General features: G+C 41.1%; 1 protein-coding gene across 1 annotated transcript; it reads right to left on the bottom strand.

Moving 5' to 3' along the window:
* Nucleotides 1–16,793: 16,793 nt before the first annotated feature.
* On the bottom strand, nucleotides 16,794–62,020 carry SLC26A9 (solute carrier family 26 member 9). Its single transcript, XM_075850713.1, has 20 exons — nucleotides 61,896–62,020; nucleotides 60,361–60,500; nucleotides 60,167–60,277; nucleotides 59,908–60,083; nucleotides 59,614–59,778; nucleotides 59,378–59,530; nucleotides 58,150–58,232; nucleotides 57,043–57,190; nucleotides 51,798–51,911; nucleotides 50,477–50,554; nucleotides 50,147–50,242; nucleotides 39,594–39,700; nucleotides 38,989–39,058; nucleotides 38,718–38,810; nucleotides 36,621–36,728; nucleotides 26,708–26,995; nucleotides 24,763–24,817; nucleotides 23,406–23,551; nucleotides 20,850–20,924; nucleotides 16,794–16,937 (listed from the first exon to the last, which is right to left on the bottom strand). Exons 1-20 carry the CDS (start codon nucleotides 62,018–62,020, stop codon nucleotides 16,890–16,892), a joined length of 2,379 nt encoding a protein of 792 aa, XP_075706828.1. The 3' UTR covers nucleotides 16,794–16,889.
* Nucleotides 62,021–72,089: the final 10,069 nt, after the last annotated feature.

The raw sequence follows: 72,089 nt of genomic DNA, 5'->3' as shown, positions 1-72,089 counted from the left end.
GCGCGCTGGCCCTTTAAGACAGGACGAGTCAGCGCACGCGCCCTCTAGTGACTGCAGCCGCACATCGAGGATTACGGCCGCGGATAGAGGTAAAGGATGCACTCACCTGACGCCATCCAGGGCCAGCAGAGCGTCCGGATCGGGTAAGTGGAGCTCGGGATGAGCAGCTGGTGATGGAGGACACCGGAACCGGAGCAGAGGCCGTGGGGACGTCGGCGAACGGCGCAGCAGCCGCTACAGTGTGATTACAGAAGTTATACACTCTTGGGTAAACGCAGGGACACCGGCACGGTTAATGAGATAGCGAGATTGATCCTTGGGCCTAGGTCAGGCTGAGTCGTCTGTTACCTTCAGGACTAATCTTCTATGCGCACTGTGACTGTGCTTAACGAAGGACATCACTTCTGGGGAGATTCTCTGGCTATAACCTAGGCACAGATACTTTCTCTGGGGAGGGACCTAGGATCCTTGTCAGGGAGTCATAGACCGGTACCTGTGACTGTTGCTGGTGGCACCCTCCACTCCTGCCGGTCCTCTGTTGCTGCACCGACCTCTGCTCCTCTGGCTGCTGCAGGTGGCACACTTCTGCACCTGCCGGTCCACTGTCGCTGGTTACAAGGACACACTCCGGTCCTCTGTTTGGTCCTATGGTGCTGCACCGACCTCTCTCTGGCCAGCTGCTGGCACACTCCGCTTCTGTCAGTCTCCTTCTCACTGGTGCAAACAGCCCTTGCTGCGGGACCGACTGCAATGGCCACCGGTTTCTGCTGGCCTCTTTCCTCTTCACACACTCCACTGCTGAGTAACCCACACCGCCTCTTCGCGCCACTCCTCCCGCTTCGCACCCTCTCCCCTCACTTCCGGTCGCATCTCCTCACCTCCTCCTCCAATGTCGCATCACGAGACTTAGTCGTTCTCTGCGCCGAAGCGCATGAATCGCGACTTCCGGCATGGTGGCCGTTTGCATGGTTCCCAGGACGCTCCTCCGCTCGGGAGCCGAACTTCCGAGCTACAGACCAGCCCATGTCCCTGCGCTGTTCCCAGAAGTAAGGTATGTACACCTCGTATAGATGGTTTTGGACACTACGCCATTATATATACTTTTACCACTTGGATGATTTGTGCACATAGTGGTTCCTACCTTGCCGGGCAGCGGCCTGTGATGGTGTACCGCGTCACTTGCCACGTTCGTCTCTCATATAGGGATTGATGGAGCTAAAGAGACGTTGTACAACCAGTCACTGAAACAAAAAAAAAAAGCTTTATGACAGCCCTACAGGTGTTCTTCTATCTAGAGAACAGACTCGAGTTTGCAACATAGAATACATTTTCCACCATTTTTTTTTTACAATATCACTCCAGTACAGATATGTTTTCCTCTCTGACTGATTTTAGATTAGGACAATGACATCACAATGGCACAGATGAGGGACAACTGCTTCTTTAGCAAGACATAGTCATAAGTACAGGCAAATACGAATATAGTGACATGTATCCGTTATCAGGGGCCTAGCTAGGGGGACAGGCGGGGCATGTGCCCCAGGCGCAACTTAGAGGGGGCGTCAGCGCCACCCCCTCCTGCACTATAATTATCATGGTACATTGTAGTTTTGTCGCGATTTTTCCGCTAATCGCGGCAAAAACCGCGACGAAACTGCAATGTATATGTCCTGCAAAAGGACCTTTAGACATAAGGTCACATGACCTTATCTCTGAAGTTTTTACTATTGCTGAGAGACCTGCTGGTCACATGACCGCAGGAGCTCAAGCAGCAGCAGAAGCAGCAAAAGCAGCAGCAGCAGCAGCAGCAGAAGCAAGACTCCACAGAGAAGACTGCCTGTAAGTATAAGGGGATTGATTTGTTTAATAAGTCTGTATTTAGTGGGACTGTATTTAGGGGGTCTGGTGTGGGGTCTTTATTTAGGGGGTCTGCATTTAGGGGGCCTGGTTTGGGGACTGTATTTAGGAGGTTTGGTGTTTATTAGTTTAAGGGGTCTGTATTTAGGGGGTCTGGTCTGGGGTCTGTATCAGTTTAAGGGGTTTAGGGTCTGTATATTTAGGGGTCTTTGTTAGTTTAAGTGGTCTGGGGTCGGTATTTAGGGGTCTGTTTTAGTTTGAGGTCTGGGGGTCGGTATTTAGGGGGTCTGTTTTTATTTGAGGTCTGGGGTCTATATTCGTTTATAGGGTCTATTTAGGGGGCCTGTTCTAGGGTCTGTATTAGTTTAGGGGTCTGTATTTAGGGGGTCTGATCTGGGGTCTGTATTAGTTTACAGGGTCTATTTAGGGGGCCTGTTCTAGGGTCTGTATTAGTTTAGGGGTCTCTATTAGAATAGGGGGTCTGGTCTGGGGTCTGTATTTAGGGGGTCTGTATTAGTTTGAGGTCTGGTGTCTGTATTTAGGAGGTCTGTATTTGGGGGCGTGGTCTGGGGTCTGTGTTAGTTTATGGGGTCTGTATTTAGGGGTATTCGTTTAGGGGGGTCTGGTCTGAGGTCTGTATTAAGGGAGTCAGATCTGGGGTCATTATTCGTGTAGGGGGTCAGGTCTGGTGTCTGTATTTAGGGGTCCGGTCTGAGGTCTGTATTTATTCAGGGTGCTTGTGATGGGGTCTGTATTTGTTTAGGGGGTCTGGTCTGGGGACTGCAATAATTTAGAAGGTCTGGGTCTGTATCTATTCTATAATCTAGTCTGTGGTCCAAAGTTATTAGTCTGAGTAAAAGGGGTTGTACGGTCACATCGATAGGTCATCAGTATAAAAAATGGTCCGTGCCAGGACAACCCCTTTAATGCATGGTCCTGGGCCTTGGTGTCTAAATTTGTGTGTTTCTATAGGGGCTGGAAATGGCTGCAGAAGTGATGGGCAAAGATGTCTCATCAGGAGAAGTCGCCATAACGGTCTGCATCAGATGGAGAAGAAAAGAAAACGGCTCCCGTTAGAGAAGACGTCACTGGATCTATAGGGGATCTCCTCTCCTGACTCGTCTGTTGCAGATAATTCTTGTATTCTACATATTTCTGTGTACCCAGAGCTAATAGACAAAGGCGTGTTACCATTCCCATTGTCAGGAGGATGTGTCCCTACACAGTGTGATACTGTCAGCGATGGTGGGAGACTGTCAATATGTAGGGACACAGCCCTTTGACAAGGGGAATCGTAACAACCATTTGTCAATGCTCACACAAAAAGGTGGTGTTCACTATAGACGTGGTGGTGGGGAAGGGGGGCCCAAGTTTGTGGAACAGCCCAGGGCCTATGGTCTACTTAATCCGCCACTGCCGGCCATTCAGCGAGTGAAGCGGCGTCATACTTTGAGCCGCTTGCGTCGTTGAAAGCTGCTGATTGACAGGGAAGCGTTCAACCCCAAAAGACCTGCGCAGAAGAGAGCAGGTCTCCATTGCTGCCCGACGGCGTGGGAACGGGACTAAGGTGAGTTTGAATAGTTTGTTATTTTATCATAATAAAAAAGTGTGTGGCATTATCTACGGGGGTGGCTTTATCTACAGAGGGGGCTTTACCTACGTGGGGGGGGGGGCTTTGTCTACCAGGGGGGGCTTTTTCTATGGTGGGGCTCTATCTACAGGGGGGGCTATATACTGGGGTGGGCTATATGTGGAGCACTATATACAGTGGTGGGCTATATCTACAGAAGAGCTATATACAGGGGTGGGCTATCTGTGGAGCACTATATAGAGGGGTGGGCTATATCTAGAGGGGGCTATATACAGGGGTGGGCTATCTGTGGAGCACTATATACAGGGGTGGGCTATATCTATAGCGGGCTATATGCAGGGGTGGGCTATGTGTGGAGCACTATATACAGGGGTGGGCTATATCTACAGGGGGCTATATACAGGGGTGGGCTGTAGAGCACTATAAGGGGAGCTATTAGTGGGACACTATACAGGGGTGGGCTATATGGGGCACTATCTACAGGGGGCTCTATCTACAGGGGCACGGTGTGTGTGTGTGTGTGTGTGTGTGTGTGTGTGTGTGTGTGTGTGACACAGTGTATGGTACGCTATTATATTTAGGGGTATAGTATGTGGTATAATGAGAACTTTATCTTTGTTTATAGGTGTAGAAATGTAGGAAAAGTGAGAAGATGAAGATGAATCTGAGCGGCAAACTGCAGAAATGGGCTGTGACCAGGAGAAGTTATCATAGAGGTCTGGACCGGATGGAGACAAAGAACTAGAATCTGAGACGTCACCAGTGAGTCACTTAATGTAAATGTTTATTCTGCCTCTAATTAGTAATGTAGTCACTGTATGATCTGCAGCGAGATGATGGGTGGTATGATTATGATAGGATTTATTTTTTTGTGAAACAGCAACTCCCAGCATATCCTTACCATTGTTCGGGCCATGCTAGGAGCTGTAAACAATTTAGTGTGAATCTATACGTCAGGGGTTGCACTAAATTGAGCTGTATTTGTGCTGGTGCTGTATATATGTACTGAGCTTGTTTCTGGGGCTGTATTTAAGTACTGAGCACTATTCTGGTGTTGTGAATAGAACTATATTGCTTGTAAAATGTCCAAATGTTTTTATGCTCGAGTTACATAAAAAGAAATGTGGAAAAAAAAATGACACGTCGATTGGTAGATAAAACAAACATGGCGAGGGGGAAGGAGATGTCGGGAAAGAGGTTGGATGGGGGGGGGCCAAACTGAATCTTTGCCCCGGGTGCTGGAGAACCTAGCTATACCTCTGCCGTTATGAATACACAGCTTTTCTTCTCTTTTGTATTCCGCACAAATTTATTAATGTGGCATATTTCTAACAGAATAACATTTTACCATGTCTCCTCTATTTCATGTAGAAATGTAATAAGAATTTGAAGAAAACCTTATATACCCATAGAGTCTAAAATAATACCCATTATTTCCTCCTTTCAAATCTTATTTGGTCAGCATGCAACGGTGCTCCCTGTATTTTTTGGCCCAGGCACACGACTAGTAAGCAAATCGAGGCCACAATGGGGGTATTTTTGAACACAGGAGAAACAGGGTGATAGATTTTGGGGTGTGTTTCTTCATTCCCATGTTTGCTTTACAAAGAAATCTGTCTTTACAATGACACATTTGTGAAAAAAGTGAAATTTTATTTTTTGTCGCCTGCTTTGCATGAATTCTTACAAAAAAAAATTGTGAGGTCAAAATACTCACTACACCCCTAGATAAATACCTTAAGAGGTGTAGTTTTCAAAATGGGGTTATTTCTGGGGGTTTTACATCACACAGACGCTACAGAAGTGGTCAGGAGAATGAATACACGTCACGTCCTGGCTGGAGGTAATGTATATTCATTGTCATGACATATGAGTAGCGTTATAGTGTGTTTATGTGACTGCAAATAGCGATATAGATATATCGCTATCTGCAGTGTAAATGAATGGAGAGAAGTGTATGACGCTGATTGGTCAGCGTCATACACTCCTCTGTACAACGCCCACTTGATCATATAGTAAAACACGCCCAGTTGTCCATTGAGAAACTCATTAGCATAAAGCTAATATAGGTCATAACTCAGTCAAAAATGATAGTTTTTCTAAATAAAAAACACTGCTGTAATCTACATTACAGCGCCGATCATATTATGTACAATATAGGCCACTTATAATGTGGTGACAGAGCCTCTTTAAAGAGGCTCTGTCACCAGATTTTGCAACCCCTATCTGCTATTGCAGCAGATAGGCGCTGCAATGTAGATTACAGTAACGTTTTTATTTTTAAAAAACGAGCATTTTTGGCCGTTATGACCATTTTCGTATTTATGCAAATGAGGCTTGCAAAAGTACAACTGGGTGTGTTGAAAAGTAAAAGTACAACTGGGCGTGTATTATGTGCGTACATCGGGGCGTGTTTACTACTTTTACTAGCTGGGCGTTCTGATGAGAAGTATCATCCACTTCTCTTCAGAACGCCCAGCTTCTGGCAGTGCAGATCTCACTCACAGGTCCTGCATCGTGTCGGCACCAGAGGCTACAGTTGATTCTGCAGCAGCATCAGCATTTGCAGGTAAGTAGCTACATCGACTTACCTGCAAACGCCGATGCTGCTGCAGAATCATCTGTAGCCTCTGGTGCCGATGTGTCCTCGCTCGTCTGACACGATGCAGGACCTGTGAGTGACGACACAGCGTGATCTCTCGGGAACACGCTGTGTCTGCACTGCCAGAAGCTGGGCGTTCTGAAGAGAAGTGGATGATACTTCTCATCAGAACGCCCAGCTAGTAAAAGTAGTAAACACGCCCCGATGTACGCACATAATACACGCCCAGTTGTACTTTTACTTTTCAACACGCCCAGTTGTACTTTTGCAAGCCTCATTTGCATAAATACGAAAATGGTCATAACTTGGCCAAAAATGCTCGTTTTTTAAAAATAAAAACGTTACTGTAATCTACATTGCAGCGCCGATCTGCTGAAATAGCAGATAGGGGTTGCAAAATCTGGTGACAGAGCCTCTTTAAGACCAAGCATGTAATGTAAATGTTGGTCTTAGCAACACTACTAAGAATTGTAGTGCTATACTGCCACCTAGTGGACAAAATACATTAGTATTTGATATTGTGCTGTTGTGTTTTATGTAGATAGGACCTGTGGTCACATGACTAATATGTGCAGGTCCTCAGTTGAGTATTATACAGAAGATGCTGTGGTTGGCAGAATGTGGTGGTGTTCCCTTGGTGGTGGGGAGGTGCGGCCCTTGATGCCATTACTAAGGAGGAAGATCCTTGTTTGCCACGCTGGTACGCTCAGGAGATTGGGCCAACCAGAGTTAAGTAAAGTAAGTGCACTTGGTGCCAAAAGTTGTTGGGGGTGCAACTGTGGGGAGGAAAGAAAGTACCTGTCAGTGACCGGGTTGCAATTGTTGATGCAGCAGAGCATAGCAGGCCAAGAGTGGGCCACAGAACTTGTGACTTGAGAGACAGACTGATGGTGGCTCAATGCTGCGATTGGGGGCGGGAGTCGCGAGAAGCAGGCTAAGACTATTTGGCTGCAGAGGGTCACTTCAAGTAAGCGGGTTTCAGAGACCCAGAAGTTACTGTGCAGTGTGAGAAAACCATCCTCCCTCTGTGGGAGAATGTAACCATAAGCTTGTTGAGCTATGTATATATTTGAAACAGTATTTGAAACGGCCTGCAGTGTTCTGACTAACATTTATTTGACACTGTGTCCAAGCAGCTGATGATGCAGGCAAATTCTAATGGCACTCTGCACTGAGGGAAGTGCTCATTGGTCAGAAAGCAGCTCCTGATACACATGAATAACCTGTGGTTGCTTGACTCTCAGCTACTTTAACCAACAAGTGCCACCTCTGAGTGCTGGGAGAAGCAGCTGATTGAAATTACTGGCGACAGGAGCTGCTGCAAACAGATTATATGGGCACTGCCCAAGGGTGCACTGGAGAGGAGGGGGCCCATAGTTGACCTTTGTTCAAGATGGAAATTCTCTTAATTCGGCCCATATTAGGAGACCTGCAGAGGCTGCAGCAGTTGCTGTGAGGAGTTAAACACTGTACAGAAGCTGCATACAAGCCCCAGCACACACTCCTAACAGGCGCCGCCCAGGACTCAAAGATTTCAGAGTGCCGGCCCCAGAGTGTCTGATGAGATGGCTGCTCCTCCAGCAGCCTCGGTGTGTCTCCCCTTCTCCTCTACTGTATGTCCTGGTCTCATGGAAGTCCTGACCTTCTATCCACTTTGAAGATGACAATTTTTGTTGAGCTCACAGGGGAGGTGGGCTGATCAATGATGATGAAGGCATGCTAAAGGCACCAGATCCTACTGCTCAGGGGAATTTGTGGTTTTTAAGTCCCATAGCTGGCTTTAGGATATGGTAGAATCTGTAGTTCCACAACTCCACAACTTTAATAGTATATCATGACCGACACGTGACCTGTGAAACTATAAATTCCAGCATATCGTGCCACAGATGCCGTAAGTTCCCAGATAAACATTGTGCATTTCTTATATTACTCATTACTTATCTCTGATAGCTTTATTAGGGCACTGTAGCACCACAACATATCTTATGTGAACTGCAGGGCAATAGCATTATAGGGGTACCCACCACTGAGATCTACATGATATGCTATAAACGTCTAACAGATGCAGGTCCCACATCTGGGATTTATCTCCAGAGCGGGGATAACCAAACCTGTCCTGCCTGGTGAGGTGGCCACGGCAATCAGGGAAATGAATGGAGAGGCAACCGCGCATCTCTATTCACTTCTATGGGAGTTTCAGAAAGAGCCTGTGGCTATACCATGAATGTCTAAGGTGGGAATACTATTTAAAGTATGTGTTTTATGATAGTGTATGATGGTTCGGTTGCACTTTATGTCATGTTATATGTTTTGTTTTTAACCAAAGTGGCAGCAACAGCAAATAAAATCTTCCCCGGATACCATTTAAGAACCTCAGGTTGACCATAGACTGAAAGCAGCCCTGCTTGGAGGAGAGTTCAGTATGTAGGAGGCAACAGTACTGAACAGCACCCCTTAATTCCAGTTTAGGGGGCTGTAAACATTTATTGGCACATGGAAACTAAGCAGCGATATACAGAATATTTTAGGGAAGCCTTAAGAACTGATAAAGACAAGGGAGAATAAACCAATAATGGGGCTCAGGAGTAATATACAGGATATGCATAGGATACTTATACATTCTGTGCGATATGGACGCATTATTTCATAAATGCATTACACGCATGCAAAATGTGTCCATGTCATGCAGGATGTTTGATAACCCTATCAATGTGCTTTATTGTTTGGAAGTTTGTTTATTTTTTTTTCGTTTTTCAGGGGGTTTTGTCAACGTGTATTTTGTTTTTTTAACGAGGATGGGTCTTTTCTGGCATTTTATTTTGCCTACTTTTTTTCATTATCATTTTTAATAAATGTCAATTAGATCACTATAAATTTGCATATAGGTATATGCTCAGAAGACACACACCATGTCTTTTCAGCTTCGCTACCAGGCTCTTATGTCTTGTGAAAACGTGACATGATTACTGACATCACGGGTCATAATAACAACAGCCCAGACATTGAACAAGTACTCTATACAAAAACACAATACTCAAAGTGACATGTTTTGAAGCTTTTCTGACAATGAACCGATTATTTCAGTTCCCTGACACAGTGCAAAAAATGGTCTGTCATTGTGACAGCCCAATGCAGTTTATGGCAACTTAATGCAACTTCAAATCAAAAGGCAGACATTAATATACAGTCTAGTGCTATAGGAAGCTGCCCTCTGCCACATATGACCTGGCACCTGAAGTTCGGGACCATCAGGATTCGTAATATTTGTTGAATAGCAGTTTTATTTACACATTGCATAGTGCTGTAGATTATTTTATGTATGGAGCTATCGCTGTTTGTCGGTATTATTTGAGCACTGTATGGTGGTATTTACTTTGGCTTTGTGTGACACTGCTAGTTAGACGTTGTACAGTACATTATTTTTGCAGTGTATTATAATTACGTGCTGTATTTTATGGTTATTTGTATATTGTATGACAGTACACCAAGGGGGAGTGAGGGAGCGCCAGCAGAAAGTAAGGCATAGGCCACCATACAATGTAAGGTTAGTCCTGGTCAAAGACGACTCTGTAGTATATTGCTTATAAAGGTTGAACCCAGGCTCTTCTCCCTCCATAAACATGCCAAGATCATAAAAATCATAAAAATAAAACAGGGGGTTCTTCACTATCATTTCTTCTGGATATGTAGGTGTAGTACACTAAATTAGGTGTCCCATGAATGCAAGCTATAAGAGTGATATGTTCGATTCCATGTCCATATAGAGGACATATCCATTGAAAACCTTTGAAAACCTTTGCTATACCACAAATACAAAGTCAGTAAACCATGTGGTAACATGTGAATTACAACATGTGAATATACACTTTTATGCTCTGCTCATATAATGTTCAGCATTACACTCGTTATATACACTTTATGGACAAAAGTATTGGGACTACACCTACACATTACACCTAGAGGAATGTGTGAGGTCAGACACTGATGTATGACAAGAGGGCCTGGCTATCAATCATTGCTCTAGTTCATCCCAAAGGTGTTTGATGAGGTTGAGGTCAGGGTTCCAGAGTTCAGTGGTGGCGTGCTTTACACCACTCCATCATCTGACGCTTGGCATTGTGCTTGGTGATGTAAGGTTTGCAGGCAGCTGTTCAGCCATGGAACCCCATGCCATGTAGCACATTTTTTGTGCTCATGTTAATGCTAGAGGAGGTTTAGAGCTCTGCAGTTATTGAGTCAGCAGAGCGTTGTCAACTTTTATGTACTATAAGCCTTAGCACTCAGCGCCCCCACTCTGTAACATTACGCGTGCTGCCATTTCGTGGCTGAGTTAAGTGTCTTTTACACCGGCTAACAATCGGCCGGTGCAGCAAACACCGATTTACGGGACATCGTTGATCGGCTGTCGTTTGCTCCTGTCACATGGAGCTATGGATGGGGATGAGATGTCGATACTCCGATCGCTCGTCCCCATATATTATCATCATGTCAGCAGCACATCTCCCTGTTTACACAGGGAGATGTGCTGCCGAGAACGATAATATTTATCTTTTTTAGGCCTCATTTACACGAGCATGTGCGTTTTGCGCGCGCAAAAAACGCAGCGTTTTGCGTGCGCAAAAGGCACTTGACAGCTCCGTGTGTCATCCGTGTATGATGCGCGGCAGCGTGATTTTCGCTCAGCCGCCATCATAGAGATGAGGCTAGTCGACGTCAGTCACTGTCCATGGTGCTGAAAGAGTTAACTGATCGGCAGTAACTCTTTCAGCACCCTCGACAGTGCATTCCGATCACCATATCGAGTAACCTGTTTAAAAAAAAAGAGGTTCGTACTTACCAAGAACTTCCCGGCCGTTGCCTTGGTGACGCGTCCTTGGTGACGCGTCCTTGGTGACGCGCCTCTCTTGACATCTGGCCCCACCTCCCTGGATGACGCAGCAGTCCATGTGACCGCTGCAGCCTGTGCTTGGCTTGTGATTGGCTGCAGCTGTCACTTGGACTGAATTGTCATCCCGGGAGGTCAGACTGGAGGAAGAAGCCGGGAGTTATCGGTAAGTCAGAACTTTTTTTTTTTTACACGTTCACGTATATTGGAATTGGAAGTCACTGTCCAGGGTGCTGAACCAGTTTAACTCTTACAGCACCCTGCACAGTGACTGTCTCCTGCCGGGTTCGGTCAAAATTTCGGCTGAACCCGGTAAAGTTCGGTTCGCTCATGTCTAAGACACTCCGTTCGGATGTTTGTAAACAGAAAATCACGCAGTTCGCACGGAAGTGCTTCCGTGCGACCTTCGTGGTTTTCACGCACCCATTGACTTCAATGGGTGCGTGATGCGTGAAAAACGCACGATTATAGAACATGTCGTGAGTTTTATGCAACGCACTCGCGCTGCGCAAAATTCACGCATCGTCTGCACTGCCCCATAGAGTAATATAGGTGCGTACGACACGCGTGAAAAGCACGCGCGTCGCACGCGTGTATATTACGCTCGTGTAAATGAGGCCTTAAAATGATATGATTGCTCGTTCATCTGCTGATCGCTGCCCTGTTTACACAAGGCAATTATCGGCAATGAGCATTATACGAACGCTCGTCTGCACGATAATAAGCCAGTGTAAAGCCCCCTTTACTGTGGTTCTTAAACGCTTCCAATTTGCAATAATACCACTAACAGTTGATCGTGTAATATCTAGGAGGGAAGAAATTTCACAAAATGACTTGTTGCAACAGCGGCATCCTATTACAGTACCACGCTCAAATTCAGTGAGCTCTTTAGAGTGATCCAAAACAAATCAATTCCTCTGATGGACCCAAATACACCATTGTGACACTGTAGCAAGGAAGAAGCCCATGCTGGGCTCTGTACTTTGTTCCTTAATTGGAATATCTCCTCTCCCCTATCCCCATTGGACAATTTAAAGAAAAAAGTATATTCACCTCACCGCTCCTCTTCGCTTCTCCCCTCCAGGTCTGCTCAGGCTCCCTCACCATGCAGCGGCTCATACAAAGTCCTGACGCCGGACAGCTTCAGGATTTTGTATGTGATGGAGCACTCAGGACCAGGGGCGTAGCTAGGGGGGCAGGCGGGGCATGTGCCCCGGGCGCAAGGGAAGGGGGGGGCGCCAAAGAGCAGCTGATCACTGCTGACAGATGCTCCGTATGTCGGACATCTGCAGCAGCTTAGGAAGAGCCAGGAAATTAGGGCGTTCTGACTGGGGTCTGTGACGGCCAGGGAGTGGGACGGTCAGATGACTCAGGTCAGGGGACAGGTCCACTCCCGTGCTGCAGCCTTCCAGCTCTGAAGTTACACATGCCGAGAAGCAGAGAGGAAGCTCCGCCCACAGCCCGTCCTGACCTGTCAGCAAGGAGACATGGTGAGTGTCTGTGTGTGTAGTGTGAATACAGTGTGTGTCTCTGTGTGTGTGTGTGTGTGTGCGCATGTGTGTGTGTGTGTGTGTGTGTGTGTGTGTGTGTGTGTGTCAGTTATCAGTGTGCTATCTGTAGTGTTACATAGGACCGCAGGTAACATCTACTGCATTATCTGTACTGTGTAGCTGAGATTGTAATTTAGCACAATGTGTTATCTGTGGTGTTACATAGGACTGCAGGGGACACAACTACATTATCAGTACTCAGAGAGTTATCAGTGTGCTATCCAGTTTCGTAACTACCGCCGTATCAGCCGTAGCAGGCTCCGCTAGCAGCCGCTATGGCTGCTACAGTGCGACGCCACTGAACACTACGACAGAGCAGGGAGGTATCTCCCCACTCTGCCATTAAACACAAGACATGTATCCCCTATCCACAGGACAGGGGATACATGTGTGATCTCTGGCCTTGATAGGGAGAACGGGGGACTGAAAGTCCCCTGAAGTTCTCCATCACAAACCTCGGACTTCCGGGGTCTGTGTCGGCAGCTCCGTAGAAATGAATGGAGCGCCGGTTGCGCTTGTGCGCATGCCTGACCAGCGCTCCTTTCATTTTTATTGAGCTGCGCAGACGCCGGAAGTCAGAGGTTAGTCATGGAGAACTTCAGGGTACTTTCGGTCCCCCGTTCTCCTTATCGCTGCCAGCGATCACACATGTATCCCCTATCCTGTGGAGAGGGGATACATGTCTTTTAGTAGGACACACTGTAGGTCGCATTTTTTTGGGAGGGGGGACGCTGTATGGCGTTCCCTACAGGGGGGGGGCTGTATGGCGTTCCCTACAGGGGGGGGCTGTATGGCGTTCCCTACAGGGGGGGCTGTATGGCGTTCCCTACAGGGGGGGCTGTATGGCGTTCCCTACAGGGGGGGCTGTATGGCGTTCCTTACAAGGGGGGCTGTATGGCGTTAGCGCCATACAGCCCCCTCTGTAGATAATGCCTAAAAGCCCCCCCTGTAGATAATGCCATACAGGCCCCCTGTAGATAACGCCACACAGTCCCTCACTGTGTTATCTGTGGTGTTACATAGGACTGCAGGTAACACTACTACATTATCTGTACTCAGAGAGTTATCACTGTGTTATCTGTGGTGTTACATAGGACTGCAGGCAGCAGTTACTACATTATCTGTACCCAGAGAGTTATCACTGTGTTATCTGTGATGTTACATAGGACTGCAGGTAACACTACTAGATTATCTGTACTCAGAGAGTTATCACTGTGTTATCTGTGGTGTTACATAGGACTGCAGGTAACACTACTACATTATCTGTGCTGTGTACATATGTGCCTGTGTGGGTATATATGGGTCTGTTTGTGAATGTGTCTTTGTGCTTGTATATTTGTGCCTTTTATGTATTTGTATATGTTCCTGTCTGTGTATTTATCTGCCGGTGTGTGTGTGAGTGTGTGTGTGTGTGTGTGTGTGTGTGTGTATATGTGTTTGTACGTCTATATATTTACCTGTATGTATATATTCCAGATGTGTGTATGTATATTTGCCTGTATGTCTCAATATCTGTCTTTTTGTATGTACAGTATATATGTTCTAGTGTGTCCATATATGTGGTTACGTTTTGGTTTGTGTAGGGGGCGGCAATAGAGAGTCCCGCACAGGGCGCCATCCAAGCTAAGGCCGGCCCTGGCTGTCACCGACCCTAGTCAGAAGAAACTCTGTCGCTGCCTGCGCCGCATGACCTCCTCGGCTTCTCCGGTAAGTCACACCAGGCAGTAGGCTACCGCTCACCGGTCTGTTCACAGTGTGGCGCTAAGTACAAGGGGGGGGGAGTGTGCCGCTATCTACTAGGGGGGAAGCGGACTGTGTGTGGCACTATCTACAAGGGGGGCTGTGTGTGACCTTTTTAATTTATTTTCTTTTAATTTATTTTTATGTTAATTACATTATAGAACTATATCGCTTGTAAAATGTAGAGATGCTTTTATACTCGCGTTACATTAAAAAAATTGTGAAAAAAAAATTACACCTCATTGATTGGTAGGGAAAGAAAACATGGCGAGGGGGAAGGAGATGTCGGGAAATAAGTTGGGGGGCGCCAAACTGAATCTTTGCCCCGGGTGCAGAAGAAGCTAGCTACGCCTCTGCTCAGGACGTTGAGTGCTTCATCGCATATAATGCCCTGGTGCTGCTTGGCATCAGGACCCAGCGAAGAGGTGCGGTGAAGTGAGTATACATTTTTCTTATTTGATGTCCAATGGGAAGGAGGGAATGGATGGCGCACGGTTACAGTCATTATGCCACAATTGTGGCGCATGGCCGTCAGAAGGATGCAGACAGTTGTATGAAACTCCAGTCTTAGTAAATTTGCCCCTTAATCTCCCTTAAATTTTAAAAAAGTATTCCTATAATAAGAACACAGACTATAATTAACGACTTATATGTGGGTGCACATGACCACTAGTTTTCCTGTTCCTGGCTAAGTGTGAAATGCTTCCCATTGAGTCATGATCCATATTGCATGCTCCCATAATGTGCAGGATGACCACCACTGCTATAGACTAAAAAAAAAAAATTTGGAACCACATCAGAGGGCAAAAGAAAGGTTGATTCCTACCTTTTAATACCGTATGTTGTTTTAAAGAGGCTCTGTCACCAGATTTTGCAACCCCTATCTGCTATTGCAGCAGATCGGCGCTGCAATGTAGATAACAGTAACGTTTTTATTTTTAAAAAACGAGCATTTTTGGCCAAGTTATGACCATTTTTGTATTTATGCAAATGAGGCTTGCAAAAGTCCAAGTGGGCGTGTTTAAAGTAAAAGTCCAAGTGGGCGTGTATTATGTGCGTACATCAGGGCGTTTTTACTACTTTTACTAGCTGGGCATTCTGACGAGAAGTATCATCCACTTCTCTTCAGAACGCCCAGCTTCTGGCAGTGCAGACACAGCCGTGTTCTCAAGAGATCACACTGTGTCGTCACTCACAGGTCCTGCATCGTGTCGGACGAGCGAGGACACATCGGCACCAGAGGCTACATTTGATTCTGCAGCAGCATCGGCGTTTGCAGGTAAGTCGAGCTACTTACCTGCAAACGCTGATGCTGCTGCAGAATCAACTGTAGCCTCTGGTGCCGATGTGTCCTCGCTCATCCGACACGATGCAGGACCTGTGAGTGACGACACAGCGTGATCTCTCGAGAACACGGCTGTGTCTGCACTGCCAGAAGCTGGGCGTTCTGAAGAGAAGTGGATGATACTTCTCGTCAGAACGCCCAGCTAGTAAAAGTAGTAAAAACGCCCCGATGTACGCACATAATACACGCCCAGTTGGACTTTTACTTTAAACTTGGACTTTTGCAAGCCTCATTTGCATAAATACAAAAATGGTCATAACTTGGCCAAAAATGCTCGTTTTTTAAAAATAAAAACGTTACTGTAATCTACATTGCAGCGCCTATCTGCTGCAATAGCAGATAGGGGTTGCAAAATCTGGTGACAGAGCCTCTTTAAATGTATGTGTATAATAAATGTATTCAGTAACAGGACAATATGTAATTTCTGTCACTCTTCTGTGACCAGTAATTTAATGCATGCGATTTAACAATGGCATACACAGGGATCAACATCCACGTGAAATAAATAACATTGTAGAACTAACTTCTTCCTATATATATATACATTAGAAATACCGTGCATATTATATCTTGACTGCAGCATAGAATGTTACTAGCTCCGCAGTTCTAGTGCTGAAGTCGTAAACACCTTGGCCATTGACATTCATTGTACTGTATTAAGTTCTGGTACAGGATGATGTATACTTCACATCTGTGGATAATAATAATAATCTTCTAGTAATCCCTGCAGCAGGTAGTAGGTTAAAGCCTTTGATTTCTCATAAATGGTTTGATTTCAATTACTGGCATAAATATTAAGTCTGTACATTCATAGCTTGATTTGCAGAAAGCAGCATAGAATCATTATTTCTTACTTTGCGCTTGTTTGCCAAGTCAATATTGGTCCAAAGAATATCAAGTTTTTACATTGTCTTGGTTCTGGTACATACATAGGCGAGCTCATTTAAAAGTATATTAGTGTGGGGATTCCATTGGCTTTTGGTTCCTTTATTTGATTTATAAGAGATCCTTGGGAGACATGGGTGAAGTTTTCATCCACAGCAGGCACATCAGAGAGGACTTTTATTAACGGTATGAAGACTGAGCTACTAGCGGGAATTCACTGTCCAAGCAGCTTTCTGAACATGAAACCATATCATGTCACCTGAGTCAATTTGTTCCTTTCTTGGCTGAAAAGCAGCAGGCACTGCTGTCCCAGAGTCGAAGAGGTTAGGTTTCTTGGCTTGAACTGTGCCTTGAAGTCCCCTGTCTTCAACCAATTATTTTAGAAGGAATGGAGCATAGTTATATCTGCCGGAGACCACTGTTTAAATGAGTCCTCACAATGCTGTTTGGATTTCAGCCTGGAACATACTGCCAAACATTGCCTGTAAAAAAGATAATAGCATAAGAAATAAGTAAAAAAAAGATCTAGGCAACATAAAGACTATATATCGCACACTACTTTCTCATGAATAAAGGAGAGGACGCTCAGCCAGTCTAGCCAGGGCCATATTCTCTAGCGCAAGATGAGCGATTACCCAGGTGTCTTCACCACAGAATATTGTTCTAGTCCAGGCTCACAAACTGCAGTTTAGGGCATTACAAAGCCGCATCACTGCATTACCTCAAATATTAGAGCAAAAACGACATGTTTTCGTATGCAGAATGTGAATAAAAAATGTTTACATCTAGAATTTTTATCTTGGATTTTTTCAATTGACTCTTGAAGTTTTTTCACCATGAAAACTACAGTAAAGTTATATTCATGAACCTAGCCTGAGGCCGGGTTTACACGAGTGTGTGCGTTTTGCGCAAGCAAAAAACGTGGCGTTTTGCGTGCGCAAAAGGCACTTAACAGCTCCGTGTGTCAGCCCCGTATGATGCGCGGCTGCGTGATTTTCGCGCAGCCGCCATCATTATGACACTCCGTTTGGATGTTTGTAAACAGAAAAGCACGTGGTGCTTTTCTGTTTACATTCATCGTTTGACAGCTGTTGCGCGAATCACGCTCGTCCTACGGAAGTGCTTCCATGTGGTGAGCGTGATTTTCACGCACCCATTGACTTCAATGGGTGCGTGATGCGCGAACAACGCACAAATATAGGACATGTTGTGAGTTTTACGCAACGGACTCACGGACTGCGCAAAACTCACAGACTGTCTGCACTGCCCCATAGACTAACATAGGTCCGTACGACACGCGTTGCACAGACATATTACACGTTCGTCTAAACAAGCCCTTATGGTGAAACCTCACTTTGCAGTAGTTTTTTTCATGCTGTGCAGAATAAAAAAAATAAACTATTTTTATTATATACATTATTTACATATAAGCCTTTCTAAAATTTCTTCACAAGGGTTCACAGTGAGTTATCAATTTTGACACCGTAATCACTATTGGTCACGTTGTTTTGAGGATTAAAGAGTACCTACACTCATTGTTAGGCTGTCGAGAAGCGCTGTTCAAAGCTGAAGGCGCAAAGCGCTCAGCCAAGTGCTCCTGCACCTTCGGTTCAGCAAAGGTGGGTGTCTCAGCACCCGAATCCCCACCGATCCAAACTTTTGATATGTCTCTATGACATATCAAAAGTTTCATGAAAGTGTAGGTACTCTATAAGGGATCTCAGCTATAATTCCAGCCACCTTACCAAGAGTGATTGCACAGCTAATTCTGTGGCTCGTGAGAAAAATATGCAGTGCAAGACTACTATGTGAGCCAACGCAATAAAGTGTATCCTGTAGTTTATACATAGATACAGTACAATGTCTATAAAAGGTAACCCCTTCGCACACAACAATGTTTATGTCTGTCATGGTTAGGACTAACTTTCCTGCACCTCGATGTATGGTTGATTTTGAGTGATGGCGTGTGCACAGAAGCTGTGCCCATGCCATCAGCATCGAATACCAGCAGTACTATACAGCCAACATCCAACGGTCAGGATCGGAAATAACATTTAACTCCTTAGATGCCTTGGTTAATAGCGACCACGTCATTTAAGGAGTTTATCTCCCTCAGCACTTAGTGAAGTCCCCTAGTGGGACTTAAAAAAATATTAAAGGGCAACTAAACTTTCAACAAACTTCTGACATGTCATAGTGACAAGTCAGACATTTTTATTGGTGGGGGTCCATAGACTCTATTGAGTCCGTACACTGTTACAGAGAAAAGCCGATCAGAAACCAAGTGGCTCAGCGTTCACCCGAGCGCTTCTGCCGTTTCCTTTTAGCAATCGGTGGGGGTCTTAGTGCTCAGACCCACACCTTTCAAAACTTCTGACATGTCACTATGACATGTTAGAAGTTTGATGAAAGTTTAGTTACCCTATATAGAGTTTAAAAAGGTTAATTAACTTCTTAGTTAACCAGGTGGTGCAGGTCCTTCTTCTACAGTGACGTCTATTGGCGTCGCTGTAGAAGAGGCTGATGAACGCTCATTCTCTAAGCAGGAGCTGTAACTTACACTTCCTGAACTTAGAGCAGCCTGCAGAACACATCTGAGATAGGAAAATTTGACCCCCAGCTTTTTAACACTTTGATCGCCATGGTCCGTGACCATGGCATGATCAAAGTGAACGCCCCTCTTCGATTGCGTCATTGGAAACCCGGTGACGCGATCGAAGCCCGGAGAATCCCTCTGTAGTCAGCCCTGGGGACCTAAAAAAGACCCCCAGGACTGTCTGTTCAGTTTGCCTGCTGTTAGGGCACACTATGTGCTGCTCTAACAGCATCCTCTGTCATAGTGACACAGTGTTATATATTAGTATAAAAGGGTATGCTAATACATTATAAGTAAAAAAAAAAGTTGAAAATAAAGTTAGCCCTTAATGGGATTAAAAGAAATGTAACAAAATAATTAATAAAAAAATGTCCCAAAATATATTTTATTGCTCATAAATTCCATAAAAACCAAAAACCTACACATATTAGGTATCTACGTGACCGTAATAACCTGAATAATTAATTTAACAGGTTATTTAGCAAGAAACATGAACGGGATAAAAAATAAACAAAATAAAATATGCAGAAAATCGCTTTTCCCTTTAGTCACACCGTAAAAATAAATTATATAATTTACACAGTCAATTTTTTGTACCCACAAACTTAGAAAAAAATAAAATAAATAACTTTCTTCCGCATAAACCAAGGAGGCCTTGTCAAAGAAAAAATAAAAAAGTTATGGCTGCTGAAAGGCAGAGAGGCAAAAACAGGAAAATTTAGCTGGTCTTTAAGGCTTTTCAGGCCCGGCCATTAACAAATTAAAATAAAACCATTATTTCTATACAAAAAGTGTTTTTATTTTGCATTAGTGTAAAAAAAAAATACATATATGGTTTCGTCACGATTGTAACAACCCATATATTGAAGTTAACCCGTTATTTTAATTGCACGTTGAACGGTGTAAAAGTAAATCGAAAAAAAACAATGGAGGAACTGCTTATTTTTCCCAATTACCTCTCCAAAAAATAATAAATGTTTATCAATCATTTATATGTACCCCAAAATGGATCTATTAAAAATGTCTCGTCCCACAAACAAACATGCTTTTATACAGTTACATCAATAAGAAAATAAAAAAGATATGGCTCTCCGAATACGATGGAAAAAGGAAAAAAGATGCTTCGACCTAAAGACCCAATAATAGGCTGGTCCTAAAGAAGTTAAATATATTACATAGCTTATCTTGCTGTGATCAGGTTACAGCCTGTATTCTTCTGGCTCCAGGAATACAGCTCAATACAGAGCAGTGCTTTACAGGAGGTCAGCTAAACTTGTAGGGTTGTGTCTGTCGACAAGTTGTCAACTGGTTCCATTAGCAACTAACAGAATTATGGATATAGTTCTGGAGTACAATGCAGGTTGTTCCTCAGAAGCAGTACAAGATATAAAAAAAAGATACAATGTATTTCAAAGTTACTCAAATGTGTGTGTGTGTGTGTGTGTGTGTGTGTGTGTGTGTGTGTGTGTGTGTGTGTGTGTGTGTGTGTGTGTGTGTATATATATATACATATATATTTCTGTTTAAACTGTACCATGCTTTAAAGGTGTTGTCCCAAGACAATCCTCTTCTTACTATTCTGACCTTTCAGAGATATTTTTTCTTGACTTACATCATAATTTTTGAGTAGAAGCCTTTTTTCAACAGGTAGTAGCCATATATTATCTTCCAGGTTGTTATATTTTAACCAGCACATCACATTAAGTTATACAGTAAAACAAAACAAGGCTTTTGAAAACTGATATTATCACCCAGATTAGATTAAACAGTCTCCCCTATTGAGTTCATTTTCACTCACCTCTTCGAGATTTGGATAATCCTCGCTGATTTCATCTTGTGTGTCCTGCACACAAATCTCTGTGTCACCAGAAACCTGAAATAGATGCTGGGGTTATTATTGATGTATTGTAACATGTTGGCAGAGCAATTTAGTTGAAGGGAAATGTGATACCAGTAAAATATCAATATAAGTAGCTTACTAAGAAAGACAAAAGTTAGGTTTTACTTTTTCCTGAGCAAAGTTGCAAGTTCATTAGGCGGACATAGGAATAATAGTTTCTGAGTGAATATACTGAGAATAACTAAACAAACAAGAAATAGTAACTTAACACTGTGTCAAATAAGACATCTCCTGACATGAAAGGCAGAGCCGTGTGCACAGTAACTGACTGGCGGTACGCAGGGGCCATACAGGATCCAATGCTTCTAGGGAAGAATATCTCCATACATACGCAGGGCACAATTCTTTTTGACGAATTCCACAGGAATCCTTCACAAAAACCGCCATATGCCTCCAGATGAAATCACAGACATACAGAGGTACAGTAAAGGCCCCATGCACCTCTATGGCAGCCCTATATGGCTTTAATAAAAAAAAAGTAGCCATAAGGTGGCCATGCGCAAGAAGCCTAACTGCTTAGTTGAGATCCTACAATGCAACGCATTGTGATAGAAGTAGTCTTTTTTAGATGACAGGACAAACTGGACTATGAGACGCACCAAACTTTCCAAGCCTGACAAATTCCCTCCCTTCTTTGGTGTTCCTTGTTTGTAGTCTGCTTGTCAACTAACTAACTAACTAACTAACTAACTAACTAACTAACTAATAAATAGCAGCGATTAGACAAGTAATATTCCTTAGATTCTATTGCTGACTTAGAATCTAGTCAGCTGACTAACCACGAAAATTGATAAGATATCTTATTATAGCACATTTAGGCTTCGTTCACATATACACCAGGCCTCTATTCTGGTGTTCCGTCTAAGCTTTCCGTCAGAATGGAGCCCTGACTGAAACAAACCGAAGCCATAGGTTTCCATTTCCATCATCATTGATTTCAATAGTGACAGATCCGGTGTTAATGGTTTCCGTTTGTCCCTGTTGTGCAAGGGTTCCGTCACTTTGAGGGAATCAATAGTGTAGTCGACTACGCTATTGACTACGTCGATTACGCTATTGGTTCCGTCAAAACTACGGAACCAACGGAGACAAATGGAGACCATTTGCACCGGATATGTCACCATTGAAATTAATGGTGATGGAAAAGGAAACCTATGGGTTCCGTTTCTTTCAGACAGGGCTTCGTTCTGACTGAAAGCTCAGACGAAATGTCAGAACGGAGCCCTGACCCAGATGTGAAGGAAGCCTAAAGGAAAGCTTGAAAAGTTAATCATCTGTAGAGTTAAAATGTAAAATGATGTCCAAAAGCAGAGATGCACTTTTATTATATATTTTCTGCGTTTTGATGCTGGCTGCTCATTGGTGTCTATGTAAATGCTGTGACAAGCAGTGGTTAGACTAAAACAGAAAAAACACAAATTTTTATTGAATACTATATCTCGGAAGGATACAGCACACCATATCAACTCCCAAATTACCACCCCCTCACCCATCGAAAGCATTGAAGTTGAAAAAACGTATGCTAAACCATATATATATATTTTTATATATATATATATATATATATATATATATATATATATATATATATATATATATATATAATTTACATTAATAAATATGCAAAATATGCACAACTAGTTGATTACTCGTTACAATATAATGACAGAAAATTCAGTCATAAAGTATCCAAGACTTCAGAATCTACATGTCCTTCAGCGGGTTGGTATTCATGCAGCAAGGACTCGACAAATTCCTATCCTGGTTGGATTCCAGCTTCAGATACAGCACAAACTGTGACTGTAAATAATTCCGGGCTATCCACATATGTATTGCTTAATCAGTTTTGATATAGAGCCTAATAACAGGAACTAATTCAGATTTTTTTAATGGAAAATATTGTGTAAACAGTCACTACTAGATTACTTTATTGATCTAACAGGCATTTGTCTTGCAATTGTACAGTTAACAGGAAGTCTAAATGTAGAGTTAAAGGGACTGTCAAGTCATATGTAAATAAAGCCTAATCATTGCACAATAAATGTTCTGCAACTTTCTTATATACTTTGTCTATGTCAATTTTTAGCTCTTTCATCAGTGAATGGAAGCGTTTTGGTTTGTATTCAAAGGCTGCACAACTGTACTTTACTTAGTCCAGTTTGTTACATTGTCTAGGCAATTGCCTATGAGCTAACACAGCAGTCCTGTCCTGGACTCTAGTCTGAAAGCTCATACATTGTAGCAAACTGTAGCTGTGTGAGAAGGACACAGCTGAGGACTTTTTTTTAGCCTTTTAACAAATGTTTCCATTCACCGATACAAGCAAAAAGCTTAAAAAGCATACATTTAAACCATGTATGTAAATGTGCCAGTTTGTTACGTTTAGCCCCTTTAATACACTCTAGTTTATTGATTTTATTTTAAGTTATGAAAAAGAATGACAGAATAAGATACCTTCCCAGATGATGTTGTATGTCTTAATCCTGTATTGTTTGCCAGTGCATAAAGCACAGCATCGTGCACAGTAAGGAAAAGGTGGTCACGACTCAGACCTCCCTCGGCAAAAACTCCGCCGAGTTCAATGTCCTCATAAACTTGAGCTGAAAGAAACAAATATTAGAGAGAAAATGTAAATAACACTATAAGAAAATTCTCACTCTCAATATCATTAATCCCTTTGGCACAGTTTACATAAATTTTATAGCCAATGGGGGAGATCTAGAAAAAGCTCATGTAAATGAAAAGTAAAGAAGGTACATATGGTAGTCAATCAAATAACTATTTCAAATTTTTCTACCGTTACTTTAAGATGAAAGGCTTCTATTATTTTCTATTGGAAGGACCAGATAGCCACGACTCTATTCTATAAAATAGCTTTAAGTTCCCTTTAATTCTTTCTTACATTTAAAACTGTTTGCTTGTTACATAAGTTTATGTGTGAATCAGTCAACAATGATCATATAGCACTCACTGCTGAGGACTGTCTTCAAGTTTTGCATTTGCCATATGTACGGACTTTCTACAGGAGACCATGGACTCCCTACAGTTCTGTATTATGGACCCACAGGCACTCTGTCCACAGTCATATGGTGCCTCCATAAGGCACCCTATTCTCCCCTAGTAGCAAAGCTTCTAGTGGAGACTAGTTCCATAATATGGTATCACAGAATTGGAACTCTTAATAAAACGTAACCTTTATTAACCTCCACAGGTTTTCAAATATACACATTGCCAAGTATTGTCCCCTGATGAACCAACTTTTTTGGTGTTTATTGGCCACACTAAGTGTGTGGGAAAATATATATTTTTTTTGTATCCCTGAAGTATATCCATAGGTGGCATGTGGTACCACGCCACCTAGAGACACATTTGTTCCGGATAGTCCCGGTGATTATTGTTTATTGCTTATTCAATCAGCCCTGGTGGTGTCAGTGGGTATTTGTATATCAATGGACCTACCTTGAGTATTTTAGTCCTATAATTAATAAAGGTTATGTTTTATGAAGAGTTCCTATTCTATGATACCATTTGTTTTTTGATGGAGCCCACATATTGAATTCAGTGATAATAGATCCATAATATGGAATATGATGCTGCATGCCAGAAATAGTAGACACAGCCCATGGCACTGTTTCTAGAAAAAAACATTTTAAACTAATCTTGGACAATTCCTTCAAGGGACTGTAATAATAACATAAGAACATTTTTTTCTTAATCTATTGGGTTGAAAACTACGGTTTTGTGAAAGTTTGTGAAAATCCCTGAAAAATGTGATAGAAACTGTAACCTATCATGCGCAAGTGTTTAATACCTTGTACATCTGCTAAATAGAAGTTTACTCCGATCCTCTGGTAACTGGAACATAACTGTCGGAAAAGACAACAAGAAATAAATGTAACACTTTTGTGATAAGGTTCTAACCTCTTTCTTTGTATGCACAGATTAGTTAAACATATACCTTTCTGCTGCACAAGGCTGCCACAGGGTAGAGCAAACTGAAGATTGATTTATATTGCCCTCAACTCAATGGGGTTTATCAACCCTTCTCTGACCGTTTAAGTGCCTAAACGTCCCAATTTGTGTTGCAAATTGCAACTTTTGGACTTTTTACTTGGCCTTTGGTACTTTTGTGAAAAGGGGCCCTGCTTCCCTACAGGATGTGGGCCCACAGCGGCCCAACAAATTTATTAGAATTTATGCCAGAAAACTGGTGTAAACAACAGAAGAAATGTACTCCACTGGCATAGTTTTCACTCTGTAGGTCGTAGCAAAGTAGAGGCCCATGATGGGCCCTGTATTTTTCCCTCCCAGATCGTACTACCACCTCCCATCAGACTATCCCCTATCCTCATCAGACAGTTAAAAATAAGTATGCTCAACTTACCACCCCTCTTTTCCCCTCATGTTACCTCACCTCTTAAAGAGGCTCTGTCACCACATTATAAGTGCGCTATCTCCTACATAAGGAGATGGGCGCTATAATGTAGGTGACAGCAGTGCTTTTTATTTAGAAAAACAATCTATTTTTACCACGTTATGAGCTTTATGATAATTACTTTCTTAATACCCAACTGGGCATGTTTTTACTTTAGACCAAGTGGGCATTGTAAAGAGAAGTGTATGACTCTGACCAATCAGAGACCAATCAGCGTCATACACTTCTCTCCATTTATTTAGTCAGTGCATAGGGATCCTGCTAGATCAGTATGTGCTGTCTTATACTGACACATTAACGTTACTGAAGTGTTTACACAGTGAATAGACATTCCTTCCAGCCAGGACGGGATGTCTATTCACAATCCCGACACTTCCGTAACGTTTCTGTGGTACTTACAACAGAGCAAGCGTAATCTCGCGAGATCTCGATGTGCTGTGCTGTAAGTAACACACAAACCCTACCGAAGCGTTCGGATTGAGAATAGACATCGCGTCCTGGTTGGACGCGATGTCTATTTACTGTCAAGACACTTCAGTAACGTTAATGTGTGTGTTTGTGACTGCACATAGTGAACAACGTAGTATCACTATGTGCAGAGTAACTTAATGGGGAGAAGTGTATGACGCTGATTGGTCAGGATCATACACTTCTCTCCACAACGCCCACTTGATCAAAAAGTAAAAACACGCCCTGTTGGGCATTAATAAAGTAATTAACATAAAGCTAAAATCGCTCATAACTTGGTGAAAATAGATTGTTTTTCTAAATAAAAAAACACTGCTGTTACCTACATTACAGTGCCGATCTCCTTATGTAGGAGATAGGGCACTTATAATGTGGTGACAGAGCCTCTTTAAACCTCTAATCTTAAAAACTTAGTGGCAGACATTTACTAAGAAGTATATGGCTTAAAAAAAAGTCACAGAAAGGGGCGTGCAACAAATTTGCGCTATAATTTGCAACATTTTTCGTCACTCGTCGGGTTTGAAAGTGGCAAGAGATGTGGGCACAGTTTTTGTATAGACATAGCTTAGGCCACGTAAGTGAAAATAGTACAAATTCTGGTGCCAATCCGCACCTACTTAAAGAAGCCATCGATTTTTTTTCTGACTGTCAGAGAGTTTGAAATGTGCCAAATTTATTAAGAGGCGTGCGTCTGTTAAAAAATTTGTTGCAAATCAGTCACTCCAACTGCCTCTTTTTCTTAGAATGGCAAGTCTTAGTAAATGTAGGCCAGTGTGTCATCATCCAAAAATGTGCAGTGTCTGTCCGACAGACAAATTCCGAAGCTTTTTATCAACTGTTATTCAATAAATACCTTCCCTAAGGCTTTGATACCCATCAGATCTACGAAGCACACACCACTCATATCAATGATGACGGTATGGAAATTAACAATTGGAGGTGCCATGATGATAGAGTCTTCAGTTTGTGCTGGGGTGGATACACCATTTGGAATAATGGTGGGAATCGATGTCCCCACTGTCAGAGTGTTTGATGCTATGTAACTGACTGTACTGTTTGTTCCGTTCACTGTACTGTTGTTGTTGGAATCCGTTGGGGGCGCACCATCAAAATCCTCTTGTAGTTCTTGCAGTGATAATGTCTGCATAGCAGAGAAAAGAATAAAGAGCACATGTGAATTCATCGAATAATTATAATTACCTACCTACCTCATTTCTATCTATCTATCTATCTATCTATCTATCTATCTATCTATCTATCTATCTATCTATCTATCTATCTATCTATCTATCTATCTATCTAGCTATGTCATATCTATCTATCTATCTAGCACACAAGAAAATGGCGACAACGCACTGCGAACACTAATGCCACCTAAGCCACTAAATATAAATAAATATGCATTATTGCTAAATCTACTTACAATAGGGAGGTTCTTAGCGCACATTTTGATCAAATTGTGTGAGCCCACCATGTGCAGCTGTCATGTAGGGTTTGTGAACCCACTGGGCCGTACCGCCTTGGCAGTATGGCAGCTGGCCAACAGGGCGCAGGTCAGAGTCTATAGTTCATATAGGGTACCTGTGGCAGCTCGGACAGTAGCAAGGCAAGCTTGGCTGGGAATAGGCAGCAGGTAGACGTCAGGCGTGGAATAGCAGGACAGGCGTGGTATACAGCACAGCACGGCTACAGCTCAGCATGGCACTAGATCAGGATACAGGTTACAGGATATAGGAACAGGGAACACTGGGAGCAGGAAACACTTGGGGACCATTTGCAAGACAAACTTAGGATACGACAACAATGCTCAGGCATGGGAGGATGGGGCTGGGACCTTCTTATAGCCCAAGGTGCTCTGGGAGTAATCAGCTCGATCTCCCACATGCGTGCGCTTTGGCTGAGCTCGCGGGCGCACCCTGGTGGTCACTGTGGAACAGGACGGCCGTATGTGCAGATATCTCTGGAGAGAAGGGAGTCGACTGGATGGAAGGAGTTCGTGGTCAGCTACCACGGACGTTACAGCAGCATAGGTTCCCACCTCATAGAGGTTGCCTTGTCATGGCAGGTGTGCTAAGAACCTCCCTATTGTAAGTAGATTTAGCAGTAATGCATATTTATTTATATTTATTGGCTTCGGTGGCATTAGTGTTCGCAGTGTGCTATCGCCATTTTCTTGTGTATAAGTTTGCAGTCACAGGCGTTCTTGCACCTGTATACACGTTTTCTTTCATTTTATTGGAATGTGCTGTTCAAACTTTTGTGTTCTTTGTGTTGTGTTTGTATCTATCATTTATCTATTTATCTATCTATCTATCTATCTATCTATCTATCTATCTATCTATCTATCTATCTATCTATCTATCTATCTATCTATCTATCTATCTATCTATCTATCTATCTATCTATCTATCATCTATCTGTGTATCTATCTTTCTTTCTTCCCCTATCTATATTTCTATCTATTTATTTATATATATCTATCTATAAAGAAGGAAAAGGCAGCACTCCAGATTTCTATGAAATAAAGTGAATCCTTTATTCACCTACAGTATAACGTGCAACATTTCAGCTCACTCAATAGAGTTTTTCTCAAGCATTGAATAGGTGTACAGGTTGGGAATATAAACCCTCAGCAATTCCTTAACAATGATTATAAAGAAGCATACAAAAATATATAATACAGATTATATATTTTAGTATCAGTGCATAATATATTTTATAACTATAGAAAAGCATAAATATTGCATAAACATGATTAATTCATATTGTACAAAAAATTTATAAAGTGCATAGTATTATAATTATCAGAAATAGTGCCTCAGGTGTAGCATAATAATTAATTATCGACTCACCAGCATGAATACAGATGTACTTATGGCTTCATTCACATCTGTGCTAGGGCTCCGTTCCGACATTCCGTAGGAGCTTTCCGTCGAATCAGAGCCCTGACAGACACAAACGGAAACCATAGGTTTCCGTTTCCATCACCATTGACTTCAATACCATTGATTTCAGTCAACTAAGGTATTGATTCCGTCAAAAAGACGGAACCCTTGCACAACGGAGACAAACAGAAACCATTTGCACCAGATCCGTCACCATTGAAATCAATGGTGATGGAAGCGGAAACCTATAGTTTGCGTTTGTGTCTGTCAGGGCTCCGTTCCAACCTAAAGCTCCGACGGACCGTTGGAACCGAGCCCTAGAGCAGATGTGAACGAAGCCTAACTTGAATTGTAACCCATTAAATACACAGTGGCAAGAAACTTTAACTTGTATTTTTCATTGGTTTTCAACGGCATAAGTGATAAGTTATCATGCTGCAGCCAAGTTATCAAAGTCAAGATAAGGATTGCTATATCTTTTGAATTAGCAATAGCGTCCTGCAGCGCTAACTACGTAAGTATAATGCCAATATGCAAATAAAATCTATCTATCTATCTATCTATCTATCTATCTATCTATCTATCTATCTATCTATCTATCTATCTATCTATCTATCTATCTATCTATCTATCTGTAACCCAGCAAAAGGATTGTATGGCATTGAGAAATGGGAGGTTGTGGCCGGCCACTAGAGGGCGCTGTGAGGTTAGTACATCGACAGTGTTTAGTGTGTGGAGTGATATACAAGAGAGGTCTAGTGAGGAAGTGTCTGGAGAGAGGTCTGAGAAGCGCTGGACAGGAAGAGACAGAGACTGGACTGAGAGAGCTGTAGCAAGTAAGGAAGACATTGTGACTCAGATAACTGTAAAAGATAAAGAGCATTCTGGCCAGCAGCAGAGCATAAGTAATGTGAAGTATCAGACACGCATTTACTGGAGTTCCAAGTTAAGGAGATCCGGCTGAAGTTAAGAAGAGAGTGTTTAGAGCAAGAAGCTGAAGACGCCATTTTGAGCATAAGGTAACATAGAGCCATTAAGTGCCGGATCATCAGAGAGTGCATTGTATTACATTGCCGGACCTCAAAGATCACATTACACTAAACCTGGAAGCTAAGAGACTTTATTATCCTAAGGCACCGGATAAAGAGAACATATTTTAATCATTACGGATTATAAGAGACTGTGTTATATTGAAGTGCCGGATAAAAGCAGAGACTGTATTGTTTACCGAGCACCAGTTATATTTTGCCTAGAGCTCAAGTTTTTGACTGTTGTCATATTTTCTGCATGTTCAGTAAAGACAAAACGAATATAATCCCGGTGTCAGTAATTATTGTCCTTAAAGTCATATTACAACTTGGCGTAGTCCGGCAGGATGGATGCAGATACAATGGACGAGACAACATTATCATCCAGTGTGACCCATCCAATGATACCGGTGGGAGCCCTCTTAAATCATTTGCCAAAGTTTAATGGATCTGATCTATTGTTGGAAGATTGGAGTGAACGGCTGGAAGGAGCGGCACGGCTCTGTAATGTCGCTCCACATTTAAAAGTAGAATTGGCGCTAAGTACCTTAGAAGGAGAAGCTAGGAAAACCGTTTTGTTACAGCCAGCACGACACCGACAAACCTTCGAACAAATTCGGCAGCTATTAGATGATGTGTATGGGGATACGTCCTCTGAGGGCATGATAAGGAAGCGATTCTTTGCCCGCCAGCAGAAAGAAGAAGAGACACTGGCGCAGTTTGCAAATGGATTACAGGAAATAATGGCAATGTTGCAACGTAAAGAAGAACAATCAGCCGGGTCCTTTACCAATGTACACGTAGTATTGCGGGATCAGTTTGTAATAGGTCTCAAGAATCCACCGTTAAGGAGAACTCTGAAGGAAAAGTTAAAGAAAGAACCAGATATGACGATTCATCAATTATTGACGGAAGCTATCGCATTGGAAAAAGAGGAATCGGCCAGCACTGATACGGTGGTCAGGCAAGCAGAAATTGTAACCAAGAAGAACCCCGACATGGAGGCAAGGATGGAGTCATTGGAAGGTGCCATGAGAGAGTTGAAAGCCGCTATTACTACTAAGCCTGACCCTGGAACTCCAGTTCGATACTCACAAGAGAGACAGTCGTTTGCAGATAGGAGGAATCAAGGTAGGAATGCTCCAGACCCTACCATCTGCTATAATTGTGGCCGAGCAGGACACATTGCTAGAAATTGCATGCGTTCTCACTATCAGAGCAATCGCAGGAATTTAAACTAGAACGACCTGTAGTTGAGGGGCAAACTACAGGGGAGTCCACGGATACAAGCCCTGCGTTAGATGCTACAGATATAGTGGGGGAATGTCCCGTCGTCGTAGCAAAATTCAATGGCGTTGAGTTGTCATGTTTAATCGATACTGGATCTCAAGTGACCACTATGGATAAAGTTGTGTTTGAAACTTATTTCCCTTCCTTGTTATGTGAGAAGAGTGACACTTGGATAAGACTCAAGGCAGCTAATAGTTTACCTATCCCTATCCTGGGAGTTATACAAATGGACATTTCAATATGGAATCGTGATTTGAACAAAAAGGGGGTTATCATAGTAGAAAAAGCTATGGACTCTGAAATTCCCGTGATTCTAGGAATGAATATATTGCGGGACTTAGATGGAGTAATGTCACAAGAGCTGGGCCCAAAATACTGGAAACAAATACCCACTCAACGACCTTCTCAAATGGCTTTACAGCGCACTTTAAAACATTGTCGCATTAATGGAGAACTGTTAAATTGGCCTGGAAGGGTAGGACTGGTTAAGATACCAGCCTCTCGAAGTATACAAGTACCAGCAGGCCATGAAATGTTGTTACCCTTGCCAGTGGGTACTAATAAAGTGTTAAAGGGCACCACTGTGTTAATTGAATCAGCTCTGCAGAAAGAAGGAGTAGCCGTGGCCCGGTCGATATGCAAGGTGCAGGCTGGACAAGTATTATTACGAGTGGTTAATATCACGAAACAAAATGTAACCTTATTTCCCCGGGAACTAGTAGCTGAAGTGTTTCCGGTGAGGGAGGAACAAGTGGAAAGCCGTTCAGATTGGCAAGTGAGTTATCCTTGTGAAAGTGTAGCTGTGGTTACAGTGTGTCGAGCCACCACTCAAGCTAATGACACCATTGGGAGGCGATTACTGGAGCAAATACCTTTAGAAGGAACGGATTTGACTACCAGACAAATAGATGAAGTGGCGGAAGTGTTAGGAGAGCACTCCAAGGCTTTTTCCAAGAATGAAGCAGACTTTGGGTTGACAACAACTTTAGAACATGAAATACATACGGGAAATGCTCACCCGGTACGAGAACGATACCGTACCATTCCGCCCGCTTTTGATCAAGAAGCCAAAGTGTTGCTAAAACGCATGCTAGACAGTCATGTTATCCGACCCAGTAAAAGTCCATGGGCTTCTCCCATAGTATTAGTAAAGAAGAAAGATGGAAGCTTGCGGTTCTGTGTAGATTACCGGCGATTGAATGCCTGCACCGTCAGAGATGCATACCCTTTACCACGAATAGAAGACTCTTTGCTGGCATTGGGTAAGGCCAAATACTTCTCTACCCTGGATTTGGCCAGTGGGTACTGGCAAGTACCAGTTGCAGAAGAAGATCGAGAAAAGACTGCATTCATCACCCCTATGGGGTTATACGAATTTTTGAGAATGCCGTTCGGTCTAACCAATGCACCAGCTACATTTCAGCGCTTGATGGAAGTTTGTTTGGGAGATTTAAACTTTGAATGTTTGCTCATCTACCTAGATGACATCATTATCTTCTCAGCCACTTTCACAGAACATTTGGAAAGATTGAAAGTGGTACTTACGCGTATCGAAGAACATGGTCTAAAACTAAAACCGGGCAAATGTCACTTGTTTAAAGAAAGAATTGAGTACCTGGGACACGTGGTTACTAGAGACGGTGTACAACCAATGGATGCCAAAGTACGAGCCGTGCAACAATGGCCGGTACCAAAGACAGTAACAGAGCTTAGAAGTTTCCTAGGACTGATTGGATATTACAGACGGTTCATACAGAATTTTGCTAAGGTGGCTGCTCCCCTATATGTGTTACTGAATGGAACCAAACCGGGAGTCGATCATAAGAGAAGTATCACTTGGGGAATAGAGGCTGAACAAGCCTTCCAAGAGTTAAAAAGACGACTAACTGGTGCTCCTGTCTTGGCGTATGCAGATTACTCTCTACCATTTGTTTTGTGTACCGATGGAAGTTTAAAAGGATTAGGAGCTGTTCTTTCTCAAGTGCAGAATGGACGGGAACGTGTCATTGCTTATGCCAGTCGGACGCTGAGAGATGGGGAAAAGAATCCGGACAACTATAGCTCATTCCGGTTGGAACTTTTGGCAGTCGTATGGGCGGTGACCGAGCGATTTGCAGATATCTTGCTGGGCGCAGAGTGTGTGTTATGGACTGACAATAATCCATTGGTTCATTTAGACTCGGCCAAATTGGGTGCTATGGAGCAACGTTGGCGAGCACGACTTAGCAAATTTAAATTTACTGTGAAGTACCGCCCAGGACGAGCTAATGGGAATGCAGATGCCCTGTCCCGTAATCCAGTAGATTTGCCTGAAGGACTGACTGAAGAGGAGTTAGAGGAAACAGAGACTCCTAATTTCCTTGCCAATGAAGTACATGATCAGATGCCAGGTGAGAATATTCAAAGTGCTCCGGTGCATACTGTGGAGCCCATAAGAGAAACCATCGATCAATGGACTGCTGAAGAATGGAAGAAACAGCAGTTGCAAGATATTCAAATTCGGACTGTAAGAAGATGGGTGCTAGAGAGATACCGACCCAATCAACGAGAGCGATTGCGATTGTCTGGAGTGGGACAGAGAATATATCGCCAACGAGATAGATTGGCAGTAAAACAAGGGATATTGTACCGCCGAGTATTCCTACCGACCATGGAAGGACCCATCTGGCAAGCTGTGTTGCCGGAGCGAGAGTTAGAAAGTACGGTTAAGTGGATGCATGAGAAAAAGGGGCATTATGGTCCTGAAAAGACTTTCCGTTGGTTGCAACAATTCTACTATCATCCTTTGCTGTTTGCAGTGGCACGGAAAGTGTGTCAGAACTGTAGAAATTGCACCCTGGCCAGAGCGGCTGAACAACAAGCTCCGGTGGGGCATATACAGACGCATTATCCATTACAGTTGGTCATGATGGACTATTTGACAGTAGATGAGTCTTTACAAGGGTACAGATATTTATTGGTTGTGATAGACCACTTCACCAAATTCACAGTGGCCGTACCTACCAGAGATCAAACGGCTGAATCTGCGGCACAGGGATTGTGGACTCATTTCATCTTACCCTATGGATGTCCTTCACAGCTTCACTCTGATCAAGGAGCTTGTTTTGAGGGGCGAGTAATAGAAGAATTATGCAGATTGTACCAGATTAAAAAGACCCGCACGACCCCGTATCACCCTCAAGGGAACGGGGCCTGTGAAAGGGTGAATCGGACCATATTGCAGTTGTTGCGAACACTGGAGAAACAAAAAAAAGAGAGATGGCCTGACTACATTGCAGAATTAATCTGGATCTATAATAACACTGTACATGCCACTACTGGATATTCTCCTTTTCTGTTAATGTTCGGAAGAAATGGACGATGTCCCCTAAATTTAATGATGCCTATCCCGGAAGAACAAGAAGAGTGGATTCCGCAGACCTGGATGTGGGGTCATCGACGCAAGGTACAAGAAATGTATAATTTAGTGGCGCAGAGACTGGGGCCTCATGATCTTACAGTAAATCAGAAATTGAAGGAACTACCTTTGCAAGTGGGTGATAGAGTAATCGTGCGAAACCAGGGTGCAAGAAGAGCAGGAAAGCTGCAATGGAAGTGGGAAACCTTGGCGTATGAGGTGGTGCGTCAGCCCAATCCATATATTCCTGTATTTGTGATCAAGCCGGAGGGTAGTAGTGGCCCTTTGAAAACCGTACACAGAAATATGCTGAGACCCTGCACATTTATAAGTCGTGAACCAGAAGCAAACACTAGAGATCCTCCTGTTGCAACACCCGTTCCCGTAGATGAAGGTTGGTGGAGTCCGCCGGTTCAAGTACCAGAGAGACAAGAAAGTACCAGTGAAGTACAAGAAGAGAATGTTACTCCTGTGGAAGAAGAGTTGTCACAGGTACGTCATTCTCAGCGATCCAATTTTGGAAGACTTCCTTCTAGGTTTGAAGGATTTGTGACGCCACAGCAAGTTGCCGGGACGGCAACTGATAAACCTGGGGGAAAAGATGTAACCCAGCAAAAGGATTGTATGGCATTGAGAAATGGGAGGTTGTGGCCGGCCACTAGAGGGCGCTGTGAGGTTAGTACATCGACAGTGTTTAGTGTGTGGAGTGATATACAAGAGAGGTCTAGTGAGGAAGTGTCTGGAGAGAGGTCTGAGAAGCGCTGGACAGGAAGAGACAGAGACTGGACTGAGAGAGCTGTAGCAAGTAAGGAAGACATTGTGACTCAGATAACTGTAAAAGATAAAGAGCATTCTGGCCAGCAGCAGAGCATAAGTAATGTGAAGTATCAGACACGCATTTACTGGAGTTCCAAGTTAAGGAGATCCGGCTGAAGTTAAGAAGAGAGTGTTTAGAGCAAGAAGCTGAAGACGCCATTTTGAGCATAAGGTAACATAGAGCCATTAAGTGCCGGATCATCAGAGAGTGCATTGTATTACATTGCCGGACCTCAAAGATCACATTACACTAAACCTGGAAGCTAAGAGACTTTATTATCCTAAGGCACCGGATAAAGAGAACATATTTTAATCATTATGGATTATAAGAGACTGTGTTATATTGAAGTGCCGGATAAAAGCAGAGACTGTATTGTTTACCGAGCACCAGTTATATTTTGCCTAGAGCTCAAGTTTTTGACTGTTGTCATATTTTCTGCATGTTCAGTAAAGACAAAACGAATATAATCCCGGTGTCAGTAATTATTGTCCTTAAAGTCATATTACATATCTATCTATCTATCTATTATCCAAAAAATAGGCAGAACTTCAAATAGTTTTCAAGTGAAAAAAGGGTTTTTTATTCACCCACATATGTACTTAGAACAAGCATCATTTTGTAAGTTGCCATAGACATAACTATCATCTGAACAATATTACGATCCATAGCAATAATTTGTATTTCTATGGTACTAAAAGAACTGGTTTCAATCATTGGAAATTGGCTATATTGATGAAATATAAAAAAATATATATATATTTTTTAATCATAGATAATATCTTTTTATGTGTGTCCCTTTCATGATGAGCATTTTGTTTAGAATAGTTGTCATGTCGGAGCCACCTCTCTAAACTTATCACAGACCTTTAGTGAGTATACATTTTTGGCGCAGGAAAAATAGTCATTATACCTGAATCTGCACTTTTTAAGCAACACTGCATTTTAGGTATTTAACATTTCTCATTGTCGTATTAGTAAGGCAATTGCTGTTTACTAAATCAGTTGTCCCAAATATAGTGGTTCCTAACTGACATGTAAGATGGGAGTCTATAAATCAGTGTTACTATATTGTTGTGTATTTTTTAAATCTAAATAGGTCCAAATTTCAGTGCCTGTACCCACCCCTAGGGGAGCTTACTGAAGACAGATTTATACAGTTCCAATTGAACTGAATGATAAATCTTTAATAAGCTCCTAAACTCTGCCTAGTGGTGGTTACAGGCAATAACTCAAATCTGTATAAAGTTATATTATAAAATGAATCATTATTAATCAAAAATGAATTACACAAGATGATTTGTTAAATATTACAGGACCAGATTGTTCTTTTTTTTAAATCTTAGACTTACCTTGCTTTTCATGAATACAGACCCCCTTTGCCTTTTAAGTTCTTCTGCCTCATGCTTCTTCAGGTACTTTTTTTTGGCCAGATAGACTTTACAGGGATCTAGTCCAGTCTAGGAGATAAGGAAGGCCATATCTAAATATGGTTGAGAATGCTATAACATGCATAACACTACTCCTCCATGCAGTCAAACATGGGATTACAATGTAAATATAGTATAGATCTAATAGTATAAAATCATACAATCCCATTATCTGCTATTATAGATACAAAAAGATCCGGCTATTCATTTTTCGGACTGATTTGCTGCAGTTTTTGTCCTGTTTCATATGACATTTAGACTGAAAATGTTCAGTGTGCAGAATTTTTCAATTTTGATATGAATATTAGACATTTACATATAAATGTATTATGACACCTCTTATATGGTAGGGTGAAAGTGGTTGACTCATAAATTAGGGCATATGGACGTCATATAGTGGAGGTCCCCCACTTCGGACCCCCTCTATGAGTCCTCTTCGCCATGGTTTATAAAAGGGGGTTCTGAGATGGGGACCCCCTCCATGAGGTTCATATGCCAAGAGGAGAAGGGTTATCATTATTATTATAACACAAAAAATGGCGACAGCACACTGCGAACACTAATGTCACCTAAACTGCTAAATATAAATAAACATGCTAAATCTACTTACAATTGGGAAGTTCTTAGTGCACGTTTTTGGCTGGTGGGAAAACACTTTTTGATCAAAAACGTGCACTAAGAACCTGCCTACTGTAAGTAGATTTAGCAGTAAAGCATATTTATTTATAATTAGCGGTTTAGGTGACATTAGTGTTCGCAGAATGCTGTCACCATTTTTTTTTTGCGTGCTGTATAAAGTTACAGTCACAGGCGTTCTTGCACCTGCATATACGTAGTGTTTAATTTTGCTGGAATGTGTTGTTCAAACATTTGTGTTTGTGTGATCCATATATATATATATATATATATAGATAGATAGCTTTCAATATGTTAACTATATAGACAAAAATGGAATGGCAGCTTTATTAAAGTATTTATCTAAAGTAGACTTGCCCGAAACCGCTGCTGTTTACATTAGTGAATGATATATGTACTTTGAGATTGTCACATAAAATCCAATGATTATGTCAAAGGCATTTTTATTATAGTATGCTTTATGTGCATACACGATACACTGATAAGGAAAATACTTAACAAGAGCTAAAAAAATATGTGATTAATTTATTTTTCAATATCCACTTATCGAAACTATCTCACGCTCACATAATCCACATAGTGTAAATGTGTGGTTTTTGTCACAGTTGTTGGGAAATAAAAATCAATAAACCTTGGCCCAGATTTACTAAGATTGGCGTTTCATATACAAGTCATTGACTGAAGGCGACTAGAGTTTAAGCCTTGTTCACATCTGCGTTGGAGGCTCTGTTAGGGCCTTCCATCTCAGATCCGGCAGAGATTACCAGGAACAATAGCGCAGCATGCTGTACTATTGTTTCTGATAAAAACATGGACACCCCGTCGGAAAGCCAATGGAACTTATTAAAGTCAATGGATTCTGTCAGCCGCTGGTGGTGTCTGTGATGCAACGGAACCTTCGATTCCAGTTTTTCCCTTGTCATGCTCCTCTGATGGAGCAGGACAACGGAGAGACCTGACACAGGTGTGAACAAAGCCTAATATGCGACAAAGTTGCATAGATTTCCGCTATAATTTCCACCAGTTTCTAGGGTAAAATGTAGTTAATCAGTTCGGGCCTCTAGTTGTCCTGCCCCCGACTACGCACCACCTGATTTTGAAAAAAGTGGCGTGAGGGGCAGAAAACACAAAAATTCTCAAATATGGCATGTGCAATTCTTTGCGACTTTTTAACACCAGAAAACTGGTTTATTTTTTAAATACTAGAGAATCATTACAAAGCGGCAGAGCAGGGGTGTAGCTATAGGGGGTGCATAGATAACATACACATGGGCCCTTATAGGGGCCCACCCTGTAACACCCACCCTGTAACAAAGGAGCTTCAGGTTACACCTTTGAAGGAGAGCCCATATGTATTCATTTAAAATGTATTTAAGACCTTACCTTCTTAACAACTTTCTGTCTAAATATCTCCGAATTGGCAAAATAAAGTGGCGAGCAGTAATTGACAATCTTGATCCCTTCAATAGACTGAACCTGGAGTCAAGAAAACAGTTAGGACATACATGCATATAAAAATCTGTATTTATAAGTATAACATATTTATAAGCATTTACCTTATATAAGTAGTTTGTGTTAGTATTGTTTTGGGCTGTTTTAATAGAGGTAGTTTTATTTTCTTACTACAAAGTACAGAAGAAAGTAAAACTCTTACCTTGCTGTAGACTTTTGGGTTCTTATATAGATCAGTAGAGGCCACCTGACCCAGTGCTGAACCATTTCGACTAACATGGGGAAAAAAAGGTATACAAAAATCTATTAAGCCCCATCTTTCTCATCTATCTATCTATCTATCTATCTATCTATCTATCTATCTATCTATCTATCTATCTATCTATCTATCTATCTATCTATCTATCTATCTATCTATCACAGTAGATGAACGGTAGCGTACAAGGGACAGAGGAAATATAAAAACAGAATACTAGAAGAGTAAAACAATAAAAAGAAAAGACACATGGGCCAGAGTGGAGATTAAAAAGCATTCATTATTTATGTCTAGAACATTACTTGCTGCTGGAAGTGGTCATGGTAAAATGGGACTCGCTTTCAACTTTTGATGTGAGGCCCCATGGTTACTTGTTACACCCTTGTATATAAACTTGATTAAGGATGATAGATCTACCAGCTATGACATTCTCCATCCTTCCGCTAACCTTTTAATACTACCTGTCCTCATCATTTCACATACGTTGATGTATATTTGTAACAGTTGATTCTTCATATGTGCTGTAGAAACATAAGGACGATTCAACTTACAATTGTGTATTAAAGATAACAACCAAGACGGAAAATCCTACACCAACAGCAACACCATAGGGAAGACCAAGAATGAAGGTGGAGAGGAAACTCACAACCCAAACACACTATAAAAAAACAATGAACAAATCAGTCATCAATACATAGAATAAATTGATGTGAAAAGAAATCATAATGTGCATAACTTTGTATGCTAACATTTTAGATTGAAATATAACTGCCATAAGTAGATTTATAGAGAGCTCCATTTGAAAAATTACTTTGGATAAAAATAAATGTTGCTAAAATGATAGTTACAGGAACGTCTTCCTCAATAAGCCATATGTACGAAAATTAAAGAGGTTGTCCGGGCACGGGGCATACACTGTATAGCGGCCGTGCTGCAGTATTGCAGCTCTGCTCCTATTCACTTGAATAGGAGCAGAGCTGCAGTACTGCAGCACAGCCGCTATACATTGGTCAGAGCCTTCTGCTTCCGACACTGACCACTGCAAAACTTCAAGTGCCCGGAGGCAACCAGAACAACTGATCTGTACAGGGTCCGGTTTTTGGACCCCCACTGATCATATACTGATTCTGCAGTCACCACTTTTCCTATTTATGACAAGGTATAAAGAAATACACATCTCAGGACCGAGGGTGGTTTTCTGAGTGTGATTTACCAACTTTTTTTTTTACTTCCATCTGCCCTCTCTTTCTGTGTTCGCAAAAAAAAGGAGGCAGAGGGAGTAGAGTACCACATGACTGCAGGATCAGACTACACAGGGTTTGTTTGCAGTCTGTAACTATGGAGATACATAGGTTTGCATAGGAGATGTAGACACAAAACTGATATTTTGAATAAAGACTTGAAAAGTTGCTTAATTTTTTCTTTAAGATGCATTGCAGCAATATAAAAAATGGTTGCATACCATTTACTTATTTGATATTTTGCGCATGTTGTGGTGGCCACTTGTTCCAGTCGTCCATGATTAATTGTTACTTTGTCATAAAGTAATTTTACTTTAATTGAATATTAGCTTAGTTTTTCTAACTGTGAATACACTGTAGCATTTATCCATAATTTCCCATTAAAATGTTATTCACATCAAACAAAGTGATGACATATCGGTAGGAAATAGCATAACTTTGCAAACGGTGGCAGTTTGACTGCCAGGACCCCCACTGTTCGTAAGAATGAAGGGACCACAGAGCTGGTTTAGTGCTGCTTTAGCGCCTCGGCCCCTTCACCGCTTTTCCCTTCACAGCAGCGCTCCTGTTCACCCGGTGTGCAGAGAAATGCAACTCTGTTCCAGTTAAGTGTATGGAGCAGTACTGCAGTTCCCTGCAGAGTCAGCAGCCAGGTACACTGATGTGTAAGGGAAAACTGAGAAGGGGATGCAGAATAATTCAGCGCTTTGGCACCTTCGTTGTCAGGGATGGCGTGGGTCCTGGCAGTCAGACTTTCACTGATCGCAAAGTGATGGCAAACAGCAATATGCCATCCCATTGTGTGATGAGGATAACACTTTAATATCACATTCAAACAATAATATACAATTTCTAGTGTAGTTTATACAGCTATGTTTTTATTCTTACAAGGCTTGGCTTCCTGTATCAAGTATATTGGTGTTCCTTCTTCTACCTTACCACTTATGAAATTATTTTCATTATTTATTTTGCCGATTTCAAATCTGAAACAAGTTTAACTGATAAAATAAAGAGCAGAACTCCAGGCTGTTGACTAGATATCATTCAAATCATATGACCTTTACATGATATACCAAGAAGCTGCCTATAACAAATAATGTCTGCAAATTATTTCCAGCATGCATGAAGTCAGCTGATTATGTTTCATTTGGTCTCAGAACTGTTGGGTGAGATCTAATATACTTTTATATAAATTACAGGAGAAAGAGACAGATCCAGAAAAAGCTGGGATCTAAAAGTAATCTTAAAGGGATTGTCTGGACAACAAGTTCTCAAAATAAGGACCCGCTGGTGACCAACTGATTGCCGTGAGTATGGCATCTAAGACAGGCAGGCGAAATGTGGTATTACGTGACTCCCATTCAGATGAATGACAGTTCTCCAGTACTAGGGGGGTTCCGAACAAGGGATCTCTTTCTATGACGTTCATATGCCGTAATAGTTTATATGGTCAAGGGTTGTTTTCATTTTCTAAACCCCTTTAAGCGATTGGTATTTTGAAAAATCTTTAATATTTCCATCAGTACAATCATCGTATATATGCCACCATCTGTTAACAGCATTTGTATTATAAATGTCTGACATTTATATTTACTGATACTGCTAACTATAGAGATAATATTTTTGTATGCACGTTCATTCTTTATCATCGTTTTGTGCATTGAGACCTGGCAATATTCATTACGATTGCTCACAAATAAGCGAATAATAACAATTATTAATATGTATAAACAGACATTTGGTAATTCATAAGAATCATTATAAGATAGCAATTTATTCTTACTCCATGTAAAGGTAAAATACATAATTTAGAGATCCATATGAAGCCTCATAAAGGCGCTTCTACCTTTGAAACATCTGGGACACTGGGTGCTATTTTTGTTTTACTTCAAAGTGGCTCTCTTCTTGAAAGATATGGAGATCCATCAGCAAAAAGTACAATTTACTTTTTCATTATATTTAATAAGAAAGTGAGGATTCATAGAAAAAGTAAAAATAACTAAGGCTAGGGTTACACTAAGTTTGGGGCTAATGTTTTTCGTATACGCCAGGAAAATCTCCTGCCATATAGATCTAATATGCCCATAGACATTAGTAGCTAAACATATGTCAAGGAATGTCCTTTTGGCATACATTTGGCCAATGTACGTCAGCCTCATTTGTATTAAAAGTGCAGCCAATACATCTGTATGCAAAATGTTTAATACAAGTCAAAGACACATATTCAATTGTTAGTTATAAAATTATATACAGTACGTCTGGGCCATATGTTTGGTGGACCGTTTCAAATGTTATTACAGAGCATGGTGTGAACCTATCCAAACTAGAAAATTTTCCTACTACTATTTTCCTACTTCTATTAGTATAATTAAGCAGCATGAAAATTAAGCTGCATGAAAAGCACATTGAAATGAACAAATTCTATTTAACCCTTTCAGGACCAGACAAATTTTTGTTAGTATGCTCTTGTTTTTTCCTCTCCGACCTTCAAAAAGTCATAAATCTTTTCTTTTTTTAGTTGACACAGCCATATGAGGGCTTCATTTTTATGGGACAAATTATACTTTCTTTTGGTACTATGTACTGAGAAGCTGGAAAAAAAATCTGAATGGGCTGGAATTGGATAAAAGTAGCAGTTCCGCCATTTTCTTATGAGTTTCTTTTTTACGGTTCCATGTATGGTGAAAATGACGTGTTATATTTATTCTGCGGGTCAGTATGATCACGGTCAAACCAAATTTATATCGTTTTAGTTATGTTTTAGTACCTTTAGAAAGTTGGAAAAGTTTAAAAGAAACTAAAATTTGTTTGCATCTCCATATTGTGACCCCCGTAACTTTTTTATATTTCGGTGTACAGAGCTGTGTAAAGCGTGTTTTTGTATGTGGAAAGATGTAGTTTTTATTAATACCATTTGGGGGAATGTCGGGCGTTTTAATCACTTTTATAATTTTTTGGGGGGTTGAATTGGCAAAAAAACTGTGATTCGGTCATTTTTACCCTTTTTGCCCCGGCGATGTTCACCGTATTGGAAAATATTTTTAGAAATTTATAGTTCGGGCATTTTTGGACACGGGGTTACCTAATGTATTGATGTTTATTTTATTTTATTTTATATGTAATCTATGGAAAGGTGGGTGATTTGAATTTTTATATTTTTTAAAAACTTTTTTATTTTAACTTTAGTTAGCCCCCCTAGGGGGCTTGAACCTGTGATCATTAGATCTCTTATGTCATAGACTGCAATATCACAATATTGCACTCTATGGCAAAATTAGCTCATTGCTATTAAGAGCTGCCACAGGTAGCTCAATAGCAAACTTCCTGTAGCACAGTTGGGAGCGCTCACACGTCTCCCAGCTACTAGAGGAGTAAAACAGCTCTCGCCATCTCGCCATGCTGGAGCTGGTGATCGACCCCGAAGCAAAAGGGGCAGTAAAAACCCCTCAGATAACGGTGGTCACATCTAACACCGGCATCTGAGTTGTTAAATGCTTGCGATCAGAAATTTTTCTGATCACCTGCATTGCCGCTGTGTCCCTTCTGTGCAACACAGAGAAAGCATATTTCACTGCGTTTTTTGCCCGCGGCGCTCAATGGCCGCGGGGGAAAAACACCACGAAAATCGGCGTGCAGGCAGAGCAAAATCTGCCTCAATATTCCAAATGGAATTTTGAGGCAGATTTTCCTCCTGCAAAAAACTCTGTGTGAACCCAGCCTTACAGTAAATGAACCATTAATTTGCATTTGAACCCTTTTCGCTGACAGGGGTTTATGAACATTTTGTACTTCTGGTAACCAGGACAATTTTCAAACTTTTGACATGTACAAATAAACCCTATATATGCTTGCAGTTGTCTTGTAGTGCTCTTTGCTGCCATGTCTACCTTCACGTAACTTTGTGACAAACAGGAATAATAATCACTTTAACCCCTTCCCTCTTTGGCCACTTTTGAGCTTCCTGACAGAGCCTCATTTTTCAAATCTGACAGGTTTCAGAGGTAGCAAGAAGGTTGAATCCAGCGCTTAGGTGGGGATAAAAGGATCATATTCCCCCATTGTTCACACACCAGGACTATACCCTATTGGACTTTTAAAGAAAAACCATTAAACTTGGAAAACTGTTCCATTTTATCCCCACCTAAGCGCTGGATTCAACCTTCTTGCTACCTCTGTTTCTGTATCGTGTGCCGACACGAAGGATCCGGGCGCTGACAGCGACACTCATCATTGTGTCAGGTGAGCTGGAGGATTCCTCCCCTTCTTTCCTTTATTACTAACATGTTTCACTTTATGTGGTAATAATTTTTGAATGCTTTTACCTATTCTAGCGATTCTGATATTGTTTTCTCGTGACACATTGTACTTTATGTTACTGGCAAAATTTGCTCGATACATAGCTCGATACGAAGCAATTTAAATATATCTGCTTGTAAGTCAGGCAGTTAGGGCACGGCCAGACGTGGCGGAATTGCTGTGGAATTCCGCTGCGGACAGTCCGCAGTGGAATACTCCAGCGGCCGTCTTTTACAGTTGTTTCAATACATTTTCTGGCAAGTCAGTTCAGACGATGCGGAAAACTCCATTGCGGACCATAGGCTGCGGTGCGGAATTTTCCGTCCGCAGCATGCACTGACTGTTGTGGAGAAGAAGCGGAATTTCACTGCGGATTTCAGCCTTTGCAATGCAAAAACTGAAATCTGTGGCAAGTCCACTGTGATTTCTGCAACGTCTGAATTACCTGTCAAATATGTAAACGCTGGTGCAGATTCGTTGCGTAAATGCCCCAAATCTGCACCAACATTTGCAGCGGAAAACCTCCGCCACGTCTGGTCGTGCCCTTATACCTCACAAAAATGTTGCTAATTAACATCCCATATGTCTACTTTAGATTGGCATAGTTTTTTGAACGTCCTTTTATTTTTCTAGGACGTTACAAGGTTTAGAACTTTAGCAGCCATTTCTCAAATTTTCAAGAAAATTTAAAAAGGCTATTTTTACAGGGGCCAGTTCAGTTGTGAAGTGGCTTTGAGGGCCTTATATATTAGAAACCCCTAGCAAGTCACCCTATTTTATAAACAACACCCCTCAAAGTATTCAAAACAGCATTTAGAAAGTTTCTTAACCCTTTAGACGTTTCACAAGAATTAAAGCCAAGTAGAGGTGAAATTGACAAATTTAATTACAATTTTTTGCAGAAATTCATTTTTAATCAATTTTTTTTGTAACACAGAAAGTTTTACCAGAGAAATGCACTCAATAATTATTGCCCAGGTTCTTCAGATTTATGTAATATCCCACATGTGGCCCTAGTGTGGTAATGTACTGAAGCACAGGCCTCAGAAGCAAAGGAGCAACTAGAGGATTTCTTATTTTTATTAGAATATATTTTACACCATGTCAGGTTTGAAGGGCTCTTGCGGTGCCAAAACAGTGGATCCCTCAAAAGTTACCCCATTTGCAAAACTAGACACCTCAAAGAAATTATCTAGGGGTATAGTGATCATTTTGACCCCACAGGTTTATTGCAGAAAATATTGGAAGGAGGCTGTAAAAGATAAAATCTAAATTTTTTCAAAGAAAATGTAGGTTTAGCTAATTTTTTTTCATTTCCACAAGGACTAAAGGGAAAAAAGCACCACAAAATTTGTAAAGCAATTTCTCCCAAGTAAAACAATACCCCACATGTGGTCATAAACGGCTATTTAGACACACAACAGAGTTTAGAAGGGAAGGAGTGCTATTTGGCTTTTGGAGATCACATTTAGCAGGAATGGTTTGCGGAGGCCATGTTGCATTTGCAAAGCCCCTGGGGGGAAAAAACAATGAAAACGCCAAAAAAGTGACTCCATTTAGGAAGCTACACCACTTGAGAAATTCATCGAGGGGTGTAGTGAGCATTTTGACCCCACATGTATTTCATTGAGTTAATTGGAATTGGGCAGTGAAAATAAAAACAATCCCTTTTCTTCAATAAGATGTAGCTTTAGCTCAAATTTTTAATTTTATCAACAAATAGAGGAAAAAATTAACCCCAATATTTGTAAAGCAATTTCTCCCGAGTACGGCAATACCCCATATGTGGTCATATACTGCAGTTTGGGCACACGGCTGGGCTCAGAAGGGAAGAAGCGCCATTTCACTTTTGGAGTGCAGATTTTGCTGGATTAGTTTCTGGTCGCTATGTCGCATTTGCAAAGCCCCTGTGGGAGCATGTTAACCCTGCAGGTGTATTGTAGAAATTAGTGTGCGCTCGATATTGCAGAGTGAAAATGGGATTTTTTTTCCATAGCTATGCCAATATGTGGTGCCCAGCTTGTGCCACCATAACAAGACAGCTCTCTAATTATTATGCTGTGTTTCCCTGTTTTAGAAACACCCTACATATGGCCCTAATCTTTTGCCTGGACATTTGACAGGGCTCAGGAGTGAAAGAGTACCATGTAAAATTGAGGCCTAATTTGGTGATTTAGGGCATGGCCAGACATGGCGTATTTCTGCCGACACTGTCCGCGTTGCAGATTCTGTTGCGGCTTTGCCTAAAATGTGCAGGAAATTGATGTGGATTAGCCGTTTGTGTATTCAGGTGAAGAGTACTACCTGCTGTCTTTTAAAACATTTCATCTCAGTCTGGCTATAGACTTAGAAATACATAGGTCCAGCCAGAATTAAGATATATCCTTTTCTTAAAACCAATACGCAACGCAACACACATAACATCTGCGGATTTCATTGCGAAATTTTGAATCTCCATTGAAGTCAATGGAGAAATTCAGCAATGAGTCCGCAACAAGTCCGCTACACGTCCGCAACAGCCAGTGTATGCTGTGGACACCAAATTCCGCACCACAGTCTGTGGTCCGCAGCGGAGTTTTCCGCCACGTGTGCACGAACCTATCTAAAAAGGTGTGGAAACCAATGGAGAAAATGTCCGCTGCGGATTTCCAGGGCAATTTCGCCACGTCTTGCAAAGTATTGGTTCACAATTGCAGAGGCCATGATGTGAAATAATAAAAGAAATCCCTGAGAAGTGACCCCATTTTGGAAACTGCACCCCTCAAGGCATTTATTAATGGGTGTAGTGAGCATTTTTACCCTACAGGACTTTTTCATAAGTGATTGTGCTGCGTATTGTGCAAAGTAAAAATGTAAATTTTTCCGTAGATATGCTATTTCAGTGGCAAATATGTCATGCCCAGCTTGTGCCACTGGAGACACACATCCCACAAATTGTTAAAAGCGTTCTCTCTGGTATGGCGATGCCATATATGTGGCAGTAAACAGCTGTTTGGGAACGCTGTAGGGTTCAGAGGGGAGGGATCGCCATTTGGGTTTTGGAGCGTGGATCTGCTTGGTTGTAGTTTTGTTTGGGGTTTTGCTGGTGTTTCCGTTTATAATGTGGGGGCATATGTAAGATGGGCAGAGTACATTAGGGGATTAGTCAGGTGGTATAATAATTGGGTTAAAAAAAACAGTAAAATGATCCATAGATGTATGTTACGCTGTGAAGCAATCCTTTATGCATAGGCCAGTGTCGCACTGATAAATCTCCTTCCTTATCCACCTTTTGGTCCACACGCCGCACCTTTGCAGTTTGGGGAATTTTGCTGGGAAAGTGTTGTCCTGGAATAATACTGGCACCCTCGCTTCCAGCAGTTATGTTTGGGCCCTCCCCTTCCTGGTTCCCTAATTTTAGGACCTTGATAAATCGCCTCTTGAAACAGAAGAAATGTTCCCCTCGGGCACAACTGCATATTTTTTATTTCCTGACTTATGGAAGCCTTAACTAATTTTATTTTTTCATAGACGTAGTGATATGAGGGCTGTTTTTTGCGGGATGAGCTGTAGTCATTATTGGTACCATTTAGGGGTACATGCTACTTTTTGATCACTTTTTTTCCTATTTTTTGGAAGGCAAGGTGACCAAAAAACTGCAATTCTGGCATAGTTTTTTAGTTTCTTTTTTACAGCATTCACCATGCATTATAAACAACATGTTAACTTTATTCTGCGGGTCAGTCTGATTCCGGCGATACCTAATTTATAGCACTTTTTTATGTTTTACAACTTTTTGCACAATAAAATTGCTTTTGTAAAAAGAATGTATTTTTTCGCCAAGTTGTGAGAACCATAACGTTTGAATTTTTTCGTCGACGGAGCTATATAGACGAGCTATAGTTTATATAGGAACCATTTTTGGATACATGCGACTTTTTGATCACATTTTATTCCAATATTTGTAGAGCAAAGTGACCAAAAAACAGAAATTCTGGTATCGTTTTTTACAGGGTTATTTTACGCTGTTCACCGCGTGGAATAAATAACTTAATATTTTTATCGCTCAGGCCGTTATGGTCGCGGAGATACCAAATATGTATGGTTTATTTTATATTTTTCAATAATAAAGGACTTGATAGGGGAAAAGGGCGATTGTGTTTTATTTTATTACTTGAAACTTTTTTTAGATGTTTTAAAACTTTTTTTTTTACACTTTTTTATTCTTTTTTTACACTTTTTTTCAAGTCCCACTAGGGGACTTAAAGGTCCAACTGTCCGATTTTTTTTTTCTAATACATTGCACTACCTATGTAGTAAAATTTATTAGATCTGTCAGTCATTCACTGACAGCAAGCCAATTAGGTTTCGCCTCCCGTCGGGGCCTAATAGGCTTCCGTAATGGCAGAGCAGGAGGCCATTGTTAGGCCTCCTGTTGCCATAGCAGCAGTTGGCAGCACTGATTGCATGGCAGGGCTGCCGATCTACTAGCAACCTCTAAGATGCAGATGTTAGGGAGCGGAGCTAGCTCCGGTTCCTCCCGTTACAGGTGGGTGTCAGCTGTAACATACAGCTGACACCCACCGCTGATGACGCTGAAGCCTTCGGGCGGGGCCTGGAAGGCTTCAGGGTAGGCAAACATTTTTAGGCCTCCAGTTGCTATTGCAGCCACCGGAATCCCTGCAATTTCATTGTTGGGGTGCCGATGAGCTGCAAACAACTTTAATGCAGCGATCGCTTTTGACCGCTGCAGTTAAGGGGTTAATGGCGGGGATCAAAGCTAATTTCGGTCCCCGCCATTACAGCCGGATGTCAGCAATAATACACCGCTGACAACCGGCGATGATGGCACCGACTCAGCTTCTGAGCCGATGCCATGCATTTGTTGTATGGATACGGCAAAATGCGGGAAGCAGTAGCTTTCCATGACGTATCCATACGACAAATGTCGGGAAGGGGTTAATAAAGCATTATAACATATATTTGCACGAAAAACTCACGTCAACATCAGCAAAGCTTGTGCTTTCAAAAACGCTGAAACCGAGGCCATGCAATATTTAGCCATCACCCATAAATGTGTTACAAATATATACTGCACATGGCAAACAGCTACTTGGCTACCAAAAGTGTGCACAGCATACTGTATGTAAAAATACAACAAAAATAAAATGTACACACACAACCACCTTCACACAACTTTGTATCAAAAAGTGATTATAAGAAAAAATTGCATGAAAATTCAATTTTATGACTAAAATGCGTACCTAAGCAGACCCCTTATGCAAACAAAAAGTATTCAGCAAAAAACTATAAGATGTGAGGAGTCAATACATAGTATCATGAGGCACACAAAGATTGGTCACTGTCATGGAGCCAACCGAAGATGGTATGGAATATTTGTGTTAACAAAAGATTTTGTGTGGGGCTAAACTGGGCAGCAGAGTTTAAGGAATTCTTAGGTTTTCTCCCTTTAACCTCTGTACGAAGATGTGGACCTGGCCGCTAAAATTCCCAGGTGGCTATTTATTTATTAAAACATTGAACTGCGACTTGTGAAAATAAACTTGTTTTTAATTTTAAGGACTTACACAATCAAGCTTGCTTTTTTTCCAGAGGTAAAAGGGGTCAGCAAGTTGCTTTAAAGAATTCTTCAGATTCACCGCTATCAAAGCTCCTAGGACAGCCTGAAGGACACAAGCAAGTGACGTATAATGATAGACACATATTGTAGTGATAAAGAGAAGAACGCAATATTATATGACATTATAAGTTATGTACTTTTAATTTTTTTAGTTGAAGGTGTAAAATAAAATATTTTTAGAGTTACACACTATGTAGCAAAAACAAATAAAATATGACACATAGATAATTATCAAAACATTTATACTGTACAATACTAAAGACAAGGAAATACCTACCTTGGGCAGGGGTTGTAAGTATGTGCCAAGAGCCAACATAGTCACCATGACGACCATCATAACAAAGAAACTAGACATCTGAGGAATTAAAAAAAATAAATAATAATAATAATAAAGTGCCATGCTATGCTGTTCTCCATGCATTTTAACGTGGGTTATCATGTGTAATAGGTGTTCATTGGTATCAATGCATTTCCAATATTATTTGTTCTTTATGTTATTGAAAGGGTTATTCACATCATCAACAATTATGTCATACCCACAGGAAGTGTAGGTTCTACCTCTGGAACCCTCACCTTTCAGGAAAATTGCTGTCTCATGACCCCTATTTGGCTATTCATGCTTGCCACATTGCTGCAACAATTGTTTCTTTCCCGTTGCCATCTCTCCATTAACTTCTATGGGGAAAGCAGCTGATGTGAATGCACAGGGTATGTCATAAATGCACCCCCTCCATGACAGTGTTTGGGAGTGATGGCTAGAGCCGAGCTTCAATGAAGAGGCCATGTCACCATTGACTTCTATAGGGAGAGTGGCCAAACTGACTCAAGAAACAGCGGTCACCCTATTCTCATGAAAGGTGAGTTTCTTAAGGGCTTTTTACACCTGCCGATATTCGACCGGTGTAGCGAGCGCCAATCAACGAGACATCGTTGATCGGTGCTCGTTCGCTTCTGTCACACGGAGCTATATATTGGGATGAGTGGTCATTACTGCCCATACGTTATTATCATGTCGGCAGCGCGTCTCCCTGTTTACACAGGGAGATGTGCTGTCGAGAACGATAATATTTCACTTTTTTAAAACTCTGCGATCAGCAGATGATCGAGCGTTTGCTTGTTCATCTGCTGATCGCTGCCCTGTTTACACAGGGCAATTATCAGCAACAAGCGTTCTATGATTGCTAGTCTGCCTGATAATCGCCCAGTGTAAAAGGGCGATATGCTCCTCTTAGGCATTATTAGCATATTCTGTAAATATCCCATAGCTGTTTATTATGGGAATACTCCTTTAAAGACAAAACATATACTTTACTTATACTTTATTACACAGAGAGCATGTGAAGGAATTGTAATGAGAATTATAATGTAATTATAAACCAGACTTCTTAATCTGTTCTAAAAATATATATCCTGACGCGTAATTGGTGTATTATTTTTTTTTTTACTTTAGTACTTTTAGAAATGTTGGGGCTGGCAGTGCCTGTAATAAAGAATATCATGAACACTCTTACTGTAGCCCAGATCATTCTGTACAGTGGAAAAGTCACATATCGAAAAAAAAGAAACAAGTGTTAGTGAATATCTACATTCCGACATACCTGTGACTTTCCTCCAGCCCCATCCACTGCCAACGTTACAGAGAGAGCACAGCAAATCACATGAATGAAGAAAAATGATCCAAAGAAATTACTACAACCGAGGGCCACCATTTCCTGTAAAGTAAAATTTGGTTATATTGGATTAATATATTGGACTAAAAATACACTAAAATAATGTTTATAGTGAGAAGTAAAGTGAGGACATTTTAAACATTAAAAATACTAGGAAAAAAGTTACATACAACCCATCACATTAAGGTTGTATTCAGATGTTGAGGATAAGGTGCGCTTTTCGCTGTGGTTGCAGTTTTACAGGTGAAACATGTTAAATAAATGTTTTTCAACTGTAAAAAGTGCAACCATACGTCAAACGCAATGCCCGAATGCACCCTAAAGGGGTTGTCCACGATTATAAGAGGGTCTTTTTTTTCTTGAAACAGCACCACATCTGTCCATAGATTGTTTCTAGTATAGTAACTCATTTACTTCAATCTAGTAACAAACTGTGGTACCTGCGGATGTTTTACCTGGTTTGGATCCACAGAAGAGATACAGTGAAACCTCTCAAAAAGACCACCTCTTTGAGAAGACCACCACTTATCCAGACCATCTTGTGAAACGTTTTGAGTCCCACCATATACTATGCACACTGCCCATCGTCTTTGAGAAGACCACCGTCTAGAAGACCACTTTTCAATGCAATTTTGGGTGGTCTTTAGAGATGAGCGAATCGATTCTTCACAAATGGAATTTGTTATGAATTTCCCCAAATTTTCGTATTTAGCAAATCTGAAAATTTTGGGACTCATCCTGCACGAATCGTTTAAAATGGCTGCCGCTATTTAACAGATCAAAAGAAAACAAGAAGACAGAGAAGAAGGAACACCTGACTTAGTTTGGCTGCCCAGCGGGCTTCCCCAAAAATTCCTTGCAGGCAGCCATACACCCTAGTACAGCCATTCATGAGGGGTATAGGTGTGAGTCAGTGATGACTCAGTGGATGACAGTCATATGAGTAACAGCCACTCCAAACAGCCACCACAGGAAATGCAGCTCCTTTGAGGGATACAGATAGGAGAGAGATGTCAGACAGAAAGTGAGAGATAATAAAACACAGAATACAGATAGATAGTGGATTAGTGTCAATGAGTGTGTTTCATAGGGAGGAGAGGAGAATAGTTCGATTTACAATAATTTGATAGAGCGATACATTTTAAAGAGAGATAGGAGTCAGTCAGTGTTAGTTAGGCAGGCACAGGCAGACATTGCCGTCAGTGAGTGCTGCTGCAGCTACATACCTCCCAACCGTCCCGGATTCAGCAGGTCAGTCCCGGATTCAGCTCTCTACTTGAGCATTAGTACAGAGCGGAGGAGCAGAGAGAGCTCCTCCACTTGTCGAGGACTTCCCGGGCAAAGCGCTACTTTTGGACAGTGTTGTCTGGCTTTCAACTATGGAGCCCCCGGCCAGAGTAATGCAAGCTCTCTGGCCAGGGACTCCTGTCTTGAGAAAGCCCTTGACATCACTGTCCTTATATGGACAGTGATGTCAGTGGCTCCTCCAGGAGCGGAATCTGTGGCAAGGGAGCTGCCTATGCTCTGGCCGGGGTTTCTGCTCCTGGAGAAGCCTCTGTTGCCCCTGGCATCACTATCCATATATGGACAGTGACATTAGGGGCTACCCTGGAGTGGTATGCCCTGCATTGCCGACGCTCTGCTCAAAAATTCCGCTCCTAGAGGGAACCCCTGACGTCACTGGCCATATATGGACAATGATGTCAGGGGTTCCTCCTGGAACGAAATCCCCGGCCACAACGTGGCCGATGCTCTGGATTGGTATTCCGCTCGTAGAGAGAACCCCTGACGTCACTGTCCATATATGGACAGTGACTTTAAGGGCTTCTCCTGGAGCGGAATCCCCTGCCAGAGCGTTGCTGACGCTATGGTCAGGGATTCCGCTCCTAGAGGGAACCCCTAACATCACTGTCCATATATGGACAGTGACATCAGAGGCTACTCCTGGAGCGAAATCCCCTGCCAGAGCGTTGCCGATGCTCTTGCCAGGGATTCTGCTCCTAGAGGGAACCCCAGACGTCACTGTCCATATATGGACAGTGACATCAGGGGCTGCTCCTGGAGCAGAATACATGGCCACAGGGTGACCGATGCTCTGGCTGGGGATTCTGCTCTAGAGGGAGCCTCAATGGCGCTATTTACAGGGGGGTAGCGCTATCTAAAGGGGGTGGATCTACCTTCAAGGGGGTGTGGCACTATCTACATGGTCACTGTGGCACTATATAGGCACAATCTACAGGGGACACTGTGGCACTATCTACGTGGGCACTGGCACTAGGGGCAGCTAAGGGGCATTATACTGTATGGGGGTAGCTAAGGTGGTATTATACTGCATGGGGCAGCTATGGGCATTATACTGTATGGGGCAGCTATAAGGGCATTATACTGTATGGGGGCAGATGTGGGGGCATTATGGGGCAGCTGTGGGGAATTATATTGTATGGGGCAGCTATGGGGCATTATACTGTATGGGGGCATCTGTATGGGTATTGTACTGTATGTGTGCAGATGTGTGGGCATTATACTATATGGGCAGCTATGGGGGCATTATACTGTATGGGGGCATCTGTGTGGGGATTATACAGTATTGGGGCATCTGTGTGGGCATTATACTGTATGGGGCAGCTATGGTGGCATTTTACTGTATGGGGTAGCTGTGGGGGCATTATGCTGTATGGGGCAGCTATGGGGCATTATACTGTATGGGGAATTTGTGTGGTCATTATACTGTATGGAGGCATCTGTGTGGGCATTATACTGTATGGGGCATCTGTGTTGGCTTTATACTGTATGGGTGCATCTATGGGGCATTATACTGTGTGGGGACAGCTATTTGGCATTATACTGTGTGGGAGGCACTATGTGTCATTATAATGTGTGGGGGCAGCTATAGGGGCATTATACTGTCTGGGTGGTTCTATTGGGGAATTATACTTATTATGAGGAGGCACTATGGGAGAATGTATCAATTTTTAATGGGAAAAGGGAAAGGGGGAGAAAAGGTGTGTGGCTCCATAGAAAGTGTCATATAAAATAAAAAACCTTTATTAGAAAATAATTGTTGTATTAAAAAATACAATGTCAGTAAGTGGCATTAAGTACAGATGTCCCCTAACTCTGCACTTGGGACCAATAAGTCCATATATTGGAAGGATGCTCTGCAATAGTGTTAGTTGGACAAAAACACAAGAGTATAAGATGCTTAGGAATCTATGGATCACCAATCCCCAGTATGGATACCCACAAATTGCTGTTATGGTAAAATGGAGATAATAACATAGGATATAGAGACTCCAGATTGTTGTAGCGTGTTAATTGTGAATTGTTGTAGTTATTCACTATATATCATATGTGCACTGCTATTGGGTTAAATTGCCAGTGTCTTCATGCAACACAATAACTCTGTTATATATACAGTATGCTGTATTGGGAGTAAAACAAACCTGTTATGCCACAGTATTAGGAATTGACACTTTGTGTAATAGGGTTTTCTTGCTCCCAATACAGCATACACTCTGCATATATAACAGAGTGATTGTGTTGCATGAAGACACTGGTAACTTTACTCAATAGCAGTGCACAAATACGATTCACAATTAACACGCTACAACAATCTGGAGTCTCTATATCCTATGTTATTACCTCCATTTTACATAACAACAATTTGTGGGTATCCATACTGGGGATTGGTGATCCATAGATTCCTAAGCATCTTGTACTCTTGAGTTTTTGGTCAACTAACACTATTGCAGAGCATCCTTCCAATATATGGACTTATTTGTCCCAAGTGCAGTGTTAGGGGACATCTGCACTTAATGGCACTTACTGACATTGTATTTTTTAATACAACAATTATTTTCCAATAAAGGTTTTTTATTTTATATGACACTTTCTATGGAGCGACACACCTTTCTCCCCATTTCCCTTTTCCCATTAATAATTGATACATTTGTATTGGTGGTGTACACCGAGTGTGGCTCTCTTTGTTATTATTATTTAATTAATTAATTAATTTTGAGGGCAGTTGCCCACTTTATCTGTTACTGTGGGAGAATAATAGTGTGTTGGCTGAACCGGGTGTGTATGTGTGGCGATTGGGCGGGTTAGAGGCGTGGCTTAAAAGGAAAAATATTGCCCTCTTTGCGATACTTGAAAGTTGGGAGGTATGCAGCTAAAGGAATTCTTACATTGTGAATTGCCAAGCTTTATCACATCATTCTTAAATTTTCTTCAATAATATTAATTCTGGTGCTGCTAGCATGCTGCTGCATTCTGAAACAGATGTCATGTACCGCTTGTTAAAAAAACATTGCTTATAACGATACCACCATGTGTGCATAAAGACCAGCAGGCATCAAAAAGTTAATAGAAAGATAATTTTTGGACCGTTTTTGTAATTTTAAGCATGAAAAATCTGACAGTGCAGTGTGGTTTTAAAAGGGCTGTTTGTTACCACCGGCTACCATCTGTTTACCCATAGCCATATATGTTTGTCACCTTAACCTTACTAATGCTGATTGGGCGTTGAAGAGCTTGAAAGGGGTTGGATATAGTCCTAGAAGACTTCAAAGTGTAATACATAACGAATCTGACGGCCGGTTTGATAGAATCAGACAAGAAACGAATATTGGGAAATTCACTCATCTCTGATGGCCATCTCAAAGATGTTTCACTTGTATATCTTATTGCAAAAGCTCAGTCCATGGCAAGTTAAATCGCAATGCTAAGGCTTTGTTCACATCTGCGCTAGGGCTCCGTTCCGACGTTCCATCTGAGCCCTGACAGACACAAACGGAAACCATAGGTTTCCGTTTCCATCACCATAGGTTTCCGTTTGTCTCCGTTGTGCAAGGGTTCCGTCGACTACGCTATGGATTCCGTCAAAATGATGGAACCCTTGCATAATGGAGACAAACGGAAACCATTGGCACCGGATTGGTCACCATTGAAATCAATGGTGATGGAAACGGAAACCTATGGTTCCCGTTTGTGTCTGTCAGGGCTCCGTTCCGACGGAAAGCTCAGACAGAATGTCGGAACGGAGCCCTGGCGCAGTTGTGAACGAAGCCTAACGATGATAAGAGAGAAGGTTGTGCCTCTCATGTTACTTAAACACCTTACAATAGCCAATTTTAGGGTAGGAAATCTTCATTCACTTGATAACAAGTCTTACCTGGTTTGGATCAACATCGTAGCCATGTCTTGCTCCTAAAGTCCTGCCCATAGCTAGGTTAATCACATAGCCAACAATAGCAAGGGAGAATGCTGTGCCAATCATATCTCCCCATTGACTTACAGTAGGTAATGTAGGGGTAGGAAAGCTAAAAATTAAATTGACAGAAGATTATAGTTTTCATGATACCAATGTAAACTAATATATTTTATGTATGTGAAGGTGTTCAGAATATTAAACAGAAAGAAAAAATGTCTAAACACACAATCTAAAAATATACAACTAATGTTTTTGTATACTTTGTATTTTAATCTCTTTCCTCAAATTTGATGCTTTGATAAAATATCAAACTTTAAACATACACCCTCTTGAGGTCTATAATTTTCATGATTCATGGTTTAGAGTTACATTATGTTAGGAGCCCGACTATTTTTTATTTATTTTAGTATTTAGAAGGGTGTTCCCAAAATAGACATTTATGGCATATCCACAGAATATGCCATAAATAACGGATAGTTGCGGGTCCCAACTCCCCGACTCTCGGTTCGCCTGGTGAAGCGGCTGCTGGCTCTGTCAATTCCAGGTGGGGACTAGTGGAGAGGGGGCATGCGCGAATCTCTCTCTATTCTTTGATTGTGCCATAAATGTCTAATTTGGGAATACTCGACTGTGTAGATTTTATTGGTAAATAGATGGTACTCATTTCTCAAAAATTATGTATATTGTTTGCACTGATGCCATGCTAATAGAACAAGTAAGTTGACTGTTTTGATCCATTTTCTCTTTTATGTTTTTGGAAGGTCTGAGGAGTGTGATATGGTGGACTACAAGTCGGGGCCGGTGCACCTTTAACACTACTTTGGTGTATCTAAGTGGAATTTAGAAAGACATCTTAAAATATTAAAAAAAGTTATTTTCAAATGAAGATATTTGTAAAGAAGGTAATAATCATGGAAGAAGATTTTGCTGTCAGTAAAATTATATGGAGAAAGTGTCTCTGAAATTAAATTGCTGACAGAACAGGATAATTTACTGCACTGATTGGTAAAGCAGGGAGAGGTACAGCAGATTTACCAGAATATTTTCGGCGTTTATTTAACTACTTACCCTAGAGGAATGTATCCCACTACATTCATTGCATATTTATGAGGAAGGTCAAAACTTCCAGAGACAACAGTAGCAATTATGACCTGTAAGAAAAACACAGGCAATAGCTCCTAAGTCTCAATGGTAGAAGTTAAAATTTAAATTTAGCTTTAAGGCATTGCCATGGTTTACATTTTTATTCTTTTTTAAAAAAAATAGTGCATGCAAAGATAAAAAAAACATTGTAATATATCAAGTTAAAGAAAAAGGCCTCTTTCTCCATTTATCGATGAGAAATGATATTACACAGAGCAGAGTTTCAGGGAGTGTGCGAGAGTGCAGAAAGCGGGGTTGGGGGCAAGAGTTAGCCTTGCTATACATTCAGTTCTCCTGCTGAACAGATAATCTAAGGCCTAATGCAAGCGTGACAATTTGCGGTCTGCAAAACCACGGATCCGTTGTCTGTACTTGCGGTTCATTTGCCCACAAAAAGGCGTCCATGTGTCATCAGTATGCATGGGGTCATATAAATAAATGGGTCCATGTGCTATCTGCAAAATTGCGGATAGTAAACGGATGAAAAACACGGTCCTGTGCATTAGATCTAAGTATTAGGCCCCATGCACACGGCCGTGCCTGTAATCATGGTCTGCGATTACGGGCATGGCGGCCGCCACCCGCATTTTTGCCCCGTGTTCTAAAGAATGGGAGCATGGTCCGCAAAAATCAAAATTTAGGACATGTCCTATCTTTTGCAGAGGCTTTCTACGGCCCGGACACTTTCCAGTAAATACACAGGAAGGTGTCCGTGGTCAATAGAAATGGATGGGTCCATAACTGCAGACCGTAATTATGATCCGCAAATACAGATGAATTCTACAGTCGTGTGCATGGGGCTTTAGACTGTCTCACATCAGAGCTTTATTGAGAGCAGCACTGCTCAGTCTTTTCATGTATTATGTCCTATAAAAATTGCTGCTGCTACTGCTATGACTATACGGTATGTGGGTTGGATGACAGGGTGCAGTGATCCTGAATATGGGAGAACATCATAGCAGGTAGTGTCTTTCCATTCTGAAGCTGTGCTCATGAAAAAACAATACATCTAGGGATGGAGCGTGCAGAGGGGAAAAACTACCTAAAATACACACGTGACAGCTTATTCTGAAAATTCACCTGGAATGATAGATGTGCTTTTATGAATGGGCACAACATAATTATATAAATTGTTAGAGAAATGTATACATACAATCATGATCTCCATGGGAATAGGAAAGCGAATCTTATGCATGTATTTTAGGTTCAGCTCCTTGACGATGATAAGCAGCACTGTGCTGACCAAAGCAAAGACCAAGGAAGCCACGTTGGTATGTGGAAGGCTCTTGCAGATGTCTATGAAAGTCTACAAGGAGCAACGTACATGGGTTATATTTCTGGATAGGATAATCTGTCCGTTTCATTCTGAGGCTACATATAAATACTTACATAAACTATAGCCAGAGGTCCACTGTACGGTTGCACTGTAATTCCAAATATATACTTGAGCACAGATATAAGGATTTGCAAGCCAGCTGCTGTCATAAAACCACGGATGAAGGATTCAGACAGATATATGGCAACAAAGCCAAACTGTACGAAGCCCAACGCAATCTTCAATGGAGGATAAAAGAAATGAATTATTATAGACAAAGGCTTAAATTGTATTAATTTGCCAAATAAAAAAGATACTATTCACGTCTGCTAAGCGGTACTATGTGCTATATGTACGATTATGCTGACCTGTATGATTGCTGTCAGACATGCCAGTGTTGCTGAAACCTGCAGTCTTGCATTATTCATCTTCTCTGTGTCTGTTGTATTAACATTTGTGGTCTCATTCAGTATTTGAAAATCGGATTCTGGAGCCAGTTGCATACACACATTTCCCACTATTATACTAATGACAGCGAACGTTCCTATAATAAATCAGGAATTTTGGGTTACAGTAAATAACATAAAATACTGACACAGATACCAGAAACCAACTAGAATTCCTTACCTGGTACCATCTGTGGAATTCCTCCCAAGAAGAAGTAAATCACAAGGGGGAAGAAGGAAGAGTACAGTCCATTCACAGGTGGTAGGTTAGCAAGAAGGGCAAAGGCCATGCCTGCAACCATAAAGGAAAACTGACAACATCTGTCTCAGTGGACCATTAACTATATGCTTTTGCAAAATAAAGACCCGACTAACCTTGCGGGACCTGGATAGTGCCAGCACTGATGCCACCAAGCACATCTGGGAGGGCATATTCTTTTAAGTTATATTTGGGTACCCAAGTAAGTATAGGGAAGAGACCAAATAATAAAGCTTTGAATTTGGCCGGCGTCCAACTGAAAGAAACACATAAATTCAGAAGGTAAAGAAGAGAATACAAGAAGGTTTTCTTAAAACTTTTATGTGTACATAAATGCATAAAAAAAAGTGTACCTATTCTCACAATGCTTTTTTTGCATAGATTAGTAGTTCATGTGAATATATCTTATTAGGAAAAAGTGACACCTTCTCACCTTCCTGCAGCCTTTCAGAAAACTCCTGAGTCCTTAAAACATTCATCTAGAGTGCGTAAAGGCCCTTTTACCTTGGCCAATGTTCGGGCAAATGAGTGTTCACATGAATGCTCATTCCCGATCATTGCCCTATGTAAACAGGGCAACAATCAGCCAATAAACATGCGAACGCTCGTTCGCTCATTGGCTGATCTGCTTATTTATGCGGCAAATTAAATGGTTGCTAGTCGGCAGCACATCTCCCTGTGTAAACAGGGAGATGTGCTGCCGACATGATGGATTAACGTTTAATGTATTAACGATCGCTCATCTCCTTACATAACTGATCATTGCTCCTTGTGAAAGGAGCAATTGAGTGCCAATCAACAAGCTGTCTCATTTATCGGCGCTCGTTTTCAGAGCCCATATCTGGCCTTGTAAAAGGACCCTTAAGTTGGTCTCACATGGCGATAACCAACATGACAGCTCGTTGATCGGCGCTCGTTTGCTCCTTTCACAAATAGCTAGTATGGGGATGTTGACGCAATCATGGCCCAAAATATATTAGACCGAAGTTTTAGAAGGGTATTTCAACAGATACCCTACCAGGAAACTTATGACGAGCGCTACCATTTCTATCTTGTTGGCAGCACATCTCCCTGTTCACACAGGGAGATGTGCTGCTGACAACAATAATATTTTCGTTTTCTCGTTCATTGGCTGATCGTTGCCCTGTTAACACAGGGCAATGATCGGGAATGAGCATTCTGTGAACGCTTGTTTGCCCGATAATTGGCCAGTGTAAAAGGGCCCTTACTCTAGATACATTTTTAAGGACTGAGGAGCTTTATGAATATTTGCAGACAAGGAAAGGGGGACTAATGGCTGCTGGTAGATGCAGTCTATCTCTCTGTCTGTGAGACTGCATCAGAGCGGAGGTAAAGCAGAAGTGGGGAGACATATAATTGTCTCAGACTGTTGAGAACAGCACTAGCATCACGCCATGAATAAGCCAAAGATACGCCAGAAATGTCTGAGTCCCCCACCTATCAGCAGAACAGGGATAAACCTGCAGATTGAATGGAGTGACGACTGCGCATGTCTCCGGTGCTTTCTATTCTAGACTATGGGAGTTACGTAAAGACCTGAGCAAGCATATATTTATGGCATATTCACAGAAAACCCTGAAATGTGTTTCATGGGAAAACTCCATTAATTTATACGTTTTTTAGCTATTACCTGAATAATTTTCGCGCTTTCCCACCCACTGGGTAACTGCGATTTTTCTTCTCATATTCTTCATTGAAAAGGTCAAGGGAGTACGTAGATCGATCAACTATATATCGAGGCCGAGCCTTATTCATGGTTGGCCCTTAATAGTGGAAATGGCAGGTAATCCTTTAATAAGCCAATATATATATAAGAAAGAGATAGAAGAATATATCACTATAATGTTATTAGTATCAGGGCCTGTTCACATCAGCGTCAGGCTTCCATTCATCGGTAACATTAGACCTTTCCTTCGGAGGAACCATTGAACGGGAAGCCAAACGGAAACCATAGCTTCCGTTTGCATTACCATTGATTCCGTTGCAGTTGGTTTCCGTTTGTTTCCATTACGTAAAGTTTCCGTCTTTTTCATGGAAACAATAGCGTAGTCGACTAAACTATTGTTTCTGTGAAAAAAAACCAGAAACTTTACAGAACGCAAACAAATGAAAATTAACTGCAATGGAAGCATTACCATTTAAATCAGTGGTAATGCAAATAGAAGTTATGGTTTTCAATTGGTTTCCGTTCCTCGGTTCCTCCGACGGAAAGGTCGAATGGAACCCATGAATGGAAGCCTGAAGCTGATGTGAACACATCCTTACATTTCTAGACATTGTATAGTATATACTACATACAGTTAGGTCCAGAATTATTTGGACAGTGACACAATCTTCATGATTTGGGCTCTGCATGCCACCACATTGGATATGAAATGAAACAACGGAGACGCAATTGAAGTGTGGACTCTCAGGTTTAATTCAAGGGGTTGAACTAAAATATCCTGTGGAACGTTCAGGAATTGCAACCATTTTTCTACACGGCCTCCTTATTTCAGGGGCTCGAAAGTAATTGGACAAAGTAACAATACCATAAATAAAATGTTTATTTTTAATACTTTGTAGAGAATCCTTTGCACGTAATGTCTGCCTGAAGTCTGGAACCTGTGGACATCACCAAACGCTGGGTTTCCCCCTTTGTGATGCTTTGCCAGGACTTTACTGCAGCTGTGTTCAGTTGTTGCTTGTTTGTGCGCCTTTCTGCCTTAAGTTTTGTCTTAAAGAAGCTCTGTCACCACATTATATGTGCCATATCTCCTACATAATGTGATCGGCGCTGTACTGTAGATAACAACAGTGTTTTTTATTTAGAAAAACGATCAATTTTGAGCAAGAAACTTTACCGAAGTGTCGGGAATGATGAATAGACATCGTGTCCTGGCTGGAGGTGATGTCTATTCACTCCCAAGACACTTTGGTAAAACAATTGGAGAGAAGTGTATGACACTGATTGGTCAGCTTCATAAACTTCTCTTTACAACGCTCAGTTGGTAAAAAAGTAAAAACACGCCCAGTTGTCTATTAAGAAAGTAATTAGCATAAATATAAAATTGTGCATAACTTGCTCAAAATTGATCGTTTTTCTAAATAAAAAACAGTGTTGTTATCTACATTACAGCGCCAATCACATTATGTAGGAGATAGGGCACTTATAATGTGCTGACAGAGCCTCCTTAAGCAAGTGAAATGCATGCTAGATCGGGTTGAGATCTGGTGTTTGACTTGGCCATTACAGAATATTCCGCTTCTTTGCCTTAAAAAAAACTCCTGGGTTGCTTTCGCAGTACGTTTTGGGTCATTGTCCATCTGTACTGAGAAGCGATGTCCAATCAACCTTGCTGCATTTGGTTTAATCGGAGCAGAAAGTATATCCCTGAACACTTCAGAATTCATCCGGCTGCTTCTGTCTTCAGTCACATCATCAATAAACAATAGTGACCCAGTGCCTTTGCCAGCCATGCATGCCCATGTCATCACACTGCCTCCACCATGTTTTACAGAGGATGTGGTGTGCTTTGGATCATGAGCCGTTCCAAGCCTGCTCCATTCTTCCTTCTTCCCATCATTATGGTACAGGTTGATCTTAGTTCCATCTGTCCAAAGAATGCTGTTCCAGAACTTTGCTGGCTTCTTTATATGTTGTTTGGTAAAATCTAATCTGGCCTTTGTATTTTTGAGGCTGATTAATGGTTTGCACCTTGTGGTGAATCCTCTGTATTTGCTCTCATGAAGTGTTCTCTTTATGGTAGACTTAGATACTGATACATTTACTTCCAGGAGAGTGTTCTACACTTGGGTAGATGTTGTGAAGGGGTTTTTCTTCACCATGGAAAGGATTCTACGATCACCCACCACTGTTGTCTTCCGTGGATGTCCCGGGCTTTTGGAGTTCACGAGATCAGCAGTGCGCTCTTTTTTTTCAAGAATGTACCAAACTGTTGATTTGGCCACTCCTAACATCTGTGCTATGTCTCTGATGGATTTTTCAGCCTAACGATGGTCTGTTTCACTTGCATTGAGAGTTCCTTTGACCTCATGTTGTGGGTTCACAGCAACAGCTTCCAAATGCAAATGCCACACCTGGAATCAACTCCAGACCTTTTACCTGCTTAATTGATGATGGAATAGCCCATGCAGCCCATTAAATATCTTTTGAAAAAGATGTAGCTACATATTAAAGAGCTGTAATTCCTAAACCCTTCCTCAAATTAGGATGTGAAACAATCAAATTAAAGCTGAGAGTCTGCACTTTAAGACGATATTGATTATATAACTGTATATTTAATATGTTTTGGTAAACGGCTAAAATGCCAGATCTTGTGTCACTGCCCAAATAATTCTGATCCTAACTTTATATATATATATATATATATATATATATATATGCATCCAATGATAGGCAGCACTCCAATGTCAAGGTGAAAAAAATAGCTTTAATAGCCCTCGTGCGACGTTTCGGCTCTGTGCAATGAGCCTTTCTCAAGCATGAGAAAGGCTCATTGCACAGAGCCGAAACGTCACATGAGGGCTATTAAAGCTATTTTCTCACCTTGACATTGGAGTGCTGCCTATCATTGGATGTTTATTGGATATGGAACTGTGATCGGGTTCCCAAGGCGTGCACCCATCTATACTTTTAAAGTTGGCGCTGCCGGACGGTGGACCTCCTATATATATATATATATATATATATATATATATATATATATTTATATGTTTACATTTATTCTTTTGTTAAACAATAAAAATAATGCTAATCTTTATTTATACAGTGTTAACAAATTCTGCAACGCTTTAAAACTGGTGAATTACCTGTAACAAATAAGCAAAGGAACAAGTAGTCAAAACAATATAATAGGTACATAGTGCTGATTGTGTCCGGGGGACAAGACCATTGTGTTGGCAAGAGGAATGTAAATAAAGCTACATGAACCAGTCACCAGCCACTATCTGAGCCAACAGATATAAATTGCAGATTGATGTGATATAATTAGCAAGTTGAGGATATAGTAGAGTGGAGATATTTGTGACCAGGTCAGGTTGTGTATGAGCCATGGACTATGGTAATGTGACATAGGCCTTCTTGAATAAATTTGTTTTTAAGGCATACTTAAAAATGGGAATGTTAGGAAAAACATTGATGATTCAGGGCAGTGAGTTCCACACAATTAGTGCAACACAGGAGAGGTCCTGAAGCTTGGAGTGAGAGGATGTAAAGAGAGGTTGAGAGTCCTAGGTCTTTGGCTGAGCAAAGAGCAAGAGTGGAGGTGTATGACGGTGTAGCATTGTGGAGAGCTTTGAAGACTAGTAGGAGAATTTTGAATGTAATTTTTCAAAAAAATAGTTAACCAGTGCAATAAGTGAAAGAGAGCAGAGGCGTTGGTGCAACTGCTAGACAGAAAGATCAACCTGACTTCTGTATTTGTGTTGGATTGAAGAGGAGCTAGTTTGCTTATTGGAATGCGAGTTAGAATTGAGTTACAGTAATTGAGGTGTAAAAAATTATTAGACCTTGAAATAGTGTATTAGCATCATCAGTGGTAAGATAGGGATGGATATGAGATATGTTTTTAGGTGAAGGTGAAAAATAAAAACAATATCATTAAACAATTCTAAATCCTTGTGTAAATAAGGGTATTAAGTCTCAAAATAAAATAAGAATTCTCTTTGTAATATAACCCTTATTACTAGTTTGCACGACTGCGCAGGGAGGAGTTTGAACTGAGTGGCAGTCGAGTATGTGCGCTGCCACTCTTTTCAATGTCTATGGGACTGACAGAAACATCCATTTCAAGTAAATAGATGATAAATGTTTTTGGTTAAAAAACTTTAACTTAACTAGACTTTATTAGACTTTACACCTTTGCAAGTATTTTTTTTTAAATTATTATTATTATTATTATTAAATCAATGTTTTAGGTGCTTATGAAAAATGTTTTAATGACTTCTATTAAAAATGTTGCTTTGTTTTTCCTGATACAGTTTCTTAGCATCCTCTATATAGGGAAGCTGTATTGTTCACTATGATCTGACGGCTTGGCTGAGAGTGGGTCCTGTGTGTATTTCTAACACGCAGTACAACCATAATATCAATCACAAAACTTAGAGGGAATCAATATTATGGTTGTCCGGTGTGTTAGACACACACAGGACCTGCAATCAGCTGAGCCGTCAGTTCAGCTCAAATTACGGAATCGGCTCATAGCGAATGATACAGCTTCTTAGTATAGAGGATACAGAGAAGCTGTATTGGTAAAAACGAAGCATCACTTTTAATAAAGTGAATTTTAAAAATGTTTATAAGCACCTATAACATTGATTTAATTTAAAAAAATGCTCATATGTCGTATATGTACAACACTGTATATCACATATCATATATATATATATATATATATATATATATATGTATGTAGGTCCGATCCCGATCGTTTAACCACTTAGATGCCATGAATAATAGTGGCCATGACATCTAAGCCATCAAGCAGAAGGTTGAGGCCCTTCTCTGTCACCCCATAAGCCCCTCTGCGACATAATCGTGGGATGCCGCTGGGTTGTCATGGCAGCCGGGGGCCTAGTGAAGGCTCCCAGGTCTGCCATCTTAGTTCTTCTGCCAGATACACAACTTAGTAGGATAAGGGTATGTTCACACGCCGTGTTTTCAGATGTAATTCAGGTGTTTTACGCCTCGAATTACGCCTTAAAACACGCCCCTAATACGCCTACAAGCATCTGCCCATTGCTTGCAATGGGTTTTACGGTGTTCTGTTCCCACGAGGTGTAATTTTACGCGTTGTCAAAATATGGCGCGTAAAAAGACGCCCGCAAAAAAGAAGTGCATGTTACTTCTTGGGACGTTTTTGGAGCTGTTTTTCATTGACTCCATTGAAAAACAGCTCCAATAACAGCCGTAAAATACGTCGCGAAAAACGTGAGTACTTGCAAAAACGTCTGAAAATCAGGAGCTGTTTTCGCCTGAAAACAGCTCCGTATTTTCAGATGTTTTTGGTCACTGCGTGTGAACATACCCTAATACTCAGAGAACAATACACTGCAATGTAGAAGTATTGCAGTGTATTGTACAAGCAACAAAAAGATTCCATGTTGAAGTCTCCTACTGAAAACTTTAATAAAGTTTTCAACAATATAAAAAAAAACATTAAAGGTTCAAAAAAAAACTTTTTATCCCTTTTCCCATTTTTATGTAAAAAAAATTAACATATTTAGTATCGCCGCATCCATAAGCATCTGAACTATTAAAATATGACGTTATTTATCCTTCATGGTCACTTTGCCTCCCAAAAAAATGGAATCAAAAGTGATCACAAAGTCGTAAAAACGACAGCTTGCCCAGCAGAAAATAAGTCTTCGCACAGCTTTATCGAGGGAAAAATAAAAGTGTTATGGGTCTCAACATGTGACGAAACAAAAAAATTTTTTTTAACAAACAGTTTTTTTTTCAAAGTAGAAAACATAAAGAAACAATATCATTTTGTATGGCCGTAATCGTATGGACCTGCAGAATAAAGTGAAGTCATTTTTAGTGCACGATGAACACCGTAAAAATAAATCCAAAAATACAATGGAAGAATTGCTGTTTTTTTTTTTTTCCACTCCACAAAATAATTTTTAAAAGCTCCTCAGTACCTTATATTGTACAGCAAATGGTGCCATTAATAAATAAAAATTTTCCTGCAAAAAGCAAGCCTTCATACGGCTATGTCGATGGAAAAACAAAAAACGTTATGGCTCTTGGAAGGCTACGATGAAAAAACAAAAGTTAAGAAACGAAAATAGCTGTGGCCGGAAGTGGTTAAAGAGATTTCCTCACCCATAAAACATTATACCCATTCTTATTAAAAATAAAAAAATATTGAAGGGTAGCTTACTAGTTGCGCAATATTGGTTGATACACCTAGTGCAGTGAAGAAAGTTATAAACTAAAAAATGTGTGCTGGCACTCCAGATATCACATAGGAAGATTGTAACTTGCAAAGATATATTTCAAAACATATGTATGCAAACAAATATGCATTGCATTGACCAAATGGATTGCAAGAAATCCTAATAAATGCAAGATTACCTAAAGTGCGCAAAAATGCATATAGAAAATATGTATTAAATATGTATGAAAATAGTATATAAAAAAAATAGTAAGTGTAAAGTCTACGTCTCTCGTATGTCCTGGAGTTTAAATAGGATTAAGGGCTTTCTGTGAAACTTGGATTTGATAACATGAACCTGATATGCCCTCTAAGGCATAATGCAGATACCTCATAGGAAATTTTAAAGTCAAATAAATAGAAAACAATAAGGAAAATAAAACACAATAAAATAATCTGATAATATAGGACAAAGTACATTAAGAGTATATTTATATATCAACTATATACAACTCTAAAAGATAGAATCATCCCCAAAAACTGGAAGTGATGATCATAAAATGGAGTTGTTTTGATTGTGCATCCCTGAGGGGGGGTCAACCGCAGAATACATCACCCGGACACCAATGTGCTGTGAGGGAGAACCCACCTCAGAAGCCAAAGACTTCTAGGTCAGAATTTAGACCTTGGGGTACAAGTGTCTCAAACTCATGCATTTACCGTGATTCTGCTCGTGACAAACATGCCACATGATCTCCAGCCATCCAGTCCCATTTGACTTTTTGGATTGCAGTAAAGATCAAAGATTACTACTATGGAATTGTTAGGCTATGTTCACACAGAGTTTTTTGCAGCCAGAAAATTCTGCCTCAAAACTCTGTCTGGAATTTTGAGGCAGATTTTGATCTGCCTGCACGCCGTTTGCCGCTTTTTTTGCGGTGTTTTTCGCTGCTTTTTTCACCCGCGGCCATTGAGCGCCGCGGGCAAAAAACGCCTCCGCCTCCCATTGAAATCAATGGGAGGCATTTCGGACATTTTTTGGCGCGTTTTTCGACGTGGTTTCCGTGTAAAAAAAACATGTAAAAAAACTCTGTGTGAACTGGCCCTTAGAAATAATGAGATAATGTGTGTTTCTCAAATCTAATCTTTATTTTGTAAATATGTTTGGACAACCTTCTTTTATGTTCTAGACAATATATTGTTTGTTGCAAGGACATTGTATTAAATAAATCACGTTCTCACTTTTAGGACCTCATTTATCTTCCACACAAAAAGGTTGTTGATCTCACTAACAGAGTTTTTCTAGGGAAATGCGTACAATTACGGTTAGAGCACATCCCAGATCTATGGAAGTTGAGAGCCCTTGTATATACAATTGGTGGATTTGGGAGTAGCAATGGTGATAAAAATGTATCTCTACAATCCTATGTATTATGTCTTTCTATTGTTTGTGCTGTTCATTAAATGGTAATACCAATTTAGCATTAATTGCAACTTTCTTTTTTTCTTAAACTGCTGTCTTTGTGTTTGGCGTTTGAAAAAATTAAGTTCTGCCTAAATTGAGAGCTTTTTCCAAAACATCTGTCACCACATCTATTGGATATTTTTTCTCCAAGAATTGTCCAGTCACACACCAGCCTTCAATTTATTCTTTCTGTCAATGTGCAATTTCTCTTAATTCTTCTAAACTGATTGAAGGGTACAATCAACAGCCAGTAAGGTTGGTGGCAGCTACTTTGTAAACTACAGCCATTTCGTGATATAGGTTTATGAAATGTAATGTAAAGTCATTTAGAATAATTTGTCGTCACTAGTAAATCTAGAAATTCTATGATATGTGGAGCAAAGTGTAAGTTAATGTTCAACTCCACAATATATTATACTAATTACATTTTAAATCGATCCCAAATTATGAAAACATAATCTATATAGCACCACCATAGCACAGGGGCCCTCCCCCAATTTGGGAAGGATGGTAAGCTGTTCCCAATATACCATAAATTGTAAAAATTGGGGGCAAACCTGGTGCCCATGGCGGTGCCTGATCGCTAGTAAAAAAATAAATGTTTTCCATTATAAAATTAATTATGTAACAGTATGAACTTAAATCCCTCCAGAATAAAATCAATCTGCTCCATTTTCATGTCCCCATGTTGTTCCAGCATCAATCTAACTGCTTACACTTCTTAATCATGATTAATGGGGGTATACAAGGAATTAACGTCTAGGGTTCCCAACATTTGATTGCCTCTCCAGATTTTCAATGATCTGGATAATCTGAGTTGTATCATGCAGGTGTGGTTTTAACATAGGGGTGCAAGAATTTATATATATATTGTGATAGATTTGATGTTAATGAATAAATTCTGGAAACTATGGGTCTACTGGGTCTTTGTGTCTTTATGCACTGGGTCACTGGGTCTTTATAAAAAATGGGTATCCGTTTCTGGGTACCTAAAATTAATCATGTTCTTGTCTGCTAAGAACTCCTTTATTCAGTTCCTTTTGGTACATTTCAACCAATTTCATAAAAAATTGTTGCGTGGGATCCCTACTTAATGCCTGATATATATATATATATATATATGTGCCACTGTTAATTGCCATTTACATTCCTCATCATACTTGCTGGTATCTAAACCCATGATTGCCCCTTTTTATCAACTGGGCGAATTGTAATATTGCGGTTGTTTTGTTGTTCTACTGTGGCTTTGATTTCTTTAAGTGTCAGATAGCTTAAGACATGTCGCGATGGTTTAACTTGTTTCCACTGCTTTTTTAAATGCCGCAAATTCACCTCCTATTTATTGTCTGGGAAATGTTTTTATTTTAATTTCAAATCTGTATGTCTATAACTAGAGATGTTAGTTGTTCTCAGTTCTATAGGATTTTTATATAATATTTTCTTTACATATTTTTCTACTCCAATGTGTGTATCAAATGTATTCAAGGAATTGCTGCGTGCATATTTTAAACCTTTTTCAGTAATGAATTGTTTCAAATTAATAATTGGTGACTCCTGAATTATTTCCTTTTTCCCATCTTATTTTTTGGACTTAGATCTTCCACTATTTCTTCTACATACTCTCTTTTTTCGAGTGTGTTGCTCCCTGTGGATATTCTCCCCATAACGGGGTGCTGTGAGTACTTCTGCTGTGATCACTTTGTGTGATTGCCTAATCCCTGTTTGAGGATACCCATTCGGCCTCAAATATCTAAAGATGCCAAAATATAATATATTTAAAGTCTGCGACTTTATAGCAACTAGAGCACCGTTTTGCTATTGCAGAGCTGGAAATCTTTTCTATCACTTTTTGACTACATTCTGTGGCACACTGGCACACAGTTACTGTCATATGGTACACAGTCACTGGTTTAATGCTAAAAAAAAAACCTTGTCAAGTGCCTGTTCACATCTGCGCTGGGCTTCTGTTCATCGGTTCCGTTCAACCTTTCCGTCAGAGAAACTGATGAACAGAAAGCTGAATGGAAACCAAAGCTTCCATATGCATCACCATAGATTTCAATGGTAATGCTTCCATTACAGTTGGTTTCCGTTTGTTTATGTTCCGTAAAGTTTCAGTTTTTGTCGCGGAAATAATAGCGTAATCGACTATGCTATTTTTTCTGCTGCAAAAACGGAAACTTTACGGAATGGAAACATATGGAAACCAACTGCAACGAAAAGCATTACCATTGAAATCAATGGGAATGCATACAGAAACTATGGTTTCCAATCGACTTTATGTTCATCGGTTCCTCCGACGGAAAGGTCGAACAGAACCGATGAACGGAAGTCCGACGCTGATGTGAACAAACCCTAACATGTCACAAAACAAATGTTGCAGACACAGTCAAAGATCCATGGAGAGAGGTTGCTACAGTAAATACAAATGCACCAAGAGTTTTCTGGCTACTTGCACTAATACTTTTGTGATCTG

Source organism: Rhinoderma darwinii, chromosome 2 (assembly GCF_050947455.1).
Source record: "Rhinoderma darwinii isolate aRhiDar2 chromosome 2, aRhiDar2.hap1, whole genome shotgun sequence".
NCBI lineage: Eukaryota > Metazoa > Chordata > Amphibia > Anura > Rhinodermatidae > Rhinoderma > Rhinoderma darwinii.
This window is presented reverse-complemented; position numbering and strand designations above follow the sequence as displayed.

What these genes read in the sequence shown, in the direction of transcription:
- SLC26A9 (XM_075850713.1), bottom strand. Translation starts at nt 62,020, where the DNA reads ATGAATAAGGCTCGGCCTCGATATATAGTTGATCGATCTACGTACTCC. An exon ending in GACAGAAAGTTGTTAAGAAG is followed by an intron (nt 36,729 to 38,717) that starts GTAAGGTCTTAA and finishes CTTATCTCCTAG; the next exon opens with ACTGGACTAGATCCCTGTAA. An exon ending in GTATCAAAGCCTTAGGGAAG is followed by an intron (nt 24,818 to 26,707) that starts GTATTTATTGAA and finishes CTTTTCCGACAG; the next exon opens with TTATGTTCCAGTTACCAGAG.